This window comes from Psittacula echo (genome assembly GCF_963264785.1).
Source record: "Psittacula echo genome assembly, chromosome: 11".
Lineage (NCBI taxonomy): Eukaryota > Metazoa > Chordata > Aves > Psittaciformes > Psittacidae > Psittacula > Psittacula echo.
Window position 1 is genome coordinate 11213021 of NC_137746.1, and position 60948 is coordinate 11273968.

The 60948-nt window shown below is 55.7% G+C and overlaps 1 protein-coding gene across 3 annotated transcripts; it reads left to right on the plus strand.

Annotated features, from left to right (window-relative positions):
* Positions 1-10217: 10217 nt before the first annotated feature.
* On the plus strand, positions 10218-60640 carry ABLIM3 (actin binding LIM protein family member 3). Of its 3 annotated transcripts, XM_080627300.1 has the most exons (21): positions 10218-10538; positions 40696-40836; positions 43176-43359; positions 43702-43814; positions 45834-45960; positions 46097-46190; positions 50120-50207; positions 51062-51120; positions 51365-51436; positions 53336-53465; positions 54325-54423; positions 55718-55768; positions 56958-57092; positions 57343-57407; positions 57591-57738; positions 58317-58346; positions 58766-58824; positions 59326-59386; positions 59487-59494; positions 60035-60115; positions 60500-60639. In XM_080627300.1, the coding sequence occupies exons 1-21, from the start codon at positions 10526-10528 to the stop codon at positions 60611-60613; spliced, it is 1872 nt and encodes a 623-aa protein (XP_080483426.1). In that variant the 5' UTR covers positions 10218-10525; the 3' UTR covers positions 60614-60639. The 3 variants fall into 3 exon arrangements, 1 of the variants encoding a protein (XP_080483426.1); XR_013957811.1 differs by lacking the exon at positions 54325-54423 and having other exon boundaries at positions 59487-60115; positions 60500-60640; XR_013957812.1 differs by lacking the exon at positions 54325-54423 and having other exon boundaries at positions 56973-57092; positions 59487-60115; positions 60500-60640.
* Positions 60641-60948: the final 308 nt, after the last annotated feature.

Genomic DNA, 60948 nt, shown 5'->3' on the forward strand with positions numbered 1-60948 from the left:
CTGGCAAAATGCAAATACATGCACACAGAAAAGAGATCTGTGGACCCAGCAGTATTTATGCACCCGCCTCAACTCCACAAACAGGGCTAGCAGGGAAAAAAAACAGAGGTTATCTTGTTTTTCTTTTGAAAACAATGAAAGAGTTAATATCAGGCTTTTCTCATACCCGTGTTTCCTTCTGGAAGCCCTCAGCAGTTCTCCATTCCTTGGCAGGTTCAAAACGAAGCCTCCCTGCTTCTCACTCTGTTATTTCAAACTCAACCTGAAATAAAAAGGAAGTCAGCCTAAACCTGCCCTCGGTCAAGGAAAGAAAGCAAACAAACAACACGAAATGTTTATTTCCAGGTCAAACAAACTCCTGTTTCATGGGTTTGACTCTCCAAGGTGGGTGGGGGCCCGTTTTGGTGTTAGGTGGAGCAGTGCTTTCCTTCCCTCCTCTTTGCCCATCCTGCCTGGGCACTGACTGCAGCAGGGGCACTGCCAGGAGCAAGCAGGGCCAGCGAGGACATTTCCTCATTCTTGCACTCTCTGCTTTTGCTTTCACCCTCTGCAAATGGGTGATAAGCACTGGCCTGTGCCATGCCCCTGCAATCCTGGGCCCTCCAGGCTGCCTGCTTGGGTGGGCGGACAGGAGAATGGCAGAGAAGGACCTGCCCCCATGTACCTTCACTCATACCCTCGCATGCCTCAGACTGGGTGGCATCAAGACAGCATCTTTCCTGGTGTGCTGGCAGCTCGGGAAGCAGGGTGTCATACTTGGCTGCAGGACACGGGAAGTGCAATGGCTTTGCAGCAAAACCGGCATGGCAAGTCACTGAAATGCAGGCAGACAGGCCTGGCTTTGAGATACATCTTTTCACCAATGGCACTCACTCAAGATTTCCCTTCCACTGTCAAGACCCTTCTTACTTTTCTCCATCCTGTGCAGCACACGACAGTCCATAGCTACTGCCTGCATCGAGTGGGACATGTGCTCCATCCCGCAACTATAGGGTTAAGCAGGCTTCGGGGCTGAACTAAGCTGAACTCAGCGCTTACTTTTCAGTAATGCTGAGGCTTGCTCCTCTTGCATTGTTTTCAGCCAGGGGCAGAGGAAGTAAGCGCTGTTGGAACATGGACCCTGTGTGTCGGCAGTGCCTGGATGGGTCCAGAGGCTGGGACCACCCTCTGGCACACACAGCACCGGGAAGCCATGCAGGGAGCAGCCCAGGGTGCTGATTTGAGGTGTCCTCCCTGGCACTGGGGTGTGAACCCAAAGCATCCTCCTTGCCCCCCCTGCACATGACCACTGCTTCAAAGGAAGAGTGGGACGTCACCACCCAGGGGAGCCTCCAGACTGCCTGGAGACACAGCCAGGGAAGTGCCGGCCACAGATAAGGCATGGGAAGGAAGAAGGAAGGACCAGGGCCAGCCAGCTGAGCTCCAGAGTTTGAAGATCGCTGCAGCCCCTGCCTGGCACTGTGTTGCTGGAAGCATACTTTAGTTCAGCCCTATGTAAACACTTTGGGGTTTTTCCAGTTCAGCTTGCAGGAAGGTTTGAGGTGTCAGGGAAAGCCCCACTGTAATACTCCACGTGCAGGTGCCTTAGAGACACTGGTTTCACTATAGAGAGCTCAATGATGAGGTGCAGAAGAGCAACAGGAATAGCAGTCATGAGCATGCAACCTCACAGTGCTGTATCTCAAGGCCCTTTCAAGCTCTTTTGGTCATTGTATCCCTTCCTCAGCCACCCTGCCGACTGCAGTCACTGCTCCAGCACACTTCCATGCTTGGGCATCCTTACACAGGAGCAGGTAGAGCTATGGTACCTTCCAGCACCATCGCTGCTTTGGCAACAGCTGCAGGTGAAACAGCCACGCATCACACATCATAGCAGTTTTTAGGCACAGGACCATCAGGGAAAATCTCTTTCTGCCTCTAGAACAGCTTCTCCCAAGGTCACAGAAGTAACCTGGACCTCATGTCCTCTGCTAGATCTGAGCTAACAGCTCGTGAAACCTCCATGCACCCTCAGGATACTCCTTCCAGCTCCCTCTGACTCCTGTCAGTTCTCTCCTACCTGCTCCATGACAAGGTTGCAGGGATGAGGGGTGCCAGGCTCTCAGCCCCGCAGCAACTCCATCCTGCACAAGGACACCTGAACCCTGGCAAAGGGCACAAGGGGACACAGAGATGTGTCATGAGCCCCTGACATTCCCAGCTTGTCCCACGGCCCCACACCATGCACCTTCATCAGGAATCAGCCCCATTAGGATGGACTCACAGCTGGCAGTCAGATCCACCCCATCTTCACAGCAGAAGAGGGTCCTCAGGTGATGGAAGTGTCTTTTGGCCATCTGATCTCTCCTGATTGATGGAAGAGCTGCTGCAAAGAGGTCCCCCAGCTCCTTCCTTCCTGCTGCCCCATCCAGTCATGGCTTGTCCCCTTGGCCTCTCATCCCTGCTCTTCTCCCAGACTGGAAGTATCTCTGCCTGGCACTGGCCAGAACATTAAATGGCCTTAACCCTATCAATAATGCAGGAGAATTGATGCGGGTAGCTTGCATACTGCTGACAGCCTCTAAGGGCCACTGAGACCTCCCTGAGCATGGCCAGGCAGGACCTGAGGGGTGGATGAATGCTTGCAGCCCACCCTGGGGTGCTGAGCTCAGGCAAGGTCTGACTGGGAGGCCTGCTGCTTTGCCCACCCCTCTGAACCTAGCCCCAGGTAGTCCACAGCTGTCAGGCTATGCTGGGACAGCAGAGAAAGGTCCCTCTGATGTGTCCCCTGCGTGTTGGGGAGATGCTGCTAAGCCAGAGGCTGTGCTATTCCCATCCAATCAACTGGAAAAAGGTGACACTATACCTTTCTTTGGGAAGGTGCTTGGAAAGCCATTGTGTCAGGGCTGTGTGCCCATGAGAAGTGAACCTGAGCTGGTTTCTTGCAGGCTGCAGACTGGTCTGGGACCTGCTGCCAGGCTGCCAAGTTCACCACTAAACCATGGCACTAAGGGCCTCGTCTACACAGTTCGTGAACGCTTCCAGGGACGGATATCCCATCACTGCCCTGGGCAGCCTGTTCCAATACCCAACAACCCTTTTGGTGAAGGAATTGCTCCTAATATCCCCATAATACTCCCCAGGGGAGCCTGGTGCAGCTTGAGGCTGTTTCTTCTTGTCCTATCACTTGTTACTTGAGAGAAGATACTGACCCCCACCTCACTACAACCTCTTTTTTAGGTAGTTGTAGAGAGTGAAAGCATCACCTCTAAGGATATTCTCATTGGCTTTGAAACGGCAGTGTCCAGCCTCTGCCTTCCCCACTGTGACCAGTGTCACCTTAGGGGACATTGCGCTGCTTTTCGGGCTCAGTGTACCCCCCTAGCCCCAGCAGAGCTCGTTAGCTGATGGCTACCAAGCCGGTGGAGCCGCACAGTGTGCCGGCTCTCCCCATCCCGAATGCTAATTGTCAAAGCCATTAGATGGCAGCAGCTACCGCTCCTCCACTGTCCCAAACATGGGAAAAACTGATTGGGAGCCAGGCCCCAGCCCTGCTGCCCACAGCACCACCAGCCTCACCCTGGTCCACACGTGAACCATGGGTAGGGAAATAACCCCAGGATGGGACTGTAGAACTGGACTTGCATGGAAAACAAGGGAAGGCTCCAAAATAGGGGACCTCCAAAACAGCAATGATAGTGGGGACACAAGTGCAACCATCCAGATCTGGAGGACGTGTGCACATAAGAGACTCTGTGGAGTCCATCTATAGGGGACTGCTGTGAGCACACGGCTGGGAACCGCTGGTTACTGACTTGCATAAGCATCCTCGGCGCAGGGCGCTGAGGAGCACCCAGCACAGCCACGCTCAGTGCCAGCAGTGGTTTTATTATCTCTGTGTTAAAGACACTGTGGGTCAGGTAACAGGCAAACCCCACCTGGGATGTGCAGCCAAGGCTCATTCAGGTTCTGCGCTGGGGAGAAACAACTGAAAATCAGAAGGAAAAGCTGCTCGGTTTTGTTTTTCTCCTTGGAGAGGCTTCCACAAGAAATGTGTTTCATTTGGAAATATCTCTGGCAAATCAAGCTGTCCAAATATTTCATTTTAATTTCTCATTTGCCCTGTATTTCTCCCTCCCAGTCTCTCTTTTCCTCTATTATTCTCCCCTGCCTTTGCTTTTACCCTGTTCCTATTTTGCCATTGAAACAGAAATGAGCAGGACGAGGAAGGAGAATGAAAAATGACAAAGTGAGCACAACTCCCCAGATCTCCAATTTTTCATTTTTCTATTTCACCCACAGTAGGAAAATGGTCACAAACCCACGTTTTGTCCATCTTCAGATTACAAGCATGTATAAAATTCCAATCTCGGTATTACTTTTCCTTTCAACATCCACAATATGAGTTGCAAGGAGCTCAATTGCCTTCTCTTGCACATATAACACCAAGGGCAAATCCAGTGCTGCTTTCCCTACTGGCAGCCCAGCAAGTGTTGATATGAGCAATGCCCATCACGGAGCCTGAGCAGCGGCGTGATTCATATGAACCACCCCATCTAATTCACACAGCTCAAGCTCAAGTTTAACCATACAGTAAAGGCAACATATATACAGAAATCTTTTGATAATTTGGAAAAAAAAAAAATCAATATTTTTATACTTAACTTTAGAAGAAAAGGAGGAAAATTGATTAAGATATTAATTGCTTATGCTGATCTAGGTCTTCTTTTGAAGCTCTTAATGATCCAAGCTGCTTGTAAAAGTGTTGGTCTCGATGCCATTTTCTTTTAGAAAGCAACAAAGCATCCCAGCGAGGCTAAGCATCTCGTTTTGATATTTTCAGTGTGGAACAATTTGATTTTCCAACTTACAAAGCTTTGCTGCTTTAATTTTTTTGTACATCAAGCCCAGGCAGAAATCAGAACGAAAGCTTTCAGTTTAAGCTAATTAATCCAAACGCTTTGATCCAAAGCCCATTGTGTTTTCTCAGTTTTGTTCTCTGAGCATTTATTTTCAGTGTCTGCATTCCATTTATAGACTGGGGAAAAAAACAGATTTCCTAGAAAAGAGATAACCTGCTGCTTACCCAGGGCTACCCGTTCCGCAGCATCTCACATGCTTAGAGGAGTAAAAAGAAGTTATCTTTTCTTAATTGCATTGTTTGGCCTCCTTCTGAACAGCATGGTCGGGAGACCTGGTCTGACTCTGCTGCTGGTCCCCAGATTCTCCCAGAATCACCCTGACTCTCTGTTTCCTCATTAAATGTTCAGGAACAAAAGGGAAAAGGAATTGTCCTGATAATGCCACTCCAGCAATGAAAAAGAAGCAGCATTTGCAAGGCAAAATCACTCTTTGTGAGAATGTGATGCTCCCCAAGGAGCTTTGGGAAGATGGGAGCTTGGCCAACCAGCTTCCATGAGCAGAGAGGTCCAAGGGCTGCCTTCTCACAGGGGTCTCGTGATGGGCAATGCTGTCCACTAACAACATCTCAGGATCCTGACCTAATGGAGGGAGGATGCTTCTTCCTTCCATCAGTCCTCACTGCTTCAGGGCAACTTAAAAGGGAAAACTAAAAATAAACCCAACTTCCGATGACCTTTAGTGGGTTGAAGCATACTTGGCAATGGGAAAGCAGGTCAGGTACCTCGGGGGCAGAGCTGCAGCTGGTGTACATCTCCCTTTGCATCGCTCTGATGACGGTGCTTGGCAGGGGCCAGGTTTTGGGGGCAACTGTCCCCCGTGGGTCCCCACTCACCCCACGGCAGGGCTGCACAGCACAGTGCACACCAACTCAGTTACACACACAGAGGGGAAACGGAGCAGCCCCAAGATGCTCAACCTCAAGCAATAAGCCCTGACATTGCCTGGGAGCCCCAGCCTTGCTTGCATGCCACAGCAGTGATCCTTGGCTGTTCTACCATGCTGCTGTGGCAGAGGCCTACACAGGGATGTTAGCTGTCCTGAAGGGCAGGAGAGTGAAAGACTCTTGCAGGTTTTAGGACAAACCCTGGTTTCCAATGCCCTAAAGCCTTTGCCATCACCCCTCCCTTTGGCAGATCATGCAGCACATCTCTTCTCCTCGTGTCCTGATCGTTCAAGAGGAAAGGTGAAGGCCCAGCACTCACAACATGCAGGACCAGAGCTTCTGAAGCACTTGTTTTCACTCATGTGCTTTTGATTTGGGAACGTTTGGTGCATCCAATGTAGGGACTTAGCCCCTGTGATGATGTGATAGATGATGCCAGAGGACCTGTAGCTCCTACTGTGCATGGTGTACTCATCCCCTCCTGGCCTTGCAGCATAGCTACAGGTTACAGACGGGCTACGGTGCACACCAGCACTGCCTGGAGCAGATCCAGCTCACGACCGTTCTCCACTGTCTGGGTATTTCTGGGTTTTTTCTGAAACCATTTGCACAGCACTAAAATTAATGACTGAAAATGTGAGTTTGCTTGAAAATAATCTATCATTTGATTATCGCTTTAACGCAGGCAGCCTGGGGAACATCTGCCTCTGCCTGTCTGTGCCTTCTCCTGCCGACACGAGGAATTGCTGGAAAGGGCTGTTGCGCTGCTGTGTAAACTGGAAGAAAGCCAAAGCACCAGCAAATGACTTGGTGGTTGCTGTGACTGAGGAAGAAGAATGGGGTCCTGCACTGGATGAGGCACAGGTCCCACCGTAGCCTCCCAGGGCTCCCTCTTAAAACACCAGTTCACTGCCTCTGGTCCCAGTTTCTGTTTTCCAGGCACTTCCAAAGTAAAATGCTGACCTCTATCATCTCAAAAGTAATTCCATCACCACTGGATTAGTGCACCTGATTTGCACTGGGGCAGCAGCATCTGACCACTCCTGCCTTTGCCTCTGCCAGATCCCACCTCACAGGGGAGACAGGAGACAAGAGAAAAATAGGTGGGGAAGTGTCCAGTGAAGCAGAACTTCCTCCGTCCCATGACACAGACCATGTGCTGTGCTATAATGGGGTCTGCAGACCCCTTAGGCTTCTCTGCTGCCTTTTGGGAGCATTACAGCCCTGGTCTTAGAGGCTTTTCGTGGAAAATGTCACCAGCTTCCGATGAGTCAGAGTCCTGCTTCTCTGCAGCCTGCCCAGCACCAGGCTGGGGTCCCATGGGCGTCTCACTGCCATTGTCTGGACTTAAATCTTCCTGAGAAAGGAGAGGCTTTGCTGCCAGCACACATGCAGCAGGGCTGCAGGAGCACGGGCTGGAAGGGATGCGTTTGGCTGGTGCCTCTGGGACAGACAGACACATCGATGCTACGGCGCCCGAAGCAAGGGCAGCAGCTGCGATCTCTGGCCAAGGCATTTCCACTCCTCCTGCAACTGTGATTCAAGGAAGGTTGTCCACCAAGATGGTTACCAGTTGAAGGTGAAAGGAAGGGGGTAGAAAGCTTGGGGTGCCTACAGAGAGACCTCTGAAAGCTGTTTCATGTGACTGTATGTCTGTGCCTGCAAACACTCGTGTGCATGTGCCTGTGCCTAGGTGTGCTGAAAGGGATGCTGTGGCTTCAAGTAAACCAGAAATGCCAGAGCTAAAGCTGATGATGAACCATCCCTGCAGTGTGTTTTGAGGACAGAGATGCTTACATGATCTTTTTACTCTCTAACTTCCCCTAACCCTGTCTCTTCTGGCCTTGGGACCTGCTATCTAATATTTCCCTTGCAGCCTCAACATTCCTCCCCAGGTCACACAGGAGTGAGGATAGATAACCTTTTCCAGGGGCTTTCCCTGGGTACCCTGCTCTGCAGGTGTGGGACAGGGCTGTCCCTCCAGCCCTGGGAACCAACATCCCTTCCTAGGGACAGTGGCTGAGCACAGCCTCACATGGAAACATACGGCCACTGGTAGGAGAGGCAGTGATCCTGATTTATCTGAGTTCCTGCTATTGCATAGCACATTTTGGACCCAACTCCTGGTGATGCCAGCAACCTCCAGCTCTCACAGTATTCAGCCAGTGTTCAAGTCAGGCATCAGGGAAAGAAGAGCCAGTTACCAACTGAGGGGGCAAAGTCTATTTCAGGTGACTCTGAGGATCTCACAAGGCCATGGAGGCAGGGATGAGAAACCCAATGTCCAGGGAAGCCATCAGTAAAAATAAATGAAATTAGCACCTTGTTTTCTTCCGTCCTCTTACCCCCATCACTACCAAGTCCCTTTTCACTGAGCAATGCAGGGTCCTGAAGACAGCAGCTTCCTCTGTGCAGCCTGAGCTATGTGGTACATGCTGGGTTCTGAAGAGGCAGGAGCCTTATGGGAAAAATACGCATCTAATAACTGCTGTGAAAGACTGTGTTGCAATGCACAGACACAAAGGGATGAAAGGAGGCTGCCTTAACATCCTGACATTTCCTCATTTCTGACTTCTCCTCTCAGGCATCTCCAACATCCTTTTGTGGCAGCTTTTGCAGCCAGTTTCCTCTGTCAAAGAAAAGGAAATGGGATTTCCAAAACACCCTGGGACAGAGCTGATGGTGATGGGTTCTGAGCAGTGCCCTGCACCACAGGTCCCTGCATGGGATCTCGTGGCTGAGGCAGGGAGGTGATAAGGGTCAGAGCTTCCTGCTGTCAGCTCACCAGTGCCAAAACCCAAATATCCCATGGTAAAGGCACCTGAGGCCCTGCTCCACTGGCAGCACCCACTCCCCTGCCCCATGGCACAGCTCCACAGTGCTGGGATCACCCCTCTGGAAGGGGACGAAGGGGAAGAAGTTCTGTGCTGCTGCCCCCTGAGCTCACCGGGGCACCCCATCTGCAGCCCTCTGCCATCCCAGCCTCCCAATTTCAAGTTGTTCTGAAGGCAGCAAGTTAACAAGATTTGCAAACCAGGTCAGCGGAAGAAGCTTAATTAGCTCAGTGAACCGTGGGGACCAGCTCGCAGCGTGTCTGCTTTATTGACTCTCTGAATGGACGTTATTGATGCAGTAGGTGCGAACCTCACTGTGATGGGGTCCTGCGCTCTCCCCTTGAGGGTGGGACACCCAGGCACTTGTCAGGCAGAGCAAAACTTCATAAAAGGGCCCAAATCAGCACCGTAGGACAGCCCAAGTTATCTGGCTATGCTGTATCACCAGCACTGCTTTCCCCCCAAGCCCTGCAGGGATCCCCACTGCTGGTTCCACTCTTCTTACCCACTGAAGGCCTCTGGGAGAGGATAGAGCCAAAGGGGACAGGCAGCAGAGCTTGCAGCGAGCTGGCTGCGTCACCAGCAGCATAGGCGTAGCTCACACGACCTGCTACCTGTCTTGTCATGTCACTGCAAACATCTGCTGCACACATAAACCAGCAAGGGAAAGGGAAGGCAAAAGGCCCTCTCAGAGCAGCATTCCATCCCCAGGAGCGGGAGAGATGTGGCGCCTGTCACGCTGCATGAAAAACCCCTTTCATTAGTGGCAAGACTGTAACTCGCCTCTTTGAATCTCAGCACAGCTCCCCAGGGGCTCCCGGGCAGAGCAGGCACAGCCCCGTCTCCCCTCGCACCCCGGGAGCAGGTCCACTGGGTAAGGCTTTATTCTGATAGATAGTGCCTCACAAACAAAACAAGGAGCTAATGGCTTTGAAGCCCTTCCAGGAATCCTGATGTGCTGCCAGCAAAGCTGCTTGCTGATCATGGGGGAGAAAGCCCCCTCTCCATCCTGCAGCCAGTGCAGGCACCCACAGCCCTCGCCCTGCTCCCAGCACGGGACAGGCTGCAGGCTTCAGGTCAGGCAGGGGTGTCCAGCCTGGGCAGCATCTGGAGAGGAACCATGGCACGGGAGGAAATCCAGACTTCAGCATCAATTGTACACACACACCACGCCTCTGTCCTGGGACAGCATTCCCTTACAGCTCAGCCACCACAGGCCAAGCTGGAGGGTGGGCAGTGCGGGACTGCAGCCGTCCCACCAGCGCTGGGTGGGCAGCGAGCATCACCAGGCAGGAAAGGGCAGCGGGCAGGGAGTGGGCAGGGCAGGGCAGGGAGCGGGCAGGCGGTGCCCGGCAGATGGCGGCGGTGCCAGGCCGGCGCGTCCCGCAGCCTTCCCCCGGGTGCGGGCCGCTGACCCCCCCCCAGGCTGCCCCGCTCCGCTCCGTTCCGTTCTGCTCCCCTCTGCCCCGCCCGGTTCGGCCGTCCTTGGGCTGAGCCGCTGGGGCGGGGCGGGCCGAGGCGCTGCGCGTCCCCCGCCGCGGCTCCACACCCGCTATAAGAGCCGAGCCGCGGCGCGCCGCGCTCCGCAGTGCATGGCCGTGCCTCGCCCGCGGTACCGCGGCTCCGCCGGGACCCTTCCCCGGGCCGGCCCTGGTGTCCCGCCGCGCCCCCTCCCCGCCGCAGACACCCTTGACCTTGCTCTTCGGGAGCGGGAGCCGCGGCGGGCGGGGAGCCGGCGGTGCGGGGCTGCGTTGGGATGCGTTAGCCGGCGGATAGCACAGAGGTATTCCTGCTGGGAAGGAGAGGCAGCCTCCTCCCGCTGAAGAGGGCGCGGAAGAAAAAGAGGATTTAAAGAGCATCTTTGCCCCCTTTGTTGGATGAGAAGGGCAGAGGAGGGACCAGCAAGATGAGCACTAGCAGTAAGTATGGCATTCCCTTGCCATGGCTGTGGGAATGGGGCTGATATTTGCACTGGTCTGGCTGGGAGGAATTGGAAAGAAAATGTCACAGCCGGGTTGACAAGCCTAAAAGGATGGTTTTTTGTTATTTCCTGCCTGGTTTTTGCTTTCTGACAGGCTCTGGCATTGCTGGCCCTTCTTTCATGTGGGCAAAGCCATGGTGCTTATCGCTGCTGAGTACTTTTCTTGGCTTGTATTTCTGGGGTTTGGAGGGCAGATCATGGAATAAAATGTTGATACGCAACATGGTGAGAGGGAGCCAGGAGCACTCTGACAGGCGGCAGGCTTGCTCACTGATGCTGCTGCCTACATATAAATGGACATGGGGGAACAGCCGATAGGGAGGAGGAGCAGGGTAAGGAGAGACCCAGAAACCAGGGGCCTGAGCAAAGCACAGGTGCAGCACTGAAAAACATGTACCTTCTGCAGCTGGGGATGTGGGTGTTTCTTTTGTGTGAGACGGGGACAGAGGCACTCATGCAGTATGCATGAATTCGTAAAGCAGAGCTTGGAAATGTGCTGCGTAAGATGGGAACTGGCACCTGGTACTAGTCTGGCTACTTCGGGTTTCGTGTCCTTGTTACAAAGTCTGGAAAGATTGACCAGGTTTGATTGAGTCACAGTCAATTTCTTATCCCATGCTGATGCGATGTGTGGCAGCAGTACGCACCTCACTAACTCAGCTTTGAGCCATTCCTTTAAAAGCAGTGAGCCCCCAAGCCAAAGGTGTCAATGCTTACGACCACCTGAGGGTCGCCTTCCTGGGATAACCTGCCTGAGGAAGGTGTCCTCCCTTTCTGTGGGTCCTAGAGGCTATATGAAGACAGGAGGACTCCCCTAGGCAGAGAGCAGCAGGAGTAGTGACTGCTCCATTGCATTGGCTGTTGAGGTTTCTCAATCCGAAGGCTTGGGGTGGTTCCCAAGCAAAACACCGTGAAAAATGCCTTGACATGCTGCAAGGCAACAGAACAGGTGATTCCAGCTCTGTTGGGCTGTGTCAGAGCCCAGAAAACTTTCCAGGTGCCCTCTGCTTCAGCCACACCTGGGACCAGGAGGGAGCCTCCATCCCCAGGGGAGTGGGGTTGGTGGTGCCCGGGTAGGGAACAATAGGGACTGATTCTGCGCCTGCTGGGTGCTGATAACAAAGGGTGCTCCTCTGCCTCTCTGGGCAATGAGCTGAGGTCCGGTGTGGAGGGCTGGGATGTGCTCGCTGGGGTCAGTGACCACAGTGGTCAGGTGGGACTGTTAAGCTTCCTCTAAGCCAATTTTAACAAATGCATGTTGGTTCCTTTCGGGATTCCTTTCCAGCCTTAATAGCCGGCTTGGCTGCTGATAGTGATATCAGGGCTGTTTATGGCACTGGTGTGTTATAACTATCTGACTGTGCAGCAGAGCTCCCTCACTGGGTCCTCCCCCATATCAAAGAGGTGCCAGCAAACCCAAATATGCTGCCTGCCTGTTGCTCCGATATGACTCACGGGAGGAGGCCACCGGGTATGCAAGCACAGGGCTGGGTGTCTCTTGGGTGGTGCTTTCTCTTCCTGCCACTGCCTTGCTCTGTGACCCTGGGCACATCACTGCTGTGCCTCAGCTTCTGGATTTGCTGCCACCATGGCTCTTGCCCAGCCCTTTGGATGCCTTTGCCATCTTTGCCTAAATATTGCCATTACTTCTAAGCAGCCAGGGGTTTTAGTAAAGGTTTGGGGACTCTGTGACATCTGCTGACCACTTCCTCTGCTGTTGATCACTTATGGATTGCTTAAGATCCCTTTGGGACCACAGGTGGTATGAGGGCTGTGCAGACCCTGGAAGGCAGTGGGCTCTGCTCTGTTGTGCCTCCAGACTTTTTCCCAGTAGCTGATAGGTTCATACCAGGACTTGCTGTACCCAAATGCTGGCTCATGTCTGTTCTTAGCTAAGGCACAATCTCCTAGCTGGTTCTGTGAGCAAGGCATGGGGTGCCATCTCTCCCATCAGCATGTTCTGTGACTGGTGTGAATGTTGCCAAGAGCTCTCCTCACTGCTGCCTCACCCAGCTCTGCAAATCCTTACCCAGCCTGTGTCCCTCAGGTTTGTGTGCCTGGGAGGCAAAAGATGAGCTCAGAAACCTTGTGCCATTGCCATCTGTGCCATCTTTGTTTCACTCTGCTGATGCTACCTGGTGGGGACCTGCAATGACTTTTGCATCCCTTTGCTAGTGGCCAGTGGCTCAAGGGAGCTCAGTGCCACTTGTTGGTCAGAGGCTGCCCTGCTTATGGCTCTGCCTCCCAGGCATGGCCAGCTCTGCTGCTCTGGGCACTGATTTTTGTTCTGGCTTTTGCCCATTCCCTGCAGTGACCAGTGGCTCAGATGTGGTGGGATCCAGCCAGCAGCTCCGCTGCACTCCAGCCCCTGGTGCACAGCACTCTACCTGTGCAGATGGGAAGAGAGAGGGAGATGCAGCAGGAGGGATGATGAAGCCAAATTGTGCATGGGCTGATCATGTGCAGGTGTATCTATGGCTGCAGGACCAAGATTTTGGGGCTGACAAATCAGATGTGCAGCTGAGGATGAAATGCCACCATCTGATCTGTGAATTCCCACTGCGCCTTTCCATTTCAGTTGGTGTGTTTAGGTAACACTCCTATTCCATCTGAGGCTGACATGAGGCAGGAAACCTGGGGCTGAGGGCCGTGGCTGGCCCCAAGCCATGCCGTTGTGCAAAACTACCTGAGAGGCCTCTGGGGAGCTCTGTATAGGATTTACTGGACTGTATAGACGTATCTCTGGACAGGCTTTGTGCACAGCACACAGGAGTCTTGCCAGCCCTTGCTGAAGGGACAGAGGTTTGCTTTTCACCCTGGTACGGGTCCCAGGTTTGGAGGACCCATGTTGTCATCTCTCTGTGATGCAGGAAGGCAAAGCCATATGGAAATGTGCTTTTAAGGTGAAGAGGAAAAGGCCTTTGATCTTGAGTGTAAACTCATATCCTGAGGCTGCAGATGAGACTAGGTGGCCCTGAGAGTGCAAGGGTTGTGCTGCTTGGGAAGGTGGCTTCTCCTCTTGTGCTCACAGGTGTGCACCGAACATTTGGAGGGCACAGTGTTGATGTTTACATTGGTGATGGTATTTATACCTCCCACTCTGCTAAGAACTGCTAATTGGTTGCAAATGGATTCATACATTCATAAACAGGTCAATCAGTGCTGCTCTGCATTTCCATTGAAGCTGGATTCTGTAGCAGAAACTCTTGCCTGAGAGAAAACCCCTTATGATCACCCCCTGAAATCACCTACGTTCTGTGCTCAACCTCTCCCTCATACTGGTCTGGTGCAGGGATTTTAACATGACCAGTGCTGTTGTTTGTGCTCATTAAAAGGCAAAGGGTTGAAGCTGTCATCTGCCATGAGGATTTAAGACTCTCTGAAATAGTGTGAGTAATTCCTTCTGCTGTTTTGAAGGTAACCATCAGGTTTGGGTGCTGCAGGTCCACGCAGTGAGTACAGTCTGTGAATAGGGGCCATGGGAAATGGCAATTGCACAGTGTCTCTTTTGGTCCAGCTCTGTTGGCGTGGGAGGGGATGCTGCTGGAAGTCTTGGCATGGGTCTCATCAGGAGCAAGGTGTCCCTGGTTGTTATAGTCACCCTGGTCTGAGCAGAGACCTGCACAGCTCCCAGGGGAGGCAGGTTTGGCAGGCTCTGGGTCAGTGTTGCAATGGGTGATTGAAACTGGTTCACAAACTAGAGCTCTTCCAGACTCCTTTCTGTCTCCAGCATGCACTCTGAAGAGGGAGACCAGAATCTGTCTCCATGATAAGCGAATTCAAGGTGGAGGGAACTGGTACCATGTATCCCACATTCTGTTCTGTCTGAGCAGCTGATAGCCTGTTGGTGCATGGAGAGCTCTTGCAGAGGGTTTGGTATGTGAAGTGGAAAGTTGCTCCAGACCATCCCAACCCCTGGACCTCTCAAATTCCTGCTCTGAGGCTTCCCCAGTTGCAAAAAGCTGGGGAAGGAGACATGAGGAAAGGCTGGCCAGTTAAGCATTTGATCAGGAAGGCATCATGACTGATACTGATGAATGCAGTATGTTTGCTTAGTTGTTTTTCATTCCTAAATCATGCTCCCTCTTACATGGTGATCCACTAAGCATAATTACCCAGTAATCTCTAGGCACATGTGGTTACAAGGTGTTTACCAGCAAACTCTATTAAGCCCCATTGTAATTAAAGAGGAATCACATGGTGCTGCACATCTCTGGGAGCTCCAGCTCTGCTCTGCACCAGGCAGGGTGATTCACCATGTCTCACCGCCCAGTGAGGCAGGACCTGCTGAGGAGGACATGGGGTTTTTTTCTCCTATGTTTGGAAGTGTAGTGAACCCAAAGGGATCAGCCTGTTGGTGTGATGAGCAGTGGTAGTGTCTTCCCTGTGAGTAGGCTCTAGTTTTTGTGGGGTGACACCAGGCCTGGGGGGTTATGCTACAAGTGAGCCTTTACAGTCATAGCGCTCATGGTTCCTGGTCAACACTGATTTCCATTTCATCTTTGCAATGCTCAGGCTGCTACAGGCATGAAGTGAATGGAGGACAAAGCCCATCTCCAGGGAGGGGAACACCCAGCAGAGTGAGATGTTGACTATGTCTGTGATGCTGCTGCCTGCTTGCTGAGAGTTTGAGGTGGGCTCTGGATAAGCATTCATGGTCCTCACCCCTGCTCCCCTGATTGCTGCTGGACAGGCTCTTCACATGCAGTGGGAAAAGAGGAAGGTCTTCAAGTAGAGCTCTTCTTTCCCTGCAGGATCTCATGGAGAAGAAGGACAGCTTTCAGAAAGGCTGGAGTAGACTCAGTTCAAGGTGTGGGTGCAGGTGGGACAGCGAAGAGAGGAGGGACATGGATACAAGACAGTTTGCATTAGATTAAAAGCTACCTTCCTAGCATGTTCTCTCCAAACCCAGCTGTGAGCATTACCTAGCTTCTTCCATGGAGGGCTCTAGCACTGTGTTCTGCAAGATTTGGGGACCAAGGGGAACTCTGGGCTTTCCACCCACATCTTGGTCCTTTCAGTTATCACGCTGCTGCCACAAACAACTTGATAGAAGTGGTCCCCTCTGTTCTCCTGGGCAGCCTAGCAAAGGGATAATAATCCATTGCATTCACTTTGATGCCAGAAAATTCAAATCCCCAGCAGCTTCTCCCTGCCCTGGGGTGGGTGGATGGACTCTGCCCTCTCACCAAGCTCTGTTCAGGCTCTCCTGCAAGCCATCTATCTTGGCAGCTTGCACTTTGAAGAGCAGAAGCCATGGAAAGTGTCACTGCAGGCCAATGAAGTGCATGCTGTAAGGTCAGTTGAAGCAATTGAATTAATTCACAGGCCTACCATGCCCTTATAAAATAGCAAGTTTTCTGATGACAAAGTGATGATCAGTTTAGCCAGATAATGATATTTGTGATTGCCAGCAGGCTGGGCTGATGACAGACTGTCCTGTTATCAGCAAGGAGTCAGTTGTGCTGCCTTTGCAGCAAAGCTGCGCAGAAGTGAAGGCAAACCCACCAAGTTCCTGCCAGACCCTGCAGTCCGATCGTGATAGTGCTGTAATGAAGTGGTTGGAACATCTAATTATGTATTTTTAGACCAAATACATCAGCGTTTCTCAGTTGTGAGCACTGCAGCACCTCCAGGAAGCATCCTGGGGGTAGACTGGTAATGGTGAGGACTCAGTTGGGAAGTGATGGGGGAAGGAGAGACCTTTGCAGGATGAAAGGGGGCTTGGAGTGACCACAGTAGCCGTAGGGAAGGCAGAGCCCAAGTCGAGATATTTCTGACCCAGGAGGTTTGCTTGTGAGCAGCTCAGGGCAAGCATGGCAGGATAGGAAGGTGGCCCTTGCCCGAGGGGCACCTAGCTATCCAAAGTACTCCTGTGCCCAGCATCTCTGCCCCATGCATCTGTAGGCTTAGGAAATCACTGGGGAAACAGAAGAGCTTGAGTGCACTGATGCACAGCCCTGATGGCCATGCCTTGCTTCCTAGAAAAGGGGTATCTGATGCTTAACAGGACCAAACTGATCTAGTGTGCTAAACTGCACAGTTCCCATTTATTTGATGGTAGGTTGGGTTTTTGATAGGCTATAGTTTATACCTGCGTTTTTAAGTTTGAGTATAGTCTTCTGAATGCTTTATCAGTACCAGCTGTAAGCCCTGGGCTGGGAATTGATGTGCTTTCTCCACTGCCTGGGGCAGGGATCTGAAACAAAAAGGATCTGGTGCTATGGTTTCCTTATGCATCTTGTCTGACCTTCCTTTCTTCTTACCCTTTCTAAACTGGCAATGTCCTCTGAGCCCCAAACATCACTTGTTCTTCACTTCATGGATGTTTTACTCCACTTTCATTTTGAATCATTTTGGTTTTGAAACTTGGACAACTGTGAAAGTCACTGGGAGGAATGTTTCTCTAAGGAACAGGACAGCCTAAGAGGGGAGCATGTACTTGAGGATTTGAAGCCATCCTATTGGCTTCTGTGTTCTTACTTGGCAACAAGTGGCATGTTTTGGAGAACACTGCACTGCTGTGGGGCAAGAAAGGCTTTTCTAGTGCAATGCCAACGCCAGAGCCCTTCCTCAGCGCAACTTGAGTCCATAGCAATCTGAATTGAAGTTTCAGGGTTTGACCTGTTCTCACAGTAGTGAATTATGTTATTTTCTCAGAAACATGCAGCCAGACTGCCTGAGCCAAGCTGGATGAGACCTAGACCAGAACCCAAAGTGTGAGCTCCCAACGTGCGCGTGCCAGGCTCTGCAGTTCAGCACCCCACAAAAACACACTTCCAGCATCTTTCTTGTGAAGGCACATTGCAAGGCCCTGCCCGTTCTTCCCAGCATCTGTGCTTTGTACTACCTTAATCTGAGGATCTTGCTGCTTTTCTCCTGGCACCCATCCCCCTGGGACCCCTGCACACTGCAGTGTGCTGGGAGCACTGCCCAGCCCAGGGGCACTTGCTTGTGGAGCTATTTTTAAGGCAGCTTGAGGGACCGGGTGGGTTGTTCCATGGCTCAGCAGCACTTGCTGGGACATGTTGGGTGCTGTGATGGGATCTCCCAGTCACAGCTGCTCCCCAGCCTGGATTTTCAGTGGAAGCAGGGAGCGTCCCAGTGACTTTTCCCTGCTGAAATCCCCAGAGGAGCAGAAATAGGGAAGGAAGCTCTGTGTGAAACCCATTTCTGCTTCACATCAGGAGCTGCAGCCCATCCAAGCCGTATGAGCTGCCTCTCCCAGCAGCCCCTCTCCAAAGGAAGGGGTTTCCTTGCCTTGGCTGTGAGGCAGGGCTGGATCAGGGCTTGTCCGTCGGCTGCTACTGCCCTGCCTGTCTCCTGCCGCTCTGAATCAGCATGCTGTTCCCCAGTAAAATCACCTCTGGCTGGCTCGGCCGCAGCAGTGCCTGGCTGGGTGGTGAGTGGCTTTCTCAGTGTGGCTGCAAGGTCTGCGTCAGCCAGAATGGCTGTATGTGACTACCTGAGCAAACAGGTCTGTGGACTGCCAGGAAGGACCTGCAGTCGGTCCCTATGGCTTATGCTTGCCCTGCAAGCTGGAGATGATGGTCAGGTGCTGAGTACAGCACAGGCATGGAAGGGCTCTCCTTGCCTAGCCTGAAGAAATGAGGACTGGAGCAGGCAGAGGTCCCAGAGCCCCTCTGGAGGTGGTGCAGACCCCACTTGCTCTTAGCACCCAGCTCAAATGCATCCCATGTGGCGCTGTGGCAGCCAGGTCCAGCCAGCCCTGGGCAGGCAGTGTGCTGTGCAGCTCAGTGCCGGCTTCTGCCATCCGAGCAGGCAGCTCTGCTCCGGATTTTCCCTCTCTCAGCTCATATCGCGGCAGTCCTCAGAGTGTGATAGAGCACAGGCTTCCCTGCTCCCTCATCTGCGCTCAGATCACGGCTCTGCAAACCGCTCCCTCCGTCTCGGCTGTGCTGGGGGCTGTGGGGCGTCCTTCCCCATCGCCCCGCTGCCTCCTCGGCACCCGCTGCATCAGCTCGCAGTGCTCGGAGGATGAAGAAGGTGGAGCAAGGTAAGATGAGCTCCTCCTGCTATAAATAGCCGCGTCACCCAAGCATCGTCTGGGAGCGATGTGAGCGCCTCCGGGCTCCCGCAGACCTGCCTCCGTTGCAGGCACACCTCACACTTGGTCAGGAGGGCTCCCGCCGGTGACAGGGAGCGTGTCATCGCATTAGCACACCACGGGACACCGCTCAGGTTATGCACAGCCTAATCCCGTCTGGCAGCCGCCGAGGCTGGTGTCCTGTGGCTGGGTCAGGCGTGCCCGCACCTCGCTGGCAGCGGCACTGACACAGCCTGCATGGGAAACCTTCCTCCTGCGGTACAGCTTTAGCAGCTTTGCCCTCGGCGCTGGCGGAGCTGTGCCCGGGTACTGCATGGATGGGGCAGGGCAAGGAGGTGTCTGGTGTGTGTGTGTCAGTCTCTGGGCAGAGCTTTGGTAGGGAAGGGAGAGGCAACTGTTCCGTAGGGAATAACCAGGTCAGGGAGAGAAAAGTGGGGTTTGTGGTGCTGGTGCAGTGCCTGTGTGGTGCTTGAGTGCTTCCTCACTCCATCCAAGCTGGGTTGGAGGTTGGGGTTGATCAGGAAAACCATGGTCCTCCAAATATTCCGGCTGTTGGCAGAGATGCAGTTGTTGGGGTAAGCTGTGCCTTTGGAGGGAGTTTTGCTGGCAGCACCAACATATCCCCCACCCCTTGACCATGAGCTAGCGTGGCAGCCAAGCAGTATAGCAGCTTACATGAGCATGGGCATACAAAGAGAAACACAGCCATCTTCTCAGCAAGGAAGCCCTCCTTCATCTGGTGGCAGATGCTAAGGCACAAAAGGGGATGATGCCCAGCTCACAGCCTTTTGTTCAGTAAGCAAACCCATCCCTTCGTACACCCACAGATACTGCTTGAGGGGACTTGCACCATTGTCCCACCATCTGTCCCAGTTGCCACCTTGGGAGAGGAGTGGGTTGGACCTGATCCTTCCCCTTTGGGATGGGAGATACCTGACAGTGCTGGCCAGGGAGAGCTGAGAATGAGCGTGGATGTTCTCCCCTCCCCTGCTTCTGAGAAAAGGAAAGTCACTGCCTGCATAGTGAGTTGTGTGGTGATGACTGCTTGTGATGGGTTACATATAAAATCCCTCACATCCCTGAGGATGCTACCAGTTGAAAGCTTTTATGGCATTTTAAAAATAGCCACAGAGGGAGAGAGAATGAGAAGATGGATAGGTAGGTGGATCCCTAATAAGGAGAGGAGAGGAAACAGCTCGAGAGGGAATGGAAAGACTTTAGTGAACGGCATGTGAGTGATTACTGAGGGAGGGGGTGGTGTGGTCATACTGAGTTGCATGCCCAGCGGGAATGGGAAACCCTATAAAAAGCCTGGCTGTGAGATATGCTCCTTGCACGTGTGGGGAGAGGGATGGGGCGAGCATCAGCTCTGTCTGTCTCTCCTGTGGGCGCTCGCTGCGTTCTACAAGTAGCCGTTAAAAATAATCCCTGACTCTTGGATGCCTGGGCTGGGCTGGCTGCTGCTGCTCTTGCGTGATTCCCCAAACAGCTCCAGGCTCATCTGTGCTCCATTCCTGCCTCCAGGCTCTGGCTGACAGCTCTGCCTGGGAGCTGATGGATGGAGTTGGTCCTGGCCCTGGCTTTTCCCAAGGTGGCCTTTCCCCACCTGGGCTGTGCTCCAAGAAGGATGCTGAGAGCTGCCTCTCTGCTCTGGCTTCTGGCTTCCTGCTGCCTGACAGCTTGCAGCACCTGGGGGCAGGATCTGGTGGTGGGGCTGTGGCTGGATGAGGATGCAGCTCCCCAGTGCCTGGCTGAAGCAGTGGTACCAGGGCTGCTGGCAGGAGGTCCCTTCAGCAGGACAGCCCTGCTCTGCCTTGTGTCACTGCCAGCACAGCATCTTCCTGGTCCCGGAAAGTGGCTCCAGGCCCTCCCCTGTGCTTGTGGCAGCTCTCCCCATCACTCAGGGAAGATTACACAGAATGTCTCCAAGAAATGCTAATTGCTTTGGCTTGTGCTTGGTACAGCAGAGCCACTGGGCACTCAGAGCTCTTAGTCAGCTTAGAGATCTGCCAGATCCTTCCTCTCCTTCCCCTGGAGAACTGGTGGAGTTCTGCTGCGGCCGTTGCTGATCCCCACATCCCTGGTTCCCAGCTGAGCTGCAGGCTTGCACCCAAGCTGGCCCAGAGGTCCCAAATACACCGTGGCACAAGGCAGGATGTGCTGTCATCAGGGCATTGCATCCCCAGGGTGAAACACCCCAAGCTCAGCCCCCAGCAGGTGCAGTGCAGGGTCAGATGCACCCCTCCTGCTGGAGGAAGGGTGGCTGGAGGGGCAGTGGCAGTTTTGTACCCTGTGGGATGCTGCTGGTGCTGCTCTGTCCTCCCAGACCCCTCACTGGTACTGCCCACCCCTGCTCTGCCATAGCAATTGAAAGCTCAGTGCAACTGGGCTTGTTTGGTGCAGGCTGCTGGGAAGCATTCTTTGGCTTTGCCCCCGCTCGAACTGCAGGGAGAAAGCACTGCTAACAAGACTCCTCTGTCAGACTTGCCAGCCTGTCACATCCAGGCTGTCTCCCTCTTTCTTGCTTGTCTTTTTTTTTTCCCCTTCCTCATCAGCTAGGCAAATACCCAGGGAAGCAGAGGCTGGGGATGGGTTTTCCCTGCCCAGCTCCAGGCTGGGCAGTGGTGATGCTGGAGAGCATTTGCTTCTTGGCCCTTGTGCTGGTCTCGTGCAGGGGGTTGCCACTCATAATGTGCTGATCTCGCTGTATGTCTCAAGCCCACAGCTTGCTTTAATGCTGTAGCGTGGGAGTCCAAGTGCAGCCACCTTCTGTGGGTGCTGAGGTCTCTACCCACTTCCTTTGCCAAACCCTGGGGCAGCCCCTCGCCTGGGGAGGGTGAAGAGGTGCCTCTTACCCTGGTTGGCTTCTCTTGACTCCAAGAAGTTTCTCGCTGGTCTGAAATAACTTCTGGAGGTGGTTCTGAGCCAGCAGCGCAGCCCATGAGTGCCCATGGCCCTCCCCAAGGCAGGGGTACCCCCAGCCCCTGCTCCTGCCTTGTCTGCCCATTGCTGGGCTGCTGTGGGAGCATCCTGCGGCATGTGGCAGAGCAAGGGCTTGCCAACAGAGGTCATCTGCGGCTGCCCTGGCCTTCATTCCTCGCTTGGTTGGTCAAAGGTGGCACAAAGGGTCCGGTCTGGGACATAATTCTGCTCCTTGGCAGGAAGATTTTGGCTTATTTAAGCCAAAAGCGTGTGCAACAAAGCACATGTTCATTTTCCCTGTTGAAAGGGGACTTGTTCCCTCTGGAGAGTGCCAGCTCTGCTGGGCCTGCTGAGTGCCTGTTAATTGTTGCTAATGAGGAGCTGGGAGCTGTGGTTTTCAGAGGCTGTTGGGTTCAGCCTGGGAGGGACATCTCAGTGGGAAGGGAGCCGTGACCTCGGTGCGGGTGAGTTTTGCTGCACGAATGGGTTTGTTAATGGAGAATGCCCCAGTTCCTGTGCCTACAGCGCAGGGCAGCAGCGCTTAGCCCTAACTCCAGAGCGGAGAGCGTGGAGGGTTAAGAGGATCTCTGGTGCTTACTGTACACAGATGGATTTATTTACGTGTATATATAGCAGAGAGGTGGGATGGGGAGGGCTGAACCCACCCTGTCTGGGAGGGAGGTTGAATCTCTGTGGCTGGTCCATGTCAGGAGCTGGGCAGCAGGATGTGATGCCAGGGCTTGGCTGTTTGCCTCCAGCCTGATGGTTGAAGGCTGTTCTTCCCCTGGCACCAAAGGCTTTTAGCAGGAGACAGACGTGTCTGCCTGCCTGCCGCTTCCCGCGCTGCAGCCCCTCTGTTTGAAGTGGGGTTTCTGGGTGCATGCAGGAGCTGAGCAGAGCAGGCAGTGGGGAGGAGGAAGGGACAGGATTATGTCTGTGCCCAAACCCCTTGTCTGCTCGTAAGTTTATTGTTCTGGATGTGCCTTGTCCTGCCGTGTCCCCAGCCTGGTTTGTCCTTGCCCAGTGCCAGGCCCTGCTTGTCACTTGCTGGCCCCATCGCTGGGCTGCCTCATGTTCTTCCATCCCGGGCTCAGGATGTGGCTAGGGAGATGATTAAGCTCCCTGAGAGTGTTGTGCTGTGTGAGCACTGGTGCAGGGGTGTGCTTTACCTGCCTGTGCTGCAGCAGGGACAGGGGTCCTCTCCTGCAGGTGCCCATTGCCTGCTGCCCTGCTCCAGCTCCTCCTGTAGCATCTGTGCTAACTACCTTGCAGTTCCTCTCACCTTCCCTTTGATAAAATGGCTGAGCTGTTCCACTCAGTGCTTTTCCCAGGAGTTTTCTCAGTATTCCTCCTGTTCCCATCAGGTTCCCGTGTACAACCAGCCCTGCTGACCACCTCCTGCTCCCCAGGTACCCTGCTCTCATCCCCATGACCAGTGGGCTGAGGCACCACCCCAGCACTCTCTATCTGCTGCAAGAGGCTGTTTTTGTGTTTACTGTTCAGCTATCGCAGGGGCGACTCAGCAGGGGGGAGCTTCCCTCTGAGGATTTGTTATTTCATTAGAAAAACCAGCCAAAGTGGGATGTGATTTTTCCATTCCAGCTGAGAGAGGCTGTAGTTGCTGTTTTCTGACCCAAACCCTGATGTCTGTTTTTCAATTCTCTGCCTTAATGAAGTGGGACGGAGAAGCAAGAATGGAACATGTTTTGGCAGTGGATGCAGCTCATGTTCTTGCAGTACAAGGGGTTACAACAGTGAATTTTAGTGGTTTTGCCTCTGCCTCTTACCCTGACCTTGGGTCAGGGGTTCAGGTGAGCCCCAAGCCATGCCACAAAGTGTACTTTGCCCCCTACTGCTGCCAGATCCTTTCACAACCAGCCATGGAGGTGCCCACTGTGTCCTGGAGGGACCTTTGCTGGGGCTGTCACAGCGGTGCCAACAGACAGCATCTTGCTGGTGCACTCAGTGCACACCCTGGGTCACCTTGCTGAAGGTCATCTCAAGGTTGGCACCCTCAAGGCAGCTCTCTCCCATGACACCCATACTTCCTCATCCCATTCCTCCCTCCTGCCCCCAGCCTTTGCCCCATGACTTTAAACTGTTTCCCTTTCCTGCTTTTTTTGTCCCCCCCTTTCCTTTTTCTCTGTTTCTCTGTCAGCTTTGTTCACTCTGCTGTGTATCAGGGTTGCCATGGTGACTGCCAGAGCATCTCTCTGCATCCTGGAGTAGTGGTCCTGCGCTTGCCCTGGCCATGGTCACAGTGTCCAGCCGCCACCTCCTCCCAGGGGTGGGGGTCCCTGGGACCATCCCTGTGACACATCCAGGGGTCTGGGGAGATGATGGATCAGGACATGGGGTGGCCTCACCAGGTCAGGATGGGTCTGTGCAGCACCTTGTGCAGGGGGCTGGCAGGGCTGGCTGCATGGCACTGCTTCATCCTCCTCTTGCTGCCAGAACTGTTAATCTTCAATAAATGTTGGGGTTTTAGTGTGCAAGTGCTACTTAAGGAAAACAGAGGAGCTGCTGCAGCACAAGCAGTCTCTTTGGGTTTAATGGGCAAGACAACCTGCCAGCAGAGCAATGTGAGATTATATAAATATGAGCTGTTCCCCATTGCAGGACATGGGCTTATTCCCAAGAACAAGAGCAAAGATCGACGTTTTTCCATCCTAGGAGCCATGCTACTTCTCTTGATATCATCACCTGTAACTGTGAAGTGACTGCAGTGACTTGACCTTGCCTTTGCCAGGCTCAGGGCTGTGGGGTGCAAACCTCCCTCTGTCTTTGTGCAAAGCATTATCTGGATCCCAGATCCAGTCTTTGCTCAGGACTAAGGCTGGTAGTGGGGACTTGGAGGCATTCCCTGGCCATGGTCTGGTGCTGGAGGACACAAGTGGAGTGTGGTTTGAAGGCAGAGTGTGGCTTGTGGCCTTCTGGTGCTGATTAGCAGACAACAGTGTTATCTCTTCAGTATTTGTCAGAGCTGCTGTGCCCCTTTCATGAGATAATTAGGATGACATGTTATTAGCTGATTACTGGGGAAACATATTTACTGAGGATTTATTCTGGAAACAACATTAATCTCCTGTATAGTTGCTAAACCCCCATAAATAATCTGATTTTGATAATCAATTGCTCTCACAGCCCCCCCCATAAATCTTAATTAAATGCACATTTAATTCACATAAAGTTGCCAAATTTGCTTGTACATTTCTGTCCTGCTGTTTGCCTCAGGCAGATGTCTGTGTATGTGCAAGGTGAAGTCTGTTTATCAGACAGCCTGAAACCAGAATATGGTTCGCCAAGGCGGAGCAGTAACAGCAACACTCCTCTCCCATGGTCCCACGTGGAGATCCCAGCACATCCCTGCTTCCCGCTGCTAGAGCTGCTCAAACACAAGTGCTTTGTGAACATCGCTCTGCAGGGTCCTGCCCTGGCTGTTGGCTGTGCTGGGGTTTGTGGTGATGCACTGGATGTGATCCTGTATAGCCTGCTCGTGGTAGCGCTGCCTTGGCAGGGGGTTGGACCAGATGATTTCCAGGGGCCCTTTCCAACCATAATGATTCTGTGCGGGCAGCAGAAGCAACCGTAGGAAACTACACCAGGAGAAACCCGGCTTGCCCAAGGCACACACATGGGTGTGCTCTTGGAGGGGCAGGGAGGAGAGATGCGACTGCGGAAACCCATGCAGAGGCTTTCAGCAGCGCTGGCCTGGCATGGGAGCTGAGGTCCTGTTGGGCTTGGTTGAGTCCTGACCACCCTTTACCCAGCAGCAATGACTTCAAGCCTTAGTGCTACTGGTTGGGTCGGGGGGGGGGAAGAAGCAGGGACATGCAGGGAGAAGGTGACTGGCTGATGCTAGTCATCAGCTGGGCTCTGTGTGTTGTAGGGACCACATTAGTAGTGTGCTTCACAGGGAGGGCTGGGCTTCTTGTCCAGGGCTCTGGAGGTGCTGGTGATGCGGGCCCATGCTGGGGGACCTGGCAGGAGCATGGCAAACTGCCTTCCATGATGTGGGGTTTCATCCATTGTGTGCACTTATTGGGTACTGAGCCCCACAGCTACAGGGACTGATGCTCTTTGGGGTGCAGCACCTCCATCCCTGCTGCCTTTGCTGAGAGCATCAGCTTGGGCTGTTATGATCTTGGTGATGGGGGCTGCACTAGGGGAGCCATAAAAGAAACGATGAAGCTGTTTGAATTGCTGGGAAGATGTCTCTATGAAGATCTCCTCCTGAGCCTGGCTGGAGCCCAGCCTGCTAATTATTGTGGTAGGGGAAATACACAAACATACAGATGGCAAGGAGAACAAAAACTGCTGTCTTTTAATATTGAAACTCAGTTTCCATCCAACTGAAACTGACACAAGGCAGAAGCTAAACACTAATAGCTTTGGGTGAACACCTCAGCAGCCTGTGCAGGAGCTCTTAGAGGTGTGGCGGAGCACAGAATGGGGTCTGCCTTTCCCAGGGCATAGGATGGAAGGGAGCCCATGGCAGCTGCTGGTGGCGGAGCAGGGAAGCCAGGCTGTGGTGATGACTGGCTACGCATACCTGTGTGAGCACACACCTACGTGATAGGAGCCAGCCATGGGCAGGGCTTCAGCTGCCAAAAGCCCCAGAGTGGCTCTGCATCGGGGGTGACCTGTGAGTGCTCTGTCCCAGGGACTCCTTAGTGCATCCCTGCATTGCAGAGGGAAAGCTTCCTCCTTCTCAACCCACCTTTAATCTCTGCTAGATGGCTCGGAGCCTCAGATGTGGTCATCTCCACTGTCACTGCTGTTGGCTGCAGCCCATCATGCTCAAGGGTGCTGCTGATAGGGGAGCATCCCCTTGGCGGTATCTTTCTGTTGACCCTTGCAGTGCGGAGCGGCTGTGCTCTTCATAACTTGTACAAGACACTTTATCACACGGGGTTTTACCCTGGGGGTAGGCGTTGAGGATGGGATCCGTGAGACCATCACAACCAGCACAAGGTGTTTCCTAGCACCATCCTGAGGAGCCCATGGGTCAGTGTCTGCTTGTCCTGCAGTGCTTGTGGTGCCTGTAACCTGTCAGTGGCCCTGGGGCTCCCTGGCATGGTGCTGTCCCCCACTGCACCCCACTGCCTGCACAGCCCTGGTGCCTGCTGTGCTCCCCTCTGCCACTTGTGCATGGCCAGATGAGCTCCGTGGGGGGTGGGCACAATCTTTTTATGACCACTTAAAGGTTCCAGTTGGTACCTTTAACAGAATTAGAGCGGGATCACAGTAGATTAAGAAAAGCAGTAAACACCCTCTGTGCTGTGTGGTACTTGGCTGCAGGGTCCTGTTGTGGGATGGTCTGTGTGAGTTGGCTGCAGGTGTCCATTTTGTGTCTTCCAGCCCCATGCTTTGCAGGCAGTGGGATGGTTCAGCAGGGCTCCAAGGGGATGAATTTGTGCTGCAGCCCTGGGCTGTGTTGCCCCCCTCCCAGGAGCACAGCTGAGGAGATCCCAGTTGTTTTAGAAAGCACCTTCCCAGGATATCAGAGTGGATACAGGAATTTGGAGCCTGCCGGTGAAGCTCCCCATGGTGTCCTGCCCCCGGCCCTGAGCTGTAATTCATCCCCTGGAATGGGCCTGGCTGGGGTCGGCTGGTCTTGAGCCTCCTGTCCCTCTGAGCACGCGTTGATATCATCGAGATTGCTCTGTAACATATCCGTCTTCCATGCATCCTATTTATGGGGAGATTGTCCCCTCTGTGACGCCGGGGCTTGCTTTGCCAGCTGTCACCTCCAGTCCAAATTCCCATTTCATTGCATTAATATCTATACAGTGTCTCTGGATGGAGATTTGATTTCAGTTCCCTCCCTGGAGTAGAAGGAGTTAAAAATAGCAAATCCAACACCCCTCATTCCCTGGCGATGACGCAGTCACTCAGGTTGGAGTTACAATGCTAGCATGAATGTGGTTTAAAATAAAACAAGTGAGTGCACTGCACTCTGCAGAATAGGAGAACAAGCTCCAGTGACATGGAGTCGTCCTCTGGTCTTCTAACCTCTGCCTGCAAAAGGCAAGAATTCCTCTTCCTTGCAGTGCTTGTATTGGCCAGATAAATGATGCTATGCACAGAGTGATTAGTGGAGTAATACAGGAGGTATTCAGCCCATCAGGGAATCAACTGATTGCAGAAGAAAGCAGACAGAAATTAGCTCAGTGCATTATGGTTTGGGCTGCCTTTCTGGAGCATCACACACAGACCACCTTGCCAAGTATCGGCCGGATGGAGTGATGGGGGCAGAGGTGCTGGGCTCAGCAGCACTGTGCTGGGTGCAGGCTGACCCCATGGATCCTCTCCAGAAGTAGATACCAGGCTATGCAAGCAACAGTCTGCTGCAAGGTGGCAGGTTGCCAGCCTGGCTCCATCTCTTCTAACAAGGCTGTTTCTCTGATCTGGCATGGAAAATCCTAAATCCCCACATTTTTCACTCTCCAGACACTGCCCTAGTTTAAAAATGCTGGCTCCTGGCTTGCTTTGTAATATTTTAAATATAGCATCCTTTATGTTATTGATGCATGCACCATATGTTTTGAAAACTGCAACGAAATCCATTGGGCTTGTGGGTGGAGGTTAAAGGGAAAAAGCATTTCCATACGGGAAGCCGCAAATACAAAACACAGCAGCAAACAGAAAATCCTGCCATGCCTCAGCCAGGAATAAGCTCCTTTCTGTCCTGGCTGTCTCCAGCAAGCTCGTGTGCGTGTGAGGAGCGAGGCTCAATGTTTCCATTGTGTCAGCTCCTGTCCCGGACACCCTGGCACTGACTCCACAGCCCCCTCCAAGGCTCAGCAGGAGATGCCACCATGTCGGAGCCCATCTGATGACAGCTCCTTTGCCCTCTCTTTTCCTCAGGAAGCCCCATTGCTGCTTTTGGTTTTGGGGGGTTTTGTTGGGTTTGGGGGTAGTTTTGTTGGTTGGGACAGATCCCTCCTGCTAAAGCTCACCCAGGCTGCTGCATCCCTGGCTGCTGGCCGCGGGTGGGCTTTGGCAGGGAGGAGAGAGTCCCCCTGTGCTCCCACACAGCACTGCCTGCGTCCCGGCACTGAACACAGACTCTATTGAGGAGGGAATTTGGCCTCGGCAAAATGATGAGCTAATGGTTTTCATCTCCTGGCCAGGACCTCGAGTTTAGTCTCTTCTACCACGCACATCTGGCACCCCTTGACTCCAAGACCCAAAGGCATCCTCTCCCATGGACCCTTAAAAGCTGTCCAGCCTGGTTAGAGCAGGAAATAGCATCGTGTGGGCTGGGGCTGGGTTCAGCCCCCAGCCAAGGCGTGCTCTCCCTGTGTTCTCGCTGCGTGAGCTGTTTGTAGCTCACCCACTTGTCACGCATCATGAATAAGATCTGGGGGAGGAGATGGGCTCTGGCCAGTGCCTGGCTGCCTCCCTCGAGACCACCCAGGTCCCTTCCTCAGCCAGCATCACCCCAGGGGAGCAAGGGGAGAAGCTGGAGTGGCCCAAAGCTCCTGCTGGGGGTGGCAGCCCTGGTTGGACCCCACACTTGGAGGATGTGTGGGATGCGGTGGCCATGTGTACTGAGGGAGGGGAATGTCACAGGATGCTGGAGGAGGGGATGTGGAGAAAGCTTTTGTATTTGCTCTGCAGCATCTCACTGCAGTGGAGATTCAGGGCTGGGGCTGTGTCACCCCATGGGGCACACATGCACTGGGGATGGCAGGGTCCAGCAGCAGAGCAGGGGGCTGCTACAGAGGTGTCCTCTGTGGAACGTGGTCTGAGGTGGTTGTCCTGCACCTGGGATCCACAGAGGGCCACCCGCAGCAGCCATGTGTCTCTGTGACTGCGCAGGTTGGGTTCGTGCTCCCTGTCCCAGGGTAGTCCCCAGCCTTGCTTTGGGCCGCAGGCAGCGCTCAAGCCATGGATGTGTGATGTGTCTGTGTGCAGGATGCACTCATCTGCCTCACACCCCCTTGCTCGTACACAATTTAGTTGTATCTGTAACAGCTTGGGCAAGACTCTTATTAAGCTGAACCAGATGTAAGGATGAAATCCCATCTTCAGCCTCTCAGCAGGGATCCCTCCTCGCCTGTCTCAAATAAACCTTTCTGCAGCCCAAAAAGCTGATCTCGGAGCGTGCTGCACATCTGCTGGCAAGGCAGCGGCTGGTGGGAGCGGTGGCAAACGCTGTCAGTGGGAGCAGCCCCGGCTGCATGTGGCAGGCAGGGGATGCCTCCGGCTGTGGATCGGGGCTGGGATGCTGCAGAGAGGTGCAAGAGGGCAGGAGCATGTTTGCTGGCTCTGACCATGCCCCTTGTCATTGAGTTTGTGTGTAGAAGGGGGGTTTGTGCAGTGCTGTAGGAGTCTGGTATTGTCTCTCCTGGAAGGAGCCATGAGGCTCTGGATCTGAAGGGCTGTGACCTCCATGGTGCAGGGCTGGGATGCGCAGCACAAAGCCAGGGGCTCTCCACAGCTCCTGCTGGCTCCTGTATCCCTGCATCACTGTGGGCTTTGCTTCTGCTGCTTATTGCTTCATCAGACCTTCTAAATTGAGCCTGACCCTCTGAATCAAAAGGCAGTCCCTCAAGAGGGACCTGTTCTGGCTTTCTGGGCCCAGATCCAGCATCTTAGCTGATCTGAGTAAGGACTAGATTGCATGTATGCAGGCATCTGCTTGGAGCATCCGAGTGCATGTGTCCCCCGTGTTGGTAGCGCACCTCTGTCGTCATCTGCTGGGGTGAGAGGGAGAGGGAAGAGCTCTGGGCAGTGCATATGCTCTGGGTTCATCCCCTGGGGATGCCTGCTTGCTGTCTGCATCCTCCTTCTCTCCTTCAGCTCACACACACGTGCCCCTCGCGCGCTCTCCCCCATGGCTTCACTGCTCTGTTTTTCTTGAAAGCAAAGCAAATCAATAGTTGTCTGCACTCCCAGGCAGCTCCACGCAGCTCCCCAGCCCCACACCAAGCACCAAAACCACGACCCGAGCTTGGAGTGAAAGTGCCTCTTGTGCCAGGGACCTCAGTGTGGCTGTGGGGAGCTCAGTGGAACTGGGATCTGGTCTTGCAGTGATGCCTCAGGGCCCTGCATGCTTGCTCATGGTGACAGAGCAGCTCTGATGTGGTCCCCTCAGCCCCTGCTGCAAATGATACCTGTGTCAGCTGGGGTACTTTCCTGGCCAGGCTGCACTTGTAGGGAGACCCAGCAGAGCTGGCAGCACAGTTTACCTTGTAGTCGTTAGGGGATGGAGATGCTTATCCCACATGCTGCGGGAAGCATCTCACTTCCTAGCACTGCTAGTCCCAAGTCGCTGGTGACTTCATAGCACTGCAGTGGATCTGGATAGCATTTGGACAGCCAAATACTGGGGAGCTGCATCACCAGGGAGTCATCCTGCTCACCTCAGAAGTATGCTTGGCACTGCCATGGTCCTTGCTGGTGCTCCACTGAACCTGTGCTCTGGCAACCAAGAGCCTCAGCCACCTCTGGGCATTACAGCCAGGGCTGGCCATGCAATGCCTGCCACTTCCCAGCTTCACTATGGGGAAGCTCCCCCTTCACCGGGCTGGTCTGGGACTCCTTCAGGAGCCAGATCTTGTGTCAGAACTCCAGGGCTGTGAACAGCTAATGTCCTTGCAATGACTTTAAGAGGAAGAAGGAAAGTAGCAGCTTGGCTTGCAGAGGTGCGGAGCATCCTTGCTGCTGCTGGGGAATGGGCAGAGGGGGATGCTCACGGCTGTTCCGATGGAGCCACCCCAGAACAGGACCCAGGACTCTGGCTCCTGGAATTGCCATGCTGTCCCCTTCTGTTTCAGCATCACTCCTTGCTCCGGGCTCACTGCAGCTCCTGCCCTCGGCAGCCGTGCATTTCAGCCATTATTAATTAAAATGCAATCTACCCTTTCTCTTCCTCTCCCCGAGACACCAAGAACTGCTAAAATATTCTCAGGGATAATAGGGAGGGGAGTTAAATGGGAGCTGTGAAATTTGAGCTGTGCCTTTTGGAGATTTATTGCCATTCCTAGAGCCTGCGATTCCCTGTTGAGTGCTACATCTCCAGCCCCATGCTGGGTGGAAATACCGTGCCTGCCTGCAAGACTGGGCACGCCGTTAAGATGTACATGCAGCTGCGGCACGGTCGGCCTCAGTGCAGATATAGTGCACCAGGTGCTGTGGAATCTCTTTTCCATGAGCCACTGCAGGGGCTGAACTCCCCATCTCTGCCCTATGTGGTTATTTGCAACATGCGGTGTCAGCTCTAGGATGCAGCCTGCGGTCCCTATGGGACAGGCACTCTGGGTGTGATACTGCATGTTGAGATGAGAACAGTATTGCTTATGGAGGGCAGTGCTGGTGGGCAGTTCCAAGAGGATTTTGCCTGTAGCTCTGAGCACTGTGCCCAGGAGGCTGACTGTGGAAGGAGCAGCCCCAGCCCTTGCCCTGCCTGTGAGGGGGGATGCTGGATACACAGCCTTCCTTCTCCCACATCTCCCAGGCCTTCCATCCCTCCTGCAAATTGCTGCTGGGAATGAGAACATGTGCAAGGGGTCTGAGCAAAGGGAGCATGGTGGCAGGGGTCTGAGCATCCCACAGATGCTCAGCAGGATGAAATGGGAGGAACTGCCTGGTGCTGTCTGTTCATCATTGCAAAAAATACCCAGATCTCGGCTGCATCCCAGTTAGGGGCCAGGTTGGGCCTGGCATGGGGAGGCAGCAGCCACCCTCCCTTGGGGGTCCTGCTCACACCCCATTTGGGGGTCTGTGTAGCCCAGAGCTCTGCTGGAAGGGGCTTCCGTGATGCCTGCAGACAGGCAAATGTGCCAGCACCAGGCATCCTGCCTGTGACTGCAGTTCAAGGAGATCTTGTTGCCATGACAAGCTGTACAAGTGTTATCTGGGAAAAAAGACCCCGGCAACAGTTGTTGGTGATGGGGGAAAAGCAGCCGGTGCAGAGGGCACATCCATACATACCATGCCAGCCGTGCAGTCATGTGGCTGCAAGAACAAGGTGTTCACCCGCGCATGCTGAACTCCTAACATGCATTACCTTCCAGTGTTACATCCCCAAGGCCTGCTGCCTTGCTCCAGCCCCTCCTGAGCTCCGTGCCCCTCAAGCTCCCACACACAGGGGTGCACAGCCATGGTGCTGGTCCCTCACTGTTCTCTAGTCTGTGCACAGCCATCCCAGGAAAGGGAGGATGTTAGTGAAGCTCTTGAGAGATGCCAGCCCTGCGTTGCCGTGATCGCATGGCAATGCAGGCTTGTGCCCCCCAAGCCCTCCTCTTCTTCATTTATTCAATATCAGGGGCTGGTGAGTAAAGATTAAACTCTAAAGGATGGTTCTGCTGTTAAATACCCCAGTGCCCTGAGTGGGTGCTGCTGCTGGGGTGAGAACATCAGCAGTGAGGGGTGCAGCCCAGCTCCAGGCACCCACCCCATGGCACAGAGCAGCATGGGGCTGGGAATGCCCTTTAGCCTGTGGCAGGGTGCTCGTGCTCCTCGTTTACCTGAAGAGTGGCAAAAGGACCTGCTTCCTGGACAGTGCTCTGGGCATGACTGCTGCAACGCTGAGGATGCCACGCACTGGTTTGTTCCCTGTGGTGCTCCCTGGCTGTACCAGGCAGGATGGTTGGGGTTGTTGGCTCAATGTGCTCCCTGCCTCGCCAGCCCAGGGCATAGCTGTCAGGCTAGGGAGGTTTGTGAGCACTACACAAGGGTTCCTGTTGTCCCGCTGCTGTGTGCTGAGGTCTTCGCACCTCCCTGCAGCTGCAGGAGCTCAGAGAGCAGCTCCTTCCTCGAGAATCTGTAAGGATCACAACTGCTTTCAGCAAAGCAGGGGCATGCGGGGCCCTGGATGCGCCAGGGGAGGTGCAACTGCTGCAGCCTCGGCTGGCAGCGGGGTCTTGGGTTTCCCCTGGTGCAGCCCTGCCTGCTCCAGGGAAGCAAACATCCTGCGGGCAGGCAGGGCAGCAGCGCGGTCAGCGCAGGGAGACAATCGCTGCTTCCTCAGCTCTCTCACTGGGAGAACAGTTTCCATGAACGCAGCCAGCAGCAAACTCTGCTCCATGGGCAGGGCCCTCACCGTTCACTGCTGCAGCTTTTCCCCTTTTGCCTTCTATCCTCTTTCTCTCCTCCTTCTTTCCTTCCCTCTTTACCCTTGTCCTTTGTCTCTCCTGTGTTTTTTTGATCTCCTTGCATACCAGCAGCAGTGTGTGTCCTCCCACGGTCCAGCTCCCACCCCAGCACATGGTTCTGCCATGCCTTTGCTGTTAGCATGAGGCTTTGGCACCCATTTGGGCACCTTCCCACGCCGCTGGCCAACCGCAGCAACTGCCACCACTTAAGCGTGTGACAGTGACAGTTTGCTGCCTCCTACCAGTTCCAGCTTGACATGAGCTCTGGGGAACTCCCCAGCATGGGGGAAGCCCCCCAGCACTGCCTGCTTTGCTTCCCAGCATGGTGCTGGGAGCGTGGGGAGCAGAGCAATAGGAGAGGCTGGTTGTGCCCACTCCATCCCTCTGCATGGGCGATACTGCCCATGTGGTGCAAAGCACAGTGCTGTCAGCTCTCTGTGCTGAGCCCACAGCCCTGACCCATCCTTCCCTCCTGTCATCCCACCGAGGCAGGGCCTGAGCCTTTGAGCATCCTGAGGTGAGGTTCAAATCCACAGTGAGCTCCAGGATACAGGGGTGGAACAGGATCAGGGTGCATTTGAGCTCATTGAGTCTGCTGCAGGGTTTCTCTGGCTGCCAGTCCTCCTAGGAGAGGTTGTGGAGCATAGATGGGCTGGGCAGTGGCACATGGGGAGTAGTGAGGGTGCTGCAGGGTGGGAGCATGGGGCTGGCACCTCTGCCCTGCACCCTTGACCTATCTCTGCACAGAAGGGGCTTGCACAGACATCAGCTGCAGTTATCCTCTGTGATACCCAGCCATGCTCGTTCAGGTCCTCCCTGCAATACCCAGCTAAAGAGGACTCCTCCCTGTTCCATGTGATGCCAGATGCGTCCCCACCCCGGTATCCCCACCCCAGCATCCCCACCCCAGCATTCCGCTTCCCAGCATCCCTGTCCCAGCATCCCCATGCCAGCTGTGTCCTGCTGCCGCAGCCTCTCCCACGCTGGCTCTGCTGCTCAGCTCCAGTGGCTGCCATCCTCTCAGCACCCACACTTTGTCTGTGTCCTGTGTCATGCCAGGGAAGGGGATGTGGTGCAGGAGTGACAGCAGTGAGGGGCAAGGGGACAGCATGAGGCAGGTGGAAGCAGTAATTGGTCATGATCTAATTAGGGAAGCCAAGGGCTCGATTAGGAGCTGTGTCGCTGTGGAGGGGTTTTAGCTGTAAGTCACAGATGGCTCTGCTTGTGAACTGCAGTGGTAGAGGAGAGGCTGGCATGGACTTGCCAGGGGCTTGTAATGCTGCCTGCACAATGCTCAGTGCTGATGAACGGGACTGTTTCCTCATGGCTTGGAAATACCTCAGTGCCTGGTCTGCATAATGAGGTTGGTCCCCCTTGCTCCCAGCCACACTGCCTCGCTCCGTGCCAGTACCCATCACAGCCCACTGCTGTGCTGCACATGTGGGGACAGCAACAGATGCGATGCGAACATCAGGAGGAGCAGCTGGAGCTACTCCAAGCTCAAACTGTCCCACAGCAGATCCATGGTACCTGCCCTCAGTCCCTGCCTTTATTGGGAGCACCCGACCTGCCCCAGTTTAAAACCATAAATATTAAGTAAGGAACCATGTGACATTTCTGGCTTTTACTTAAGGAAAAGATCAGAACAGAAAATATTGTGACCAAAAGTAAATACGTAATTTTCTCCTTGATTAAAATGACTTTTATCTGCGGAAGCTGGATGGAAAGCAGTGGCCAGCTGCCTGAGCACTGCCATGGCCTTGCAGATGTCACAGCACATGTCAGATGTGCCCCAGGAGCTGAGCATCCTGACTGCTGGCCCCTTCCTTTATCTCAGGAGCTATTTGGCTGATCTTCAGCTGGGCCATCGGCACTGGCATGGCAGGGTGCACGTGCCCACATTGTGTCCCCAGCCCACCAACCCACTGCCAGCAGCCCCCAGCACCTTTCCCCATCATCACCACCACAGCCCGGCAGCCACACAGCTGGAGCAGGCTCATTCCCGCATGTCAGGGTCGGAGGCAGCCCCACAGGACTCCTGGCTGCAGCTCTCCCACACCTGCCTGCTGCACCGGCATCATTTGGCTCCAATCCCATCTTTCCCTTCCTCCCCAAGGGGTTTTTATGGCTGTGGCTGAGCTGTTTGGCCGCTGCAGGACAGCAGGCAGGAGCCCTCAGGCCTGCTGATGATGAGAAACCCATATCCCACGGCTGCTGGAGCTTCCACCCTTCCTCCTGGCCACCCTTGGGGCACAGCACAGCTCCTGAAGGGGAAATCCTTGCCCTTGGGGCTCGGAGTTGGCTGGGTCACCCTGCATCCCTGCTGCAGCAGGGGGATTTGGGGTGCTGGCTCCCAGCACCTCTTTCTCCCTGCATCCCAGTGGGGTTTCTTTTGCACCCCCTCACTCTCCACCCCCAGCCCAGCACATTGTGTCCCATCAGCCGTGCTTCATCCCAGCCTCTCCTTCAGCCTCCAGTGCTTCCAGCAAAATTCCTTTCTGGCCAGTCATTGCCGCCTCTCGGCCTCGACGCCTCCGGGGCCGGCACACACTGATGGGGCTGGGCTTCCTCTTCCTGAGCTGCTGCAGCCCCCACCATGCTCTCAGCCTGCTCCTCACCTTCGACCATTGCCATGGCATCAGCCTTCCCTAGGGACACAAGGGCAGGGGGTCTGCCAGCCCAGCCTACCTCGGTGCCCAGCGGGGTGCCCAGCTTCCATCATCCTTGCCAACAGAGCCGCATCCCATGTATGGCATCCCTGTGCATGGAGATGAGGGTGAGAGGATGATTTACAGCCGCACTTGAGGCAGGGGATGCGCAGAGGATGACTGTGGTCAATTGCTCACTGCAGGGAGCAGGGAGAAGTGGGAGGCAGCGGCTGCTGGAAGAGGGTTCAGCCCTATGGAGGTGTGAGGACTCCTGATGGCGTCATCTGCCCTGACACGCTGCTGCTGCTGCTCCCCCTCACCTCCCAGCATCCATCCCAACTGCCAGGCACATCTCCAGCACCCATGAAGCTGGATCCCATGCTGACACCCACAGCACCCAGCAAGGACACCTCCCCTATGTACAGCCTGCACCCACTTGCTCACATCTCACTGCACGTGCTCAGCCCCCGGCACCCACCCAACTCAGCTTCCCACAGTGGCAGCACCTCTCGTTATTAATTAAAGTTTGAATGCTTTGCTCTTCCACAGTCTCCTTCACCTGTGGCTCTCCAAGCATTGTACAAATATTAATTACCGGTAATTAATTAAATCAGGCCTCCCCATCCCCCTGTGGAGATGCTGTCTCATAAACATGCTGATAGCAAACAGGGTGTCAGGGCAGACTCTCCCAATTACCTGTTGCTAATGATGCACACTCCACCTGCAGCAGTTTCTACCTGATTGATCTTCTGGAGGGCTGATGGGCTGGGAGGAGGAGATAGGTGGGAAACCAGCAGGACCTGGTCAGATCCCAGTAAGGGATAGTGGATGGTTCTTTATAAATGCCCCTGGGTGTCTTCTTTCAGCTTGTGCTCCTGGAAGCTGGGTCCTGGTTTGCTGCTGGTGGCACATGGAGCTTTCTTTGGAGCCTTTCACCCCTGAGCTGTTTTGGGGGGCTATGCCCTATTACTTGCATTGGTGTTTAGTTGCTATCCCTTTATGATGGGGATCATCTCCCATTAGCTCCATCCTCCTGAAGTGCTCAAAGTGTTTCAGAGGCAGTGTAAGGGTTCAGTGTTCCCCCATCTTGCTGCTCCTCCATGGAGGGCTGGCAGGAAGAGGATAGGAAAGCAAACAAGGCTGTTGACCCTCCTGAAGCAGCAGGTGGGTGCTCTGGGAATGAAGGAGGAAGATTGCCTATGGATGCACAGCAGGAACTTGCAGATTGCTCACTGCAGCGTGGCTGGGAGCATCACTTGGGCAAGGTCCCTCATCCCTCCTGGGGGACAGAGCTCCTCTACACGCTCTTAGGTGTTGCTGGGGCACTGTCTCCCCCCTCCTAGGTCACAGGCTCCCTTGCTTACGTATGGCTGCCACTGTCTGTCCCTAAGCCCATGCAGGGCACGGATCCCTGACCGGAGGTGCCACTGTAATCCGGATCAGTGGGTGATCTGTTGGGTGCGCAGGCAGCCCTGGCTGCACTCGCAGCAGATCAAGCACCACACAGGACATGGGGCATCCCTGCAGGAGACCAGCCCTGGGCAACCTCTTGCACTGGATCGTAGTGCACGAGTGCATTAACTACTGAGCGAAGCCAGCTTAATTCCCACTCTACAAGCAATAGCAGCAGCAAACTGAGGTGAGATTAAGGCATTCTTTGGGCAGCTCCCTCGCCCCCAGTGTATTCCAGCCTGCGAGGCCACTAATGCTACTTACATTATTACTGGATTATTTGGGTGTAATGAGCTTTGCCCCGCTCAGCTGTCCCCCCGCTCAGGGGTGTTGTGATGTGTAATACTTCCTGTGCAGGGCCACGAGGCGGGCAGCTGCCTGCTCACAAACAACCAGAGCCCAGCAACACAATGCGTTAATGTTCCCAGAGCGAAATTCCAGCATGGACCGGAGGTTAATCACAAATCAGGGAGATTTTGGCATAATGCTGAACAAAGCTGGCAGGCGGGAGGGTGACGGTGCCTGAGCCAGGTCCTGACCCATCTCCATGGGTACAAATAAGAGTGACCGTATCAGTTCTGGCTGTGCCAGCAGTGTAAGGCAGCTATAAGCATCTCTTCCATCCTGGCTCCTTTTCCTCTGCCTTCCTTCCCATCAGAGCTACCAGTGCAGGGGCTTGGCGATGTGTTGCTATGGACACCAGGAAGTTTCCCCTGGAGACCAGAAGCCCGGAATAAGGGATGCCTGCATTTTCTGACATTGATTTTTTTTTTCCTTCCCTTTTTTTTATTATTAATGTTTGTGTAAGTGTTGATTAATTCCAGCCTCTCGTCCCACCTCCCTCCTGCTTTTCCCTCCAAGCTTTGTGGATTGCCATGGCTGTGTCCCAGGGCTTGGCTTCTGCTTCATTCTAGGCAAGGGTGTGAGCATGGGGTGTGTGGGAGGAAGCTTCAGTGCTGTAACTCTTGCTCTGCTGGAGACCCTTATAGAAGAGATCCCCCCCTTTATTCCAGACATCCTGTTGGGATCAGGCCTGGGTCCCCCCAGGCTGCTGCAGAGCTCATGGGCTCCCACCAGCAGCAGCCACCACAGGAGGTCCTGTATCCCTCTTCCCTGTGCTTCCCTGCTCCCTTTACAGGTATCCCTCATCATATTTAGGATCTCAAAGTGATTTAGACCTAGTCTAGTTAGTGTGCCTGCTGGTCTGAGCTCCAGGCCTGAATCCCATTTGTAGGTCCTCTGTTAGCACTGCAGTGCCCTTTAGTACCTTGGGTACTTCTGTTGGCCTCTGAGAGCTGCAAGAGTGTGGTCAGGAGGGAAGTCCCAGCAACTCTTGGAAGCTCCCGTTGAGGCTGGAGCCTGAGCTTTGCTGAGGGGCACACAGGAAAGCACCTCAGCTTTCCTTGCAGCCATCAGGTCGGACTGGGAAAAGCAGGATGGAGCTGGAGTCGTCAGGGAGAGTCAGCCCATTTTCCCAGTGCTGCACGTCCCCAGAGCGTGTCCCTGGGCACTTGGCACATGGGATGGGGTTTTACTGTGAGGCAGTCTCAGTGTCACTTTGACTTCTCTTTCTTTGCTTTTGAAGCCAATAATGGGCTGTTTCTGTTCCCTGCCACATGATCTGCCCCCCTGGTGAATGAGGAGCCTCTCTGATGAGTGATCTCCTCTGTCCTGTGTCCTTTCCTCCCTGCTCTGGAGGGAGTTCTCATACCAGGTTTCAATCAGCTGCTTCTCTTGTTCCTGGGAATGCAGTTCAGCACTAGGTCAGAAAGTCTCTGCTCCATTGAAATCCTGTCCTTCACTGCTCGAGCTGCCCAAATTGCATCTCTCTCTCTGACATCTTACACAAGCAAGTCCTTTGGTGCATGGCCCCTGCCTGCAGCAGTTAGCATGGTGTCACCTCCTGCGAGCAGCCCATGCGCTTGCAGGTGGGGCAGGGAAAGAGGAGCTGCTCTTTAAAGCGTGCTCTGTGTGTGGCTGGGGATTGTGCTGGGCAGGAGAAAGACCTCCGGCTCCATGCGGTTCCTCCACTGGAGCGTGGGGTGAAGATGCCGAGCATCAGCCCTTCATGGTGGTCTGCAGAGCTGCTGCAGGAGGTGAGAGTGGAGGTGAGACCCAGCACCCTCTGCAGCAGGAGAAGGTCGGCTCTTCCCACTGCTTCAGGGACCTGTGTTCTCCTGTCCTCCCCTGCAGCCCCCAGCTCAGCACAGAGCCTGCACTTGCCGCGGTGCGGCTCCGGAAGGAACAGTGGGGCTGGAAGTGCTGCTCCTCACCCAGGAGGTGACAGTCCCACCAGGGCCAAATGCTCAATTGCTGTGATGTTTGAAAGCTCCTTGAAAAATTACTTCTTTATCCAGTTCCTACCCAAACAAGTGGAAGCTCCACAAACACAACAGTTCCTTCCCGTGCTGCTGCCAAATCAGTGCTCGCTGGCCTGTGGCTGAGCAGGTCAGCAGCAAGCCAGGACTGCCCGAGAGCTGAGTGGAGCAGAGCCGGAGGGTAGCTGGTCCATGCGTTGTCCTTCTGCACTTGCCTAGGAGACAGGAGAGCATCTGTGGAGCTCTGTGTGGCTTTGAGGTGATGGTGTGGGTGACCTGGTTATGCATGCAGGAACAGGAAGCAGTGCCTGGGCACTTAGGGCTGCAGACCTGTGAGTCAAACAGGTAGTGGTTCTCTTATGGGAACAGGGAAGTCCTGAATCCAGACAGGAATATGCACCCAGCTTGGAGTTCTGTGTGCCAGCACAGTCTCTGCTGTCCTTGCTCTGAGAGATGCCCTGATGTCCGGCACTATGTCGCAGTCACTGGAGGGCTCCTCTGCAGCCACCCGTCTGCGGTCAGTGTGTGTCCCAGATGCTGACAGACCCTTCCTCTCTCTCGCTTCTCTCCTTCCTGCCAGCAGTTCCCTATCAGCAGAACCCCTACACCCCTGGGAGCAGCTCCACCATCATCCAGTGCTACCGCTGCGGGGACACCTGCAAGGGCGAGGTGGTGCGAGTCCAGAGCAACCACTTCCACATCCGCTGCTTCACCTGCCAAGGTAGGAGGATGCTGCCCCAAGAGCTGCTTCCCCCACAGCCTTGGGTGCAGCCTGGAAAGCAAAAGGCTGGGGATAGACATACCTGGACCACTGGGATGTGGTCACACACCCAGGGGTGGCCATGGTGTGGTGCAGGAGGGGAGGTAATGGCATGGGGTTGCAGGGTGCAGGCAGTGTCTCTGTGTGATGGCAGAGCCCCTGTGAACAGGGGTGGCCAAGACCTGGGCACCGTCACTACCCGCGAGCTACCTGAATGTCAACAGCCCACACTGTGCCGGTCCCAGACGTTCCCACAGCCCATCTGGGATCTGGGGGTCCCCATGTCCTTCAGCCTCCTGCCCCCACATCAGGAGGAGGTGATTCCAGCCTGGCTGAGAGGTAGCAAGGTGGGGGAGATGCCCCAAGTGGCTCCTGGTGGGGCTGGGGGTGGGTGATGGATCACTGCCACTCGCACATGGGATGTAACCGAGGCACTATGGGATGCAGATTGCTGCAGCAGGGACACCGCAGCCCACAGGGGCTGGCAGATAGAGAGACTGCTTGAATCCTCCCTGTTGTGCACAGGAGCTGCAGAGCTGTAAAAGCTAACGGCCCAGAGCTGATGCTGAAGGGCTCTTTAGCGCGTTTATTAAAGCAGCAGCTCTCAACCAGGCCAGTGTCTGCTTCTGTAGGTTGTAAAGCATCCCATTATCAGGGCTCTGGGCTTCCAAGCTCCCAGCTCTTTGTGCTAAGCAGGACATAAATCCCCATCCCCTTGGTCGTGCTTTGCTGCTCCTCCCTGGGGAGCAGGGGGTTTGGCTGGAGGGGACTCTTCCCCTGGGCTTTCCCCCCAGGTCTCTAGGAGGAGTGTGGGTCCCAGGTTGCCCTCAGGGCTACCCCATGTGTGCAGGGGCTTTGCTGAGCCCCCTGCCCCTTCCCGGCTTGGACAGGAGGGATAAAGCAGGAGCTGTACATCCAGACAAAGAGCTCAGACAGCCGCCGGCTTCAAAGGGTCCAGGAGCCAGCAGGGAGAGCTTGGCAGCAGTCACTGCCCGATTTCCAAGTGAAAGGGAATAAATAATGAGAGGAAATCCTCCTGTCTCACCTTTGCTCACAGCTTTTACCCCACTGCCACCTCTGGCTGCTGCCAGCTCCCTCACCAGCCCCACTGCTTGTTCCTGACATATCCCTGGGAGCCTGGCACGGCTGGTGCAGCCTTTGGGGATGTGTTATGGCTCCCACAGCAAACAGGCCCAGACCTGCCTTCTTTCTTCTTGCTTCTTCTTCCTGGTGCTGTCCCAGAGCTGGTGGCCTGTCCCTTGTCACTGGCACATAAATGCTGCAGGATGCTTCAGGGAGCAGTGTATGAGGATGCTGGGTTGAGAGAGGAGCTGCATCTCTGCCCCATGGGCCCTGCAGCAGCAGATCCAGCTCTGCCTGGGGAAGGTGGCTGCTGTGCGGGCTGGCCCATGGGAGCAGGTGAGGTGTGCAAGGACAGGACTGAGACCCCTCTGGGGTACCCCATACCCCATTGGGGATGAGGGGTAAAGCAGAGACCAAGATGGGCTGTGCCAGAGGGCACTCAGTTGCTCTGTAGTTTCCCCCTTCCACCTTGTCACCTTGCAGGATGGGTGATGAACATCATACAAAGACCCCAGGACCCCTGTGCCACTCCTGAGGTGCTTTCCAGGGGCTGATGCTCTTGAGGTCTCTCTGTAAATGGCAAAGACGTAGAAGGGAAATGACACTAAGGTCCAGGGCTTGCCACGTCAACTTGGATTACCCTGATGGGCTGTGCACCACCCATGGTTCCCACAGCAGGGAAGGAAGTGAGGTTGAGCTGGTCACCTAAGGAAAAACAAGCAGTGAGAGCATCAACACCAGTTGCTCTCAGGACCTGTTCCCAGCTTCATGTCCAGGTCAGGGAGCAGAGATGGCTCACCATGGAGAAGGCCATGCCCCAGGGCGTGGAGAAGACCTTTCCCAGCTGCCCCATTCTTTGGCAGTTCTGTACTGGGCTTCCTGACACTGTCAATGTCAAACGGAGGGGCTGAACCCACCCGGGTGCCATGGGTCCAGGAGGGGATGTCATGGGCTGTTTGTGGACGGCGAGCGGGAGCTGCAGGGTTTCCCTGTGTGAGCCCCCAGCCCTGGCTGTCCGGGCAGCACCATCCTGCACCCCGCTGCAGCCCAACACTGACATCTTGTGGTGCTGGGCGAAGGCCCCAGCGCGTCCGGTGGGAAGGGAAACCTGAGGTACCTGGAGAAAGCTGAGTCTTCAGGGATGCTGCTGCAGGGGCAGCAAGAGGTGGGCTCAGAGGTGCCCACTGCCCCCTTGACGGTGCATGTCCCCCCTGCAGTGTGCGGCTGCGACCTGGCCCAGTCTGGCTTCTTCTTCAAGAACCAGGAGTACATCTGCACGCACGACTACCAGCAGCTCTATGGGACCCGCTGTGACAGCTGCGGGGACTTCATCACTGGAGAGGTCATCTCAGCCCTGGGCAGGACCTACCACCCCAAGTGCTTCGTCTGCAGCACGTGCAGGTGAGTTCTGCCATCACCAGGGTGCATGGCCCCCTGCAGAAGCACTGTGCACCGAGGACAGGGCTGTTCACTACTCTCGTTCCCTGGTCAGCACCTCAGCAGGGACCTCCTCTGGGTTTTCTTGGTGGAAATGAAATGGCTCTGACCCTTCCCATTGTGCCCAGGAGGCCTGCCATGGTGTTCCTGCCCCAGCTCACGTGCATGCCCACTGCCTCCCTTGGTAGCCCTTGCTCCTCAGCACCATGGGTTTTGCTAGCCCTGGGGAAGGAGCTCACAGGCCGCTTAAAGCACCACATGGAGAGGAGCAGCAGCTCACACCTCTCCACCTCTGCTTGGCTGCAGGAAGCCGTTCCCCATTGGAGACAAGGTCACGTTCAGCGGGAAGGAGTGCGTGTGCCAGAACTGCTCCCACTCCCTCATCAGCACCAAACCCATCAAGATCCATGGGCCCAGCCGTAAGTTGAATGCTCTTGTGTTATGTGATGGTTGCAAGAAGAGACTGTGTGCCCCTTGATGATGCTGGGCTGGGCTCTGGCGCCAGCATGCAGCCCTGCACAGAGCCACAGGCATTCACAGCAGTTCGGAGGAAGAACAGGGCAGTCCTGCAGCTCCACTTTGCAGGTCACTGCTGGTTTTGGGAACTCCCTTGGCCTGTCTGTGACCTGAACCGGGGCCACAACCCCAGCAGGAGCTGTCTGAGGCAGTGGGGAGGTGCTGGAGCAGGGTTTGTTCTGAGGCAGTGCCCAGATGTTTGTGCCCAGCTGCACCAAGGTCTGTCCAAGTGCCAGCCCCAGCACTGCTCACCCGCTGTCCCAGTGCTGTGGTTACTCGCTGCCTCTACAAGCACTGAAAGGCTCCTTACACTCATCCCCTTCCACTGATGAGTCCAAACAACAGGCAGGCTCTTTTAGATAGATTTGGCTTTGCTTTTGACCCAAGTTGTTCCTTGGGATACCTTTTCTTCATGCCATGCTTTGTCCCCCCGGTGTTTCCATGCTGGTGGTTCTCTGCCCCAGGCCACTGCAGATCATCTATAGGTGCTGTGCCTGGGGGCTGGTAGAGCATCACTGTGGCATGGAGCTGCTGCCACCCATTCACCATGATGGCACTGGTGGGGGCTGTTTGGGTTGAGTTATGAGTTGGTGCTGATGGGTCCCTGGGAGCCCTTCCAAGCTGACTCCCCCAGCTCTCACCATAGCCTCGATGGAGTTAGGGGACATGGCAGGGTTTGAAGGAGCACCAGACAAAGGACAGTGTTTCCCCCATCTTCCTCCATCAGCACCTTCAGCTGCCCAGAGGCAGGCTGTGGCCAGCTGCAGCACCCTGCTGACTCCCATCGCAGAGCCAGGGCAGCAGGCAGGGGAAGGGCAGCCACATGCTCTGCCTCTTCCTCTCTCTTCCCATCCCCTTCCCAACAGCCCAGCGCTCCTCCCTGCCTGCAGGGGAGGGTTACCTGAGGGCACCGTCCTTTATTCATAGGCAGCAGCCAGATGTACCCTGCTGCCTGCATGTACCCCTTGCTGCCCAGGTGATCCTGGCCCGGAAGGTGTGCCTGTTGGAGACAGTGCTGGTGCACTCTGTGGGCAGAACGTCCCTAGAAGATGCTCATCCTCTCCCTGTGAGCAGGAGCTGTGTGAGACGGAGCAGATCCTGTCTCAGCTGACTTGGCCAGCCTGCTTTTGCCAGGGGTCAGAAATCCTCCTTCCTTAGCTTTGTCCAGCGGGCAGGGACTTGGTGCAGAGCTGCCTGGGATGGGCTGAGAGGCGAAGTCTGCTCAGGCTGGCAGTGCTGTGCTCCTGTACCCCCTTGGTGCCACAGTGGAGAGGGAGGTGGCGGGGAGGGGGTTAAGGAGAAACCCCATCCAGGCAAACCTGCTGCCCAGGCAAGAAGAGGACAAGGAGGAGTCAAGGTCAGGGGTCCATGTGCTTCCTGCTCCCAGCCTTGGCGGGAGCCAGGGGAAGAGGGGAAGGAAGGGAGTCTCGTCAATACTGCAGCGGGGCCGGACGCGGCTGCCGGAGAGCACAGCCCTTCCTCTGCCGCACGCACTGCCGGTCACTTCCTATTGCTCCCGCCTGGATGGAAGCCCCCTGGGACCTGCCAGGGCAGCATGGCCCTGCCGGCCCATGACCTTGCCTGGTGGGTGCTTGGGTGGGATGGCTGGGTGCCAGTGGTGCCATGGAAGTCCCAGCTCCAGCAGGAGGCTTTTCTCCTGGCTCCTTTGCTGGGAGCAAGCAGAGGTGGCATATCCCCATGAAGAAATGATCCCCAAGAGGCTGCCCCTGGAGTGGTGTCAGGAGCAGGGTGTTTATAACAGCAACATCCCTAGAAAAGTGTGTCCTCTGGGTGCAAGAGGTGTGACAGGTTAAGCAGCTGGGGTGCCTTGGTGTGGGTCAGCAGATGTGGGTGTTCCTCCTGTGCTGCTGAGCCCCACAGGGAGCTGCAGTGGTCCCACCCCCCCTCTTCTGTCCCCCCAGACTGCGCAGGCTGCAAGGAGGAGATCAAGCAAGGCCAGTCCCTCCTGGCCCTGGAGAAGCAGTGGCATGTCAGCTGCTTCAAGTGCCAAACATGCGGGATCATCCTCACCGGCGAGTACATCAGCAAGTGAGTGCCACCGTCCTGGCAGCAGGCTTGGCTGTGCTGGCCATTGCCAGGCTGTGCCCCTGGGGCTGGGGCTGCAGCGAGGGGGTGCCCAGCCCTGCTTACCTGCCCTCACCCCCTTCTCCTCCCTCTCCCGAAGGGATGGCATCCCATACTGTGAGTCCGACTACCATGCCCAGTTCGGCATCAAGTGTGAGACCTGCGACAGGTACATCAGCGGCAGGGTCCTGGAGGTGAGTCCTGGGGCTCCAGCCACCCCATCCCGGTCTGTAATAGCAACCATGTGTGTCACATCCAAAGGTGCGTGCTCTGGGGAGGTGTGGGAGCTTCATCATCCTGCACCCTTGTAATAACCTTGATCTCTCAGGGCTTTTCCTGTGGTACAGTGTGATCACCTTCTCTGGAGGCTCCAATGGGGGAAGGAGCACCACCATGCTGCAGACCTTTGGAAAGGTGGTTTGGGTGCTGGAGCTGAGCAGCCAGAGCATGTAGTGGCCTGTGTGAGCTGGAACACGTCTGGAGCCCAAGTTGTGAGGACACAAGCCTTAACCATGCTGCTACCAGTGCCCAGCTCTGGGGTGTCCCCACCACACTGGTCCCAGCCTTCCGAAGGCATCCTGTGCAGGCAGCCTGCCTGTTGCCTTGGAAACACATCCAGCTCAGCTCCTGCTGTGGAGCCTGGGCGAGGGGCTGCAGCACCCTGCCCATGGGCAGCATCCCCATGGCACGTCTCCTGCAGGGCAGCAGCCAGAGCAGGAGTCCCCTTCCCTGTGCTGGATCCGGAGGGGTTTTGTTCATCACGCTGGAGGCAGCAGGAGCTGCTCCAGCAGAGCCACTGAGGGATGCAGGGATCCCACAGCAAGGCATGGGTGCAGGTGGCCGTGGAACTGCCTACCAAGAGGTGGTCACCCTGCTTGCTGGTCCTGCTGGCCTGAGAGCACCCAGTCTGGCCGGGGACCATCTGCTGAAGGAGCCAGGCACCAGGAGCCCTCCAGCATCTTCCCCCTCTTCAGAGAGCAGCTTCTGTTGAAGGCTTTCTGCTGACTCCAGGCTCCGGCGGCAGTCCTGGTGCTGGCTGCTGTGAGTGTGAGCTCAGCACTGCAGCAGCTGCCCATCGTGGGGCCACTTGGTCAGCAAACATCCGAGTGGAGCAGGGTGAAGCCAGAGGCTCCTGTGACATGGAATCTGTGCTGCTGCTCCCTGATAACCCTGTGCTAGGACAGAACATCCCCAGCCACCCCAGCAGGGCAAGCAGGCTGGTGTACATGGTGTGGGATGATGAGTGGGTGAGAGGAGCCAGAGGGGACCTGAAACCAGCCTGGCCAACACCATTGGGCACTGCTGCCTCTGAGCCACTTGTTGCACTGCGCTCAGGTTTTCCTTGCTGGGTGCATCCACAGTGGAATCAGGACAAGCACAGGTTGTTCTGCAGCTGTGTGTCTGCGACAGAGCAACAAGTGTGGGGTAGCAGCCCTGGGGTGGTGAAAAGGGGACAGACTTCCCTCCTCTCCCATACCTCTGTTTCCCCTGGCTCTTCTCCTGCCAGTAGCTCTAGTTCGGTCCACCTCCCCCTGTGCCCTCCAGCCCCAGCTCTGCTCCCAGCATCTGCCCTTCCTGGCTGGAATAAGCTGACCAAATCCCACTGAGATCCCATGGCAGCCGAGATGCTCCAGGAAACAGTCCTCTCACATTAGCACCTTGCATGTTGCACTCATGGCCACGCATGGGAGCCCTTCTTGTGCAATGGGACTCTGTGGGCTGGAATTAGGGTGCTTTGGTGCCAGGGTCCCTATGGGCAGAGCCAAGGTGCCACCTCCTTGCACGTGCCATCATGGAGCCAAGAGGAGCATGGGGTTTGGGTAGAAGAGAGCAGTGCTGGGTGAGCATCCCTCAGCTCCCCACGCTCCCCGGTACGTGCCTGCTCACAGTATTGAGTGATGTGTAAAACCAGAGGCTTTAATTGTGTTCTCTGGCAGAGCGTGAAATGGAAAGGGCGCCTTAAAATAATTTTAGGCTGCAAGGAGCCTTCCCGTGCTATCCCAGCAGCCTCCAGGCTTTTCCAACTGCTCCAGGCTGTGCAGCCAGGCTCGGATGATTAATAAGTCTTGAAGGGACCCCAAGTGATAACGAGCAGGTCTCTTCCCTCGCAGCTTTTTATGAGCTGTAATATTAACCACTATGAAAGGAACAAGGTGTGGTCATGGTTTGGAGGCTTGCTCCTCGAGAAGGAGTGGTGTGTTTTGAGATGCTGAGCGGGTTTTGGAGGTCTGCATTGAAATGGAAGTTGGGAGTGGGCTGGTAAATACCACTGGGGGAGCAGCCACTGTCCCTCTGCATCCATACCCCGATCTGCAAAGAGTCCCTTTTTGGCACAGTCTGACCTGTAACAGCAGCCCATATAGTTGAGATAGGAAAAGATGTGTCTATATAGGTTTGGTTTTTCCCTTACTGTCAGCACACCAAGCCTTTGAGAGTACTTAGAGGGTCCAAGAACACCAAACCCAGCCCAGATTCAGAGAGGGACCGGGGAGGGCAGCACATCAGAGCCCCACATCCCCTGCTTTAGCTGCCTGTAGCCAGCTGGAAATAGAAGCAGTGGGAACTGCAGGCACACTGGCTTGAAGCATGTAGGAGCTGGATTAGTTTTCACCCCTTTCCCTGTGTTTGCAGCTGTCTCCTGTTGATGCAGCTCAGGGTGCCTGCTGTGGGTGCTGCTGCTGGGTACCTGATGCAGAGGGTGCTGGCTTGTGCTGCAGTGGGCAGCTCCGGGCAGGGCTCTGCACACAGGGCATGGGGCAGAGCAGGAGGAGTTGCTTGTCCTTAGGGAGCCTGGGGCAGAGCAGGGGGGTGAGTGACCTCTCTGCTCCTCTGTGTTCACAGTGGGTCTGTCCCTGCAGCCCTCTCACCAGTGACTCTCCTGCCGTGTTATCAAGCTCTTGGGTGTGAATTGGGGGTGTTTGAGTTGTGGGCTCAGTGGAGCCAGCCCAGGAGTAGTTGCACTGCTGCAGCTGGCACAGGGAGATGCCTGTGCACGGGGCTGCCGTTTCCCCAGATTGGGTTGCACTGCAGTGGGTCTGAACTCTCCCACTCGTCTCCCTTGTCTGCCCTGAAACCTTCTACTCTGTTATGGCACAAACTGGAGAGGGAAAAGCTGCTGGCTGCCATCTGCACCTCAGGGACATTGAATTCCAGGTTGACTTTTATGGGCGATCAACTGGCAGATTCCCAGTTATTCTCACAGCAAATTTTCCTGTTGATCCTCATGTTTCAGACTGGCTCCAGCCCCCTCTATCATAACCCTCTTTGTCAGCAAGAGCCTCATCTTCCCTCTGCTGCCTTAAATCATCGTTCCTCTTCGTTTGGATTATTATGGGAGTAAAATGGCCTTTGGGGTTGAGCTCTGACAGCGCAGCCCAGATTCCTCCTGCCTTGAGCCAGCTCCTGCCTCCCAGCCCAGAAAACGAGCCTGTAATTGAGGTGCAGGCAGACACTTCGAGTGGAAACAAGCTACCAATTAAAGCTATTATCCCTGTCAAAGAGCAAAGGGAGCAGCCCGGCTCCCGCTCAGCTGGGGAATAGCGTGTTCCTAGCGCTGAAGTTTCTGCATGGCTTCGTAGGAGGAGAAAAGTTTCTTGATGGAGAGGGGCTGGCAATGGCATCCAGGAAGGGTCTGAAAGCTTTGTGAGGTTCATCGCTGGGGCCCTTCTTCTTTTGCTGCTTCCCTGCTGTGACATCCTGAGCCAAATCTGCTGTTTCTCTTCAAAGCTGTGGTAGGGAAGGAGCATACCCGAGTGTTGCTGCAGAGGGTCTCTGTTGTTTCCAGAATGCAAGGACAGTTTATTAGGGGTGAGGTTTGTAGGGGCATTGTCCTTGGGGGTTTGGGACTTCTGGCTGTGCTTTCCTATGTGTTGGACAGCTCAGGGAGAGCAGAAAGCTTCCAGTCTGACTTGTAGTCCGTAGTCCATGAGGCCAGAAGATTAGTGATGAAGCAGTCTCTAGTGTTCTCCATGCACTGTGGTAGTCCCTGAGGCCACCCTGGGCAGTTTTGCCCGGTTCACTTTGTCTGCTGCAGTGATGCCAGGGCCACTTGCCCTCAGGGGTGTGAGCAGGTCACCATGTCCTGCCTTGATCAGGAGCCCCTGTTCTCTGCTCGTCCCTGCAGGCAGGAGGGAAGCACTACCACCCCACCTGTGCCAGATGTGTCCGATGCCACCAGATGTTCACAGAAGGGGAGGAGATGTACCTCACAGGTAGGGATCTGCTGCGGGGAGGAGGGACTCCCCTGCCCTGAATGGCTGGGGAGATGTGTGTGCTGTTTGCCAGGGCATTTGGGGTTTGGGTGCCCATGGACCTGGGTGCCCAAGGAAGGGTGGCCCAGGACCCCTTCCCCACTGCCCCCAACCTGCCCAGGTTATGCTGGGAGCAGCACCGGAGGGGTCAGGCTTTTGCTGAGCACAGCTGAATGGTTTGGGTTTGGGTTTGGTTTCAGCAGGAGCTCATTCCCAGAGCTGCCTTAGGGGATATTTCCAGTGCAGAAGGGAGGGTTTGGTTTTGCTCAGTAACCCGTGCTCGCTGTCACCCTCAGTCGCTAATGATCCCATGGGTGGCAAAGGGAGAATTGTGCACTGGGAGCACCCAATTGGGGGTCCCAGCACGGCCCCATCATGGCAGCAGGATGGGTGTGCTCTGCGTACATCCCAAGGCTTGGTGGCTTTGCTGGTTCCAGCCCTGAGGGAGCTGGATGCCACAGGCTCTGTTTTAACCTGCAGGAACTGCCTGGCTGAGCACTAGGGCTGTGCCAAAAGCACGCTGGGTTTGCTGTCATAGTTTACTAGTGCTGGCCACTGCATCTCAGTGCTTGGGAGCTGTTGCATTTCTTTTTCCCAACAGGCACATGCCTGTGGTTCCACCGGTTACAGGAGTGCAACCTGTAGCTGCAGTGCAGCTGCTACTGGGGACAGGGGGGCCACAGGCTGCAGGTCAGTGCTGGAGGTGGCAGGACAGGACAGGTCTCCCCCATGGCAGGGGCAGCAGGACGATCCCTAGCAGCAGAGCTCAGCTGTGCATGCAGCTGATGAAATGCTTTCTCTTTGATGCGTTGCAGGCTCTGAAGTGTGGCACCCCATCTGCAAGCAGGCGGCCAGAGCAGAGAAGAAGCTAAAGGTAGGCACCAGGGTAATGGGCATCTCCCAGAGGTGGCACCACGCAGGAGATGTTGCCCCTGAGTCCCTGCTGGAGGTGAACAGTTGTGGCACTGTCCAAGCCCGGGATGGCTTCCTGATGCTGGTACAAGCCATGTCCCTGCTGCCCAGAGGGAGCAATCTGCTTGCTACACCCAGCAATGTGCCTGTGCAGAGGTCCCTCCTTGTTGTGCTCTCATCTGTCCTCTGCTTTTCTGCCTCCACAGCACAGAAGGACGTCAGAAACCTCCATCTCACCCCCTGGTTCCAGCATTGGCTCCCCGAACCGTGTCATCTGTGTAAGTACAGCTCTGCCCGTCTGCGTGGGGCAGGACGGATGCTCCGGCCACATGGAAGAGAGCAGCAGTTCCCAGTGCTGCTCTGCAGTGTCCCCCAGGGACACAGCCCAGTGTGTGGGCCAGCACAGACAAGCTGTGTCCCCTCTGCAGCAGCATCCCATGCTGCCAGGGCCACTGGCGCAGGCCAGGAGCACTCAGAGGGTCACAGTCCCCACTCCCAGCTCCTCTGCCCCTTCCCACTTGCTGCCACTCAGGCATCTCCTCTTACCTCATCCTGCTGCTGGGGTGTTGGTGGGCTCTGTCTGCTCTGTGCTGGTTCCACACTGTGCACTCCAGCCTCCCCCTTTCTTGTCTTCTCTTCCTTTCTGTCTCTGTCTCTCCCTCTCCCTAGGCTAAAGTGGATAATGAGATCCTTAATTACAAAGACCTGGCAGCTCTTCCCAAGATTAAAGCCATCTATGAAGTGCAGCGTCCTGACCTCATTTCCTACGAGCCCTATCACAGATACATGTCGGATGAGACGCTGGAGAGATATAGCTATGGGGAGGTACTGAGTCTCGATGCACCAGCTCTGCAGGGAGCTGGGCCCCAGTTTGGGGCAATGGAGAGAGCTGCATGTGGGTTCACTTGCCCCAGTGGGAATACTGCAGGGAGACAGGAGGGGGGGTAAGACCTCTCCCAGAGGCTCCCCATCACTGGGAAGAGGGCCAGAAGGGTAATCTTTACATTGCTGCTATACAGTAAGGAAGAAACCAGTGACCTTATAAGCTGATGGCAGTGCTGCAGGCCCAGTGTGCAGGGACCAGCAGTGCTGTGCAGGAGGAGATGTCACCCTCAGGAGTGATGTGGCAGGGAGCTCACCATGGCAGCCTGCAGCAGGAGAGGAGGAGGGCACACAGCACACGTGCATCCCTCTGGGATGGAGGGACAGATGAACCGCAGGCTCTGCCCAGAGCCTGGCCACTCAGCCCCAGTACAGTGTCTCTGGAACATGCAGGACTGCCCCTGTTGGATGCTGGTTCCACAGCCAGGGGAAAGGGCCTTGGTCAATGTGTTTTGTAAGCATGTGATGAGATGATGCTCAAGCAGCAAATGGCACGGAACTGCTCTGCCCCACTCCCCCAGGCAGACTGGGATTGATGGGTGATTTCAGCAAGCCCGTGGAGAAGAGGTTCTGAGCAGCTCAGAGATGGGGACCTGAGGTGGACCTGGAAGAGGACTTTGCAATGGTCCGCAGCAGCATCTCTTGCGTCTCCATCGCAAGGCTTGTCACAAGTCTGGTTTCCACCAATGATGGTGCAGGCAGTATGGCCATGGCCTGCTGTGGAGCACCATGGAGCCAGCAACCACTTTTTCCCCTTACAGCCACTCCAACAAGGTCTCTGAGCAGGGATGCAGGCTGCTGACCTGGGAGGTTCCATCCTCTCACCAGCTCCCCTCCTGGCCAGGGGCTCTGTACTCCTGTCCTGCCACAGTTCAGCTCTGGCTGTGCCATCAGCTGGCCTCACGACCTGCAGTGAGGCTGTAACGTGGGACCCCAGTCTGTCACTGCTCCCTTTAACCACGTGCTGTCTCTCTCTTTCTCTCCCCGCCTCTCTTTGCCTCCTGCTGCCTCCAGTCCCTGGGGACCCTCTCCCCGTACTCGCAGGTAATGCCCCAGCAGGCACTTTGGGGTCTGTCGCCTGCTGCCACTACAGAGTGTCCCTGTGCCCAGGGACCACTGGGCTCTGCTGAACATCCCCCTGCCCAGTTGGAGATGGGGGGGCCGGGGCCCAGGAGGGTTCTGTCCTTTGACCCCTGGGGAGAGCAGTGTGCAAGCCCTCCCTGGCAGAGGACCTGCCTCGTCCCCCATCCTGCCAGCTCTAATCCTGCTCTCTCCACGCGTTTCCTGGTCCCTAGGACATCTATGAGAGCTTTGACACACGGCAGAGGCGAGCCTCCAGCCCTGGCTACATCGACTCTCCCACCTACAGCCGCCAGGGCATGTCCCCCACCATCCCGAGGTCCCCACACCATTTCTACCGCTCAGGTGAGGATTTCAGCTGCAGCCCCAAGGCTAAGCTGAGCTCAGACCCCAAATGGAGTCAGAATCACCAAACTGGCCCCTGCTTATCCCAGGGGACCTTGGTATTCTCTCCTCTGGCAAGCAGGCAGGAGGCCTGGGGTGTCTGTGGGGGGCTGACAGCAACAGGAGCTGTGGGGCAGTGACCAGCTCTGTTGTGTGCGTCCGCTGCCTCCCCTGATTCATGTGAACCATGAGAAGAGGCCAGATCTGAGCTGGGGCCCATGAAGGATGGCAGGGTGGTAAGCCCCAGGTCCAGAGAAAGACCCCTAGAATGGCTTGTTACCTCTGGGAGAGGTGTGCATGAGAGCGCTTATGCCCAGTCAGTGCTGTAAGGGGGGTCCTTACACACATACATGCACACGTACACATGTGCACATGTACACATGCGTGTGCATGTCCTGGAGCATGTCGGAGGGAAGCAGAGTGTGTCTGTGCCATGTCTCCTGCCCTTCGGAGCCAGGGAGGAACGACTGGGAAAATCCGAGGTCAGTAAGTCCAGAGGTCCTGCATTCCCTGTGCTGCACTGCCAAGGGCCCATCACTGTTTGCCTCTGCAGCACGCTCAGCTTTCCTCTGCCAGCAGCAGGGCAGCCCTGCACAGCGCCCGCACACGGGGTTTTCTCTGCATCCTGCTGCCTCCGGAGATGTGGGAAATCTCCCCTGCTCCATCACGCCCCATCGTGGACCACAGCCTGGCACACGTCCCCATCACCACAGGGGTCACCCCCTGCTCTTCTAACGCTGCTGCATTTAACACCCATTTTCTTCTGCCTCTTGTTCTCTCTCTCGATCACTTATGGCTGCTTCTGCTCGGCACCGCGTAGGCACCGAGAGCGGGCGCAGCTCCCCCTACTATAGCCAGTTAGATGTGAGGTCCTCCACTCCAACCTCATACCAAGCACCCAAGCATTTCCACATCCCAGGTAGGCTCTGGGGTGCCCCAGCCCTGGGGAAGCGCCGTGTTTGTGGCATGCCAGCATGTGCCATCCCTGCTGTGTTGCATGCGTAGCTCCGCCGCCTGCCTAGAGCCAGCTGGCAGCAGGATCTACCCGTGGTAGAGGCCATCCATAAACAGGACCTGCAGCTTGAACCCTCCTTCCTCCCCATCACCACCCGGATGTCCCAGAGCCGCCCGGAATCTGCTTGGTCCTTTCAGTGTCCCTCTTATCCCTTTTCCTTTATCTTCCTCTACTCCCTACACGGAGATGAGTCCCTTGCAGAGAGCCTGCCCCTTCCCCTGCCTCCCCACCAGGATCATGAACAGAAGCGTGTCTCTGGAGGCCTTTCCGCACCCATCCGCTACAGATGACTATTTTATACTCCCCATAGGGCCCGCTGCTCCCTCCCCCCAGAGTCTTCTGGGCTTGCCAGATGCCTGCTCCCCTTCTGCAGGGATTGCAGGGGGACACCAGGTAAGGGCCACCACCCGCTCCCACAGAGCCCACAGGGATGGGGACGGAGGGGCAGGGAGGGAAGCAGGCAGCTGCCCATCCATCCTTCAGCATGTGCAGTGGGGCCAGAGCCCCACAACACCCTGCTCAGCTGGAGCATCTCCTGCTGCCCGTGTCCTCCTCCGTGATGTAGAGCTGATGCCCTGGGACAGCACCATGAGGACACCCAGAGGATCCCCACCATAGTCCCCTGCTCCCACCCCACCCCTGGCAGGGTTTGGTCCCGCTGCCGGTCGGTGGTTTATGGATGGCCCTGTCCCTGCTCTGCTGCCTGTCCCCCACACAGGGGCTGTAGCTCTCGGCGCCAGGCTCCAGTTGCTTTCCCTCCCGGCTCGCTCTTTTCTCTCTCTGCTGTGGAAAGAGGCTTTGGCTGATGTAGTTTTGCCCCAGGCAGCTCGCAGGCGGTTGTTCCCGGTGCAGGCACCCTGAGGAGCTGCAGCAGCAGCCGGTGGCTCCTGGCTGTGCCGCTCCCGGGGCTGGTGGTGCATGCTGATGCCGGGGTGTTCACTGCATGTCCTCGTGCGCACCGTCTTTGAGGGCAGCCCCAGGACCTCACTCCTGCTGCCCATCCTGCAGCCTGCCGGTCACTGGCCCGGTGCCGGGCTCCCATGAGATGTGTGGAGCCGGAGGTGGTTGTGTGATGGAAACGTGGCGTGGGTGGCATCTCCTGCAGGACCTGTGTCCTGTCAGCACTCAGCATGCCCACACTGACCTCCCGTTTTCCCTTCTTTCCTTCTTTCTTCCCTTTCTTTCTTTTCTCTACCAGCTGCTGGCGAGAGCAACATCTACCGGAAGCCCCCCATCTATAAGCGGCATGGTACGTATGGTCTGTGTGCTGTGTGCTGGCCTCAGGGCATGGGCAGGGTACCAGCACAGGGCTTGGTCTGGCTGAGTGGCATTTGGGGGCAGGGTGGGACATGGGAGCAGGCATCAAGTGTGAGATGCTGGGGTGCTGACCAGCTGAGCTGGTGCTCCTGCTTCCCCTCCAGGCAGCAGTTGCAGGGCTCAGTGAGAGAAAAAGTCAGCTTTGGACTGCATCCTTGTTGGGAGAGATGGAGGCAAAGGCTGTCAGTGGGACTGGGGTCAGAGATTGCTGTGGGAGGGGGAATGAGACTGTGGAGGGGTGGCAGAGGGTGCCTTGCCCCAGGAGCATCACTTGCTGATGCCAGGAGCCAGAGCAACCTCAGGAAGAGGATGAAGCAGGTAATTTGCAGTTTGACATGGAGCACTGGAGAAAAATCACAGCTTATCCTGGATGGATGCTCCAGGGTGAAAAGGGCCTGGGGGGCGTTGAGGCATGGGGTGGTTGATGCCTCGGCAGGGCTGGCTTGCACTGTCACTGCTTGCTTTGGTGTGTAGAGGGACAGCTGCTCCCCCCAGGCAGTAACTTCTGTGTCTCCTCTCCCTGGGCTCTCCTTTCGCTCCTACCCAACTCCCACTGCCCTGCTGCTGGCTGCACCCACTGCTGTAAGTAACTACCATTGGCAGGGTCCCCTGTGCCCGCTTGAGGTGGTGGGATAGCGCTGCCACAGTGCCTGGCCTTGGTGCTCCTTCCACTTCCCTGCTGCCTTCCCTGGCAGTAACCCACTGAAAGCCCCTTCCCTGCTGCACTGAGTCTTCCCCCATCCCCTCCTGCCTCTGTGGTTATAGCCCCCTGGGTGATGGGACAGCCATGGGGAGGCTGGTGGCACTGGTGGTACTGGGGCTGGGGTGGACACTATGCAGGAACCAGAGCTTGCTGTGGTGCTGTGAGCCATGAATCATTCAGGTCCCTTCCCAGCCACATCATTAACAGCCCCTCTGCTTGTCACCATCCCCACTGTCTGCCTCTGCACCCTTGTCTCCCCGAGGTGTCAGCACTTTGAACATGGATTATTCCTGTGCTGTTTGGTGGCCACCGGGGAGAGGGGAGGAAAGAAGATTTGCCTTCATCCCGAGATGGATCTTTGCAAGTCCTGCTGCAGGACTCAGGGTCCTCACTGTAGCTCTGCCTGCTCCTATTGCAGACAACCCCCCTGCAGCCACGAAAAGCAAAACCAGCGAAGACATTGCACAGTCATCCAAGTACAGCCCTGCCTACTCCCCGGACCCATACTACCACTCTGAGTCAGAGTACTGGTCCTTCCAAAGCTCCCCCAAAGGTAACAGCCCCTCATTGACCTGGGGAAAAGCAAAACCCATTCCTGCCCCATAACCCAGCCATTCTCTGGGGGAGAGCCACTCCCAAGTTGGGTCTGGACCTGAAGGCGGGGTTGGGCCATGATACGTGCCAAAGTGACCCCGAAATCTTAGCCCTTGGGACTCGATTGTCCCCACACAGCTGGGAACTGCCTGCTCCCTACCTGCCTCCACCTTCATCCCCATCTGACCCCTTCATGTGTCTCCTTACAGCCCCTCGGGCCCGGAGGTTCTCGTCTGGAGGCGAGGAGGATGGGTATGACCGGGGCATGCACAAGGTGAGCGATGCCCTGGCAGGGGAGCTGCCAGCAGCAAGCTGCCCCCATGGCAGTGGGCTCTGGGGAGGAGACCCAGCCCAGCTCCACCACCCGGGAAGGGGCCACCACCATCCCTGCTTCCCTTGGCCATCCCCAACATGGGTCTGAAGAAGGGGTGCGAAGCAGCCTTTCCCCCCTGCCCAGATCCAGAGCGGCATCGGCCGGCTGATCCTGAGGGAGGAGATGAAGGCTCGGTCCAACTCCTATGCAGACCCCTGGACACCCCCTCGCAGCTCGGCCAGCAGCAGAGAAGCCCTGCACACAATTGGCTATGAGGGCTCCCTCAACGGCTGTAAGGACACTGTCTGTTTGTCTGTCCATCCCACCCAGCAGAGCCCCTGTGGGAGGGAAGAGCAGGGGATGGGGAAGGGGTGGTGGGAGATGTGCTGAGTACCAGAGTTAGACCTGGGAGGCTCTTTTCCTCTCTGGAGGGCTCGATCCGTTCACTGTGCCCTGGCCAGGATGGAGCACTGCCCAATGGGTGTTCGCAGTCTGTCCAGCAGCCTGGTGCAGTGCCTCATGGGGTGGTTGGTGGTCCCTTGGGAATCTCACAGCACAGCCATGCTAGGCTTGCCCTGACCTGTTTTGGGCTCACTCCTTATGGCTGGCTTCAGGGCTGCCATCCTTGCTTGCACTGCTCTCAGTGCACAACACCCAGGGCACCCAGCCCTCAAGCTCCAGGGAGGGTGTTGGGGAGCCTGACAGCACAGCTCGCTCCATGCTCTCCCTCCTCGTGGTACATCATGGAGCTGGGGTTGTTGGAGATGCTCAAGGACCCCCAAGCAGGACCCATGGGGCTGGCAGCCGGGCAGCTCTGCATGGCATGGGGTGTCCGGTCATCCCTGATTCCTGGCTCTGCTCTCCTTGCAGCTCCCCGGATGCACTACCTGGCTGACAGTGGTGAGTGTGAGCCTGCAGCCCTCCACTGCTGGTCCCCTGGGGCAGTGGGGTCCTGAGCCTGGGCTCTGGGATGCTGGGACCAGGGAGGGAAGAAGGGAAGAGAAGAAGGAGGCTTTGAAAGGCCAGGGTAGGCTGAACCAGTGCAGAGCTGGTGACAGAGAAACTTAAAGAGATTGTGTTGCACTGAAGGGGGAGGCAGGAAGGCTGCCATGGAAAAGGGATTTCTGGGGAGAATAATGTCCGCACAGGAGGAAGCCAGGCTGGAAATGAGTTGGAGCTGGAGGGAGATGGAGCTCGTTGAATGTGGAGCTGGGTAGTGACATGGGAGCACAGGAGGAGGGTGGCCCAGAGAGTGCTCTCCCAGGGTGCGAGGCTCATCCCCGCATTTTCCTTTATGCACCTTGGTGGCTTCTTTGCAGATCCCCTCATTTCTAAGTCGGCCTCCCTCCCTGCCTACAGGAGGAATGGGCTGCACCGGGTAAGTGCCTCCTGCTGTATCCTGCTGCTGCCGCACATCTCTGCACCCTTCATGGTTCTCCATGTCTCAAAAACCCTGGTGTGCTCTCTTGGGTGTCCCGCTGCCCGCTTCTCTGCTCCCCTACTGTCACTGCTGGTCTGTGCCAGTCCAAGTTGACCCTTACTGGGGACCAAAGTGCCCTGTCCAGGCAGGAAGGACAGAGACGCCTGCCCTGAACCTCCTGCAGGGCACATTCAGAGGGTTGCTGGTGTTACTTCTCAGTGCAAACGCTTTGCTTTATACCCTGGGACACTGATAGCTGGGGTTGACCCTGCCTCAGTGTGACTTCGGTTTGTCACTTTACCTTCTCGTGCCTCAGTTTCCCCACTGCCAGGCGTGAGGAGCAGGTCCTGCTTTGGGGTGGGTGGGTGGGTGCCTTTCCCCCTGGGGACATGGGAGGTGTTGTGTTGAGCATAGAGAGGGGACCCCTCTTATTCCTCCTTCCCTGCATCCTTCCCACAGCCTCCCAGTGCCGAACTTTTCCACTACGACAGCACGAATGCCGTCAACTGGGGGATGCGAGGTAAGGCCATGGGCCAGGGGACCCTGTAGGCACAGAGCCAGATGCCTGGCAGCAGAGGGGCCAGCATGGCTCATGTCTTGTCTTTTCTCTCTCCCCACAGAGTACAAGGTAAGATGCTGCTGCTCCAAGGAGCGGCTGCCAGCTGGAGGTGTGAGTGCCAGAGTCCCAGAGATGTGTCCATGTGTCCTCAGGCCCTTTAGGAGCAAGCTTTTCCCTCTGCTCCCCATGCCCTGCCTTCATCCCCCTCCATTCCCCACCTGACAGCCCCGTCCTGGAGCTGTGGGGCTCAGACCATGGTCCTTCCCCTCCTGCCAGGGTCCCAAGCGCTTGGCTGAGCAGAAGTGTCTCCTTGGTGAGGAACAGGGAAGGGTGGTAGTGCTGGTGGTTCCCCCACTCACGCTCATCCCCAGGTCACTCCTGGTTTCACAGTGAACAGGCAATTCCAGAGCCACCACAGTGATTCAGTGTGGATCAGGGTCACCATGAGAGCAAGTCCCCCCTTTGCCTTGTCCTGTCCAAGCCCTGGAGGCAGCTGTGCCACCCAAACCCTGCTGAACATGACAGGAGGAAGCTTTATCCTGGTGGCTTCCACAGCCTCATTCCCAGGTATGCCACAGTGTGTCCCATGGTCTTCTTGTCCCTGTGCAGATATACCCCTATGAGCTGCTCTTGGTGAAGACAAGGGGGAGGAACCAGCTGCCCAAAGATGTGGACAGGACTCGGTTAGAGGTGAGAAGAGCCTTTTCCACTGGGGATAATCTCAGGGCTCAGAGGGACCCCATCCCCTGGGATATCCCCTTAGCCCCAGCACGCAGTGTGGGGCTGTGAGGGGCTCATGGATGCTTGAGGAGCATCTCCATGGCTCCCCAGGAGCACACATGTGCCAGCACACTGTCACAGTGGTCCTGCTGCTCCGCTGGCCAGGCAGCGCTGTTCCCCATGCCCACAGCATGAGTGCATTTAGAAGGCAGGAGCTGGGTGCTCTTCTCTCCTGAGTGAGCACTGTTGGGGGTTGTAGCACCCCATTGCACACATCAGGGCAGGGGATGCCATTGGACTCCCGGGTGGTGGCTCTGGTCCCCATTCCTGGCCCAGCATCCTGTCTCTCCCCAGCGGCACCTCTCCCAAGAGGAGTTCTACCAGATCTTTGGCATGACCATCGCCGAGTTCGACCGCCTGGCGCTGTGGAAGAGGAATGAGCTGAAGAAGCAGGCCCGGCTGTTTTAAATGCAGTGCACTATAAATATATACATACCTATAAATATATACATAGAAAGATCTCTATCCTGCAGCTCTGTATGATTCTCGGTGCTGTATGTGGCAGAGGCGCCCTCTGCACCCCTGAGAGTGAATTGGAGTCTCGCAGATCATTTTATGCTCTTGGTTTCCTTTTCTTTCCCAGCCCTGTTACTGTGTCCATTCTTGGGTTCTCCCCGGCGGCTGAAGCCGCAGGGCCCCAAAGCACTTGGTGTCTGTCACTACTGAGGTGGGGATGGCAATGCTGCACTGGTGATTGCTCCTGTCTGCTTTAGGGCAGCAGCAAATGAACCGCTTTTATTTAT

Coding starts and splice junctions, on each gene's coding strand:
- ABLIM3 (XM_080627300.1), top strand. Junction 50,208..51,061: donor GGAGGAGATGTACCTCACAG/GTAGGGATCTGC, acceptor GATGCGTTGCAG/GCTCTGAAGTGTGGCACCCC. Junction 55,769..56,957: donor CCCCATCTATAAGCGGCATG/GTACGTATGGTC, acceptor CTCCTATTGCAG/ACAACCCCCCTGCAGCCACG.